At 42.2% G+C, this 72,089-nt stretch overlaps 2 protein-coding genes across 2 annotated transcripts in view; one reads left to right on the top strand and one right to left on the bottom strand.

Annotated features, from left to right (window-relative positions):
- Positions 1–2,898, top strand: part of LOC126284681 (protein adenylyltransferase SelO-like) — a 23,650-nt gene extending 20,752 nt beyond the window's left edge. The window contains exon 7 of the mRNA XM_049983801.1: positions 2,073–2,898. Within this exon, the coding sequence (XP_049839758.1) occupies positions 2,073–2,311 (239 nt within the window). The 3' untranslated portion in view covers positions 2,312–2,898. The remainder of the gene's footprint in view (positions 1–2,072) is intronic.
- Positions 2,899–12,167: 9,269 nt separating this feature from the next.
- On the bottom strand, positions 12,168–67,631 carry LOC126284950 (farnesol dehydrogenase-like). Its single transcript, XM_049984224.1, has 6 exons — positions 67,483–67,631; positions 45,556–45,724; positions 41,623–41,752; positions 31,348–31,480; positions 17,496–17,651; positions 12,168–12,396 (listed from the first exon to the last, which is right to left on the bottom strand). Exons 1-6 carry the CDS (start codon positions 67,612–67,614, stop codon positions 12,352–12,354), a joined length of 765 nt encoding a protein of 254 aa, XP_049840181.1. The 5' UTR covers positions 67,615–67,631; the 3' UTR covers positions 12,168–12,351.
- Between the last annotated feature and the right edge of the window lie 4,458 nt (positions 67,632–72,089).

Genomic DNA, 72,089 nt, shown 5'->3' with positions numbered 1-72,089 from the left:
GCAGACAATAAAATAAATATGGAATAACATAAAAAGAGAGATGGGGGAAATAAGCTGCTGAAGATGGCTCTATTTCTATTAAAAGCAATGGGTCTCCTGTTATAGAACTTTACACTTATTTCTACATAATAATCAGTACCGACACATGAATCAGATAAGTTCTTCATAGGCTAAGGCACTCAACTAATGAGCATGAAATCTGTCACTGTTCAAATCTAAGCTCAAGTGTCATTACATCAGATGCGACCAGTTATCTGACAAGCAAAACACAGTCTTGAGGGTTGCACAGTCCATTGAGATAGGCACACTTATATCACTCTAAGGTGCAAGCATACATAAAATCTGAAGCATCTTATGATATGCTACTGCTGAACTAATATTGGCCCAGGTGGCCACAGATCAAGGACATATTTTATATACTGATGCCCAGTGGAGACACCAAAGAAATATGATAAGACATTTTTCATTTGTGGCAGATTTTTTTAATTCTTACCATTTGAAAAGGAAGTAAGTTTTGGATTTAGTGCTGCATCAAAGGTAAAATCATTGGACAGGTACTATTTAAAAGTAGGTGAAAAACATTATGCAAGTGGTTCAGAAGAGAAGGTAAAACAGTACAGCAGAGAAGCAATACAAAGGAAACTGATTGAAGTTGAAATTTCTTACACATTCCCGTCTGTAATATAAAATTATGAAGCCATTCTAAAGTATAATTTCACATTGGGTTGATGATATTTTAAATTATACACTAAACTCAGTTTTTCACACGAAGGTTAAAAATTGGCATGCCTATTAAAAGGATGGCTCTACAGATATCAGTAACTCGTGGTCAGCCTCTATCCTTAGATAATTTTGAGAATATTTGAGACTGTGCCTGTATGTGACCTGTCTGTGCAATAGTGTGATACTAAGCCAATTACAGTTTGGATTGTAAATGATCACTGAACTGAGACAGTAGTTTATACATTTGCTGAATACAATACAATTTTTAAATAATAGAATATCACCAGTTAGAATCTTTTATGACTTATTAAATTCATCATTTGTTTCAGTGAAAACATTCTGTTAAAGAAATTATATTTTTAGGGAATGCATGGCTCAGCACATACTTGGTTTAGTTTGTTTTTAAGGAAGAAGTTGCAGAAAATTGCAGTTGGCTTTCCAAACAATTCACAGAGAGGTTGACAATTATTATATCCTCTTCATGTGAAAAAATTAGAATGGATTTTTCATAGTGTACTAGTATGAATTACAGTGGGTTTTTCACAGTGTACTATCATGGGCTTCTTGATGTATGTTGTTCAACCATTTCATTTAAATCAGGAATTTCTTATTGAGGTTGATGCATTTTTTATTTTAGGCCAAGTAAAAAATGCACCAGCAAAGAAAATTAAACTAATGATTTTCTTTCATCAAAAGTTGTCACCCTGTATGGCACAAATATGCAAAAGGAAGTAGTCAGAATTAGGTTATGGATTAATTTGCTTAACATTTGTTGGTATCGGTTTAACCTCGAGGAACAGCAGGCTCACAAAATTTGTTAACTGATGAAATTTATTGTCATTTACACCTTTGAATTCAAAAATTCAACAGTAGAAGGAAAACTAATGTACACTTTCCTCTAATGAATCTGTTTTTGGCACAGAACAGAGTATAAGACATAGCTACAAAATTCTCTGATTGCTAATCCATAGAAACAAAATCTCTGACAAATGGGAGAAATGTTTTCAAAGATAGATTTACGTTATTTTTTCTTAATGATACCTGTAATGTTGAGGAACCCCTCAGTAGGAAGAAGTAATCAATTACAGACATGAAAATGACCCACATGTTGCAATGTAAATACATGTTTTAAAGAGTTATATACTACGTATGTTGAGATGGCACACTCCATCTCATTACATATAGGGTGTATATTGAATATGGTGTATGGATTATGTAATGTTCCATTCTCTCTGGTATTCTGCCAGAGAACGAATAATGTATTCTTATTGTCTGACCCAGCAAAATATTTACTGTTCTGCTTTGTTTCCAATAATTGGCCACTGAATACCGTTTATAATTATTCACAGATTTAACTGAGGAAGTACGGAAGGAACGTATACTGAAATTCAATCCACGCTACATTCTTCGTAACTGGATGGCACAGGTTGCTATTGAGCGAGCAGAAGACGATGACTTTACTGAAGTCCAGATGCTGCATGAGATACTGAAAAACCCTTTCACAGTTCAAGAAGAGGCAGAAAAGCGTAAATTTGCAGACCCTCCACCAGAGTGGTCACTGTTCCTCCGAGTTAGCTGTTCCAGCTGAAAGATTCAGTGCAATGTAAAAATATGTTATTTCACCATAATATTGTTTCCATTTAGTGTCTGTCTTACTTTTTTTCTGAATTGTATTGTGTGGTTTTTAATGTTGATTATTAGCCACTTTGAGAGATTCTGGCACTTCTGTTACTATCTGAAATTAAATGGGTTGAAACTAAATTTTGTTTTGACATTAAATATATATCCAAGAATTTAAACAGTTTACACCAATTCCATGATAATGTTTAATATGACTGTTTTTTAAAATGTTTTTTTATTCTATATGCTCTTTGCTTTGGCCTCTTGTAACATTTCTGTTGACATTCAAAATTCTACTCTGAAAAGTGTTGGTCATATTCAGCCATATTAATATATGCTCTTTGAAGAGTAGACGTAACACGACACAACCAACAGCTGTACATTTTGTGTAGATGGTCAGCCACATTGTGATGTCCTATAAGAAGTTATGACCAGCTTTTTTCCCAAATAATTAGATGTTTGTATCTTTATTTATCTTTGTTAAATTCTTGTAAAGCTTAAAACTAGTAAAGGGCTCCATTATGGTGACAATAAATATTATGTGTTGTAAAACTATATACTGCATTTGCCCGAGTATAAGATGACCCCCTTTCTTTTTCAGAGGCTTCTTGAGAAAAGTTTATTTTTAACATGTTCTGACTTATCAAAGTTACAAACTGTTTTATTGACGTAAAATATCTGTCTAAAAAGTTAGCTTTGTACCTATACTAAATTTATGTCATATATTGGTTGTCTACATTTTGATTAAACTTGGAGAAATAAAATAAAAATCATAATCATCATCGTCATCATCATCATCATCCTAACGACACAGCTGTAAAATTTATATCTTCATTGTCACAAATATTTGACTGCTTTTTTCGAATATATTGTGGTTCCTGCAGTTGTGGTTACTGTGGGACCTGATAACACACCCATTTTTAAATGAATACATAGCGGATTGCATTTCTATACTGATGTGATAATATTACAATGTCACCTGCTTCCAAAGTGACTTCCGTTCTTTCATTGGCTGCATAGAACTAGCAGCTGATGATGCACCTTTTGTTTTCATCACATGTCACAATCAGCGAAGCAAGAGTGTGGCAAGAAACGCATAAGTATGCCATTGGCCCCTATCTGGACTTTTACCATATCCTGCAGAAATCAATACTATTGTTGAGTATTTGTGAAATTTTAGTCAGTTCAATTCTGCCTGCAAAAGGATTCAGGCAAACTGCAGTTTGAACATGGCAGATGCTCCTAAAAAGCCAAAGTATGCGGTATACATTCCCATGGTTGGTAAAATGACATAATTTGCTGCCCACACGTTGCTCTCCTCCCCACACTCCTCTAGTTCTCAGTCAAGCAGACATCGCTTTTACCCCTCCAACCCTTCTGTAGTGCTGTTCTTGAGCAACTGTGAAACATGGACTGCTGAAGCAGCAGATAATGTGTAACAACAGCAACCAATACATAAATAAAAAAATACATAAATTTAGATTCTGTCCGATTCTTACACTTTCACTCGTCCTGTGGTCTACTGATATCTGCTGGTACCACCTCCGTGACAGGTCTTGCCACTATGATGTATTCTCAGAACAATTACAGTCAGTTTAATTTGAATGATTTCATTTGTTAAATAGTTCATTCTGGATTAATTTTCCTTCTCATTTCATCTGAATGTCAACATCATGTTCTAAAGCTGATTAAAAGCTGGTAACGTTTTTACTCAATATTCTAATACGTGAAGGGTGGCGAATTTCTCATTTGTAACCCACTTAGTAAATCATTACATTATGTCATAATCAAGTTAAATATTGATCTGAATTCAGAATCAAGTAATGTTTTTGAAGGACAACATTTCCACTTTTGAATTCTACATTTACTTAAAAAGTAGCACTAATGTTTTATATGGTATCCATACATGTATGAGAACTATTATTGCAAACCTCTTCAAATATAACAACAGTTTCTAAGATTATAGAATTTAGTGCTATTTCCTCCTGTGTTTCACAAAACCATCAAACTTTAAACAAAGCAAGATATTGTTGCAGTGGCTAGTTCATAGTTTCTTGAGTATCCTTTGGACTAGTACTATGTGAGTTGAATGTCATGTGATGGTTCGAGTAGTGTCAATACTCAATACTGTTTTGAGCATTTCAGTGTACCGGCAAATCTCAAACCTGTTCAAATGTGAGTATTGTTTGTCCAACTTTGCCCTTATGTATTCTTCAAAATAAATCTGCACATGACCTCAATATCCAAAGCTTCATGTGTAAATGAAAGTCAGTCCTTATATACTTTAATAAACAATATTAAAATGTCAACTTCAACACCAATAGTTAATCTGCAAATATAAGATGACCCTGTATTTTTTGAATGACGAATTTGGGAAAGAACCTCGTTTTATAATCAGCGAAATACACTATTCTATCCACTATCCTTCGAACCCCTTCACAGTGGTATTCCACCACACAATGAACCAGTGCAATATCCATGTCCATTGCTACTCCACCCCTGCTCCCAACCCCTTGCCTTGCTCATATCCCTGTAACAGACCTAGATGCAAAACCAGTCCCATACATCCTACCACCACCACTACCACCACCACCTACTCCAGTCCAGTCACAGGCATCTTGTATCCCATCAGAGACAGGGCTGCCTTTGAAAACAGTCATGTGAGCTACAAATTAAGCAGCAAACATTGTACTGCCTTATACTTGGGCATGACAACTACCAAGCTGTAAGTCCGCATGAATGGCTACCGACAAACTAGGGCCAAGTGATAGCTAGTTCACCCAATTGCTGAACATGCAGCCCAACACAAGTGCTTCACTTCAGTGACTGCTTCACAGCCTGCACCATCTGTATCCTTCCTACCAACACCAGTTTCTCTCAGTTCTGCATTTGGGAACTCTTACTGCAACGTAAGCTATGTCCCCGTAACTCCCCCTCCTCCCTCGCCACTCTGGCCTCAACATTTGCTAGTCCCTGCCCTTCACCTACTTATTCCCTTCCCTACTCCCTCTCCAGCACTAGTCCCCACCATCCCCCTTCCTACTCCCGCCAGCAGCACTATGCCTTCACCCATCCCTACCCTGCTACCCCTACCCCTTTCCACCCCAGCCTCCTCCTTCCCCCACCATGCCAAATTGCATATTCCATCAGGTTTAACTGAAGTCTGCAGTATGACCAGATGCAGTAGTAGTGTGTGCGAGTTGTGCTTGTGTGAAAATATATGTGTATGTTCTACTTCAGAAGAAGGCCTCGTCAGCTGAAACTTTACTTATAACAGTCTTTTTTTTTGTGCGCATCTGTGGCTTTAACATCTCCTCTACATGGTGAGTAACAATATCATTTTCATAATACTGCCATAATTCCATCCAGATCGTTCCATTGTTTGAAGTATGTAAAGATTTAATTCATGATGATGTAAATAAAATAGAAAGAAACTTCCACATGGGAAAAATATATGAAAAACAAAGATTCCAAGACTTACCAAGCGGGAAAGCGCCGGTAAATAGGCACAATGAATAAAACACACACACAGAATTTCGAGCTTTCGCAACCGGCGGCTGCTTCGTCAGGAAAGAGGGAAGGAAAAGGAAAGATGAAAAGATGTAGGTTTTAAGGGAGAGGGTAAGGAGTCATTCCAATCCCGGGAGCGGAAAGACTTACCTTAGGGGGAAAAAAGGATAGGTATATACTCACGCGCGCGCGCACACACACACACACACACACACACACACACACACACATATCCATCCATACATACACAGACACAAGCAGACATATTTAAAGGCAAAGAGTAAGGACAGAGATGTAAGTCGAGGCGGAAGTGTGGAGGTAAAGATGTTGTTGAAAGACAGGTGAGGTATGAGTGGCGGCAACTTGAAATTAGCGGAGATTGAGGCCTGGTGGATAACGAGAAGAGAGGATATATTGAAGGGCAAGTTCCCATCTCCGGAGTTCGGATAGGTTTATTTATGGGTCGCTTAGTAGGAAGTATCCAGATAACTCGGACGGTGTAACACTGTGCCAAGATGTGCTGGCCGTGCACCAAGGCATGTTTAGCCACAGGGTGATCCTCATTACCAACAAACACTGTCTGCCTGTGTCCATTCATGCGAATGGACAGTTTGTTGCTGGTCATTCCCACATAGAAAACGTCACAGTGTAGGCAGGTCAGTTGGTAAATCACGTGGGTGTTTCACACGTGGCTCTGCCTTTGATCGTGTACACCTTCCGGGCTACATTACTGGAGTAGGTGGTGGTGGGAGGGTGCATAGGACAGGTTTTACACCAGGGGCAGTTGCAAGGGTGGGTGCCAGAGGGTAGGGAAGGTGGTTTGGGGATTTCATAGGGATGAACCAAGAGGTTACGAAGGTTAGGTGGACGGCGGAAAGACACTCTTGGTGGAGTGGGGAGGATTTCATGAAGGATGGATCTCATTTCGGGGCAGGATTTTAGGAAGTCATATCCCTGCTGGAGAGCCACATTCAGAGTCTGATCCTGTCCCGGGAAGTATCCTGTCACAAGTGGGGCACTTTTGGGGTTCTTCTGTGAGTGGTTCTGGGTTTGAGGGGATGAGGAAGTGGCTCTGGTTATCTGCTTCTGTACCAGGTCGGGAGGGTAGTTGCGGGATGCGAAAGCTGTTTTCAGGTTGTTGGTATAATGGTCCAGGGATTCAGGACTGGAGCAGATTCGTTTGCCATGAAGGCCTAGGCTGTAGGGAAGGGACCATTTGATATGGAATGGGTGGCAGCTGTCATAATGGAGGTACTGTTGCTTGTTGGTGGGTTTGATGTGGACGGACATGTGAAGCTGGCCATTGGACAGATGGAGGTCAACGTCAAGGAAAGTGGCATGGGATTTGGAGTAGGACCAGGTGAATCTGATGGAACCAAAGGAGTTGAGGTTGGAGAGGAAATTCTGGAGTTGTTCTTCACTGTGGGTCCAGATCATGAAGATGTCATCAATAAATCTGCACCAAACTTTGGGTTGGCAGGCTTGGGTAACCAAGAAGGCTTCCTCTAAGCGACCCATAAATAGGTTGGCATACGAGGGGGCCATCCTGGTACCCATTGCTGTTCCCTTTAATTGTTGGTGTCTGGCCTTCAAAAGTGAAGAAGTTGTGGGTCAGGATGAAGCTGGCTAAGGTGACGAGGAAAGAGGTTTTAGGTAGGGTGGCAGGTGATCGGCGTGAAAGGAAGTGCTCCATTGCAGCGAGGCCCTGGACGTGCGGGATATTTGTGTATAGGGAAGTGGCATCAATGGTTACTAGGATGGTTTCCGGGGGTAACAGACTGGGTACGGATTCCAGGCGTTCGAGAAAGTGGTTGGTGTCTTTGATGAAGGATGGGAGACTGCATGTAATGGGTTGAAGGTGTTGATCTACGTAGGCAGAGATACGTTCTGTGGGGGCTTGGTAACCAGCTACAATGGGGCGGCCAGGATGTTTGGGTTTGTGAATTTTAGGAAGTAGGTAGAAGGTAGGAGTGCGAGGTGTCGGTGGGGTCAGGAGTTTGATGGAGTCAGGTGAAAGGTTTTGTAGGGGGCCTAAGGTTTTGAGGATTCCTTGAAGCTCCGCCTGGACATCAGGAATGGGATTACCTTGGCAAACTTTGTATGTAGAGTCGTCTGAAAGCTGACGCAGTCCCTCAGCCACATACTCCCGACGATCAAGTACCACGGTTGTGGAACCCTTGTCAGCCGGAAGAATGATGATGGATCGGTCAGCTTTCAGATCACGGATAGCCTGGGCTTCAGCTGTGGTGATGTTGGGAGTAGGATTAAGGTTTTTCAAGAAAGATTGAGAGGCAAGGCTGGAAGTGAGAAATTCCTGGAAGGTTTGGAGAGGGTGATTTTGAGGAAGAGGAGGTGGGTCCCTCTGTGATGAGGGACGGAACTGTTCCAGGCAGGGTTTAATTTGGATAGTGTCTTGGGGAGTTGGATCATTAGGAGTGTGATCAGGATTATTTTTCTTCGTGGCAAAGTGATATTTCCAGCAGAGACTACGAGTGTAGGACAGTAAATCTTTGACAAGGGCAGTTTGGTTGAACCTGGGAGTGAGGCTGAAGGTGAGGCCTTTGGATAGGACAGAGGTTTCAGATTGCGAGAGGGGTTTGGAGGAAAGGTTAACTACTGAATTGGGGTGTTGTGGTTCCAGATGGTGTTGACTAGAAGTTTGAGGTGTTTGGGGGGAGTGGAGCTGGTAGTGGGAGATTGAGTAGATGGGAGAGACTGGGTCTGTGTGCAATGAGAGGAGGTTGAGGTTTGTTGGAAAGGTTGTGGAGGGTGAGTGAGTTGCCTTTCAGGAGGTGGGAAACCAGGAGATTGGATAGTTTTTTGAGATGGAGGGTGGCATGCTGTTCTAATTTGCGGTTGGCCTGTAGGAGGATGCTATGTACAGCAAGGGAACAGCCATGGGTACCAGGATGGCCCCCTCGTATGCCAACCTATTTATGGGTCGCTTAGAGGAAGCCTTCTTGGTTACCCAAGCCTGCCAATCCAAAGTTTGGTACAGATTTATTGATGACATCTTCATGATCTGGACCCACAGTGAAGAACAACTCCAGAATTTCCTCTCCAACCTCAACTCCTTTGGTTCCATCAGATTCACCTGGTCCTACTCCAAATCCCATGCCACTTTCCTTGACGTTGACCTCCATCTGTCCAATGGCCAGCTTCACATGTCCGTCCACATCAAACCCACCAACAAGCAACAGTACCTCCATTATGACAGCTGCCACCCATTCCATATCAAATGGTCCCTTCCCTACAGCCTAGGCCTTCGTGGCAAACGAATCTGCTCCAGTCCTGAATCCCTGGACCATTATACCAACAACCTGAAAACAGCTTTCGCATCCCGCAACTACCCTCCCGACCTGGTACAGAAGCAGATAACCAGAGCCACTTCCTCATCCCCTCAAACCCAGAACCACTCACAGAAGAACCCCAAAAGTGCCCCACTTGTGACAGGATACTTCCCGGGACTGGATCAGACTCTGAATGTGGCTCTCCAGCAGGGATATGACTTCCTAAAATCCTGCCCCGAAATGAGATCCGTCCTTCATGAAATCCTCCCCACTCCACCAAGAGTGTCTTTCTGCCGTCCACCTAACCTTCGTAACCTCTTGGTTCATCCCTATGAAATCCCCAAACCACCTTCCCTACCCTCTGGCTCCTACCCTTGCAACCGCTCCCGGTGTAAAACCTGTCCTATGCACCCTCCCACCACCACCTACTCCAGTCCTGTAACCCGGAAGGTGTACACGATCAAAGGCAGAGCCACATGTGAAAGCACCCACGTGATTTACCAACTGACCTGCCTACACTATGATGCTTTCTATGTGGGAATGACCAGCATTAAACTGTCCATTCGCATGAATGGACACAGGCAGACAGTGTTTGTTGGTAATGAGGATCACCCTGTGGCTAAACATGCCTTGGTGCACGGCCAGCACATCTTGGCACAGTGTTACACCGTCCAAGTTATCTGTATACTTCTTACCAACACCAACCTATCCGAACTCCGAAGATGGGAACTTGCTCTTCAATATATCCTCTCTTCTCGTTATCCACCAGGCCTCAATCTCCGCTAATTTCAAGTTGCCGCCACTCATACCTCACCTGTCTTTCAACAACATCTTTGCCTCCACACTTCCGCCTCGACTTACATCTCTGCCCTTACTCTTTGCCTTTAAATATGTCTGCTTGTGTCTGTGTATGTATGGATGGATATGTGTGTGTGTGTGTGTGTGTGTGTGTGTGTGTGTGTGTGTGTGTGCGCGCGAGTATATACCTATCCTTTTTTCCCCCTAAGGTAAGTCTTTCCGCTCCCGGGATTGGAATGACTCCTTACCCTCTCCCTTAAAACCCACATCTTTTCATCTTTCCTTTTCCTTCCCTCTTTCCTGACGAAGCAGCCGCCGGTTGCGAAAGCTCGAAATTCTGTGTGTGTGTTTGTGTGTTTTATTCATTGTGCCTATTTACCGGCGCTTTCCCGCTTGGTAAGTCTTGGAATCTTTGTTTTTAATATAAAGATTTAATTCATTGCACTTCTTTCATTCCAACTCATGAGAACAGGAGTTTACTTGAACTCATAACATTCTAAAACAAACATGTACTGTGCTACTTTCCTGCATAAATGAGGACATCTGAGTGGAGTAATCCAAACATACATTACTTTCTACTGGTGTATAGTTTCCTTGAGGCTCCAGTCACCAGCGCAGAGTGCAGTTTAATCCATGTCTGCTTCTCATCTCAGTCTTAGATACAGGTATCCTAACAGCATTATCTTAATATTCTGTGTTATCCCGAAAATATAAACTGGTATAGCAGGCACATTTTCAAGAAAATTGTAGAATATTCAAAGGAACATGAATGTCTCAGCAGCCGTAATAGCCCAATAAGCTTTCTATAGTGGGGAACAGTACTGAAACTGTATATGCAATGGAATGTATCACCATTTAAAAATTAGCCACAACCACAGAATTTTGGAATGTAACACTTTGTGTCAGTGTAACAAAAGTGATTTTTCACATTGCTTTTTACATAGTTCAAAATACAATGATAGCTTGCAAAACGAATCCATGTCTTAATGTAGTAACTGTGAATAAATAGTTGGCCTAAGAACGAATCAAAAAGATCTATACTCATGCCAGCAGCCACCAAGTAAACAGCCCAAATAAATATCCAGAGAATGTGTCAAAAATCACAGCCAGATATAGAGGAATACAGTGTTTGTGGAAGTTGTAAGCAAAGCACATTCTGAACTGAATGAGCTCCACTGGACAGTGAGCTGTATTATCCATGTAACATCGTCAATTACACCCCTGTGACTGCCTTCCTATGCCATCTCACAATAGTAGGTGCAGCTTGTGGCAGCAGTGATCTCAGGCTATCGATTTCACTGTCCAAAGATGGAGATATAGCAGCATGAATTGAGGAAGTTGAGTGAAATATGGATTACTGAAAATATCACCAAAGGAGACAGTGCAGTGGCAATCCAGAAAGCAAAATGAAACTCCAACAACATAAAGATCGATGTCTCCAGCACATTGCTACCATCTGACTGGTGAAATGCTGCTCCCTCAAACTATGATAGTGATTTCACAAGCGGACCCAACAATACACAGATGTGTGTGTCTTCCAGTCTGTTTGCTATAATTCATTGTAATTCTCACTTTTAACTGCACTTTAAGTCGATGTGGGAAATCTGGTCATTGAGTGTACTGGTAATGCTGGTGCTGGATTTTTCTACCAACTGGCCATTTATGGGTATTACGAACAGTATTAGTACTTATTCAACTTTGTACAATTCTTTTACCTACTGTTACAATAATTACCATATGGTAATCTGTCATTTCCTTCAGTGACTCCTTTCTCTCCATACACCGAGCTTTGTTAAATTAATTTAGTTAAAATACGCCACTGTGACACACTGTGTTTGCCTTATGTGCAGAGTATATGTATGATAACAATAAGTTTTTCTTTTCATTTTTCGAAGCATTGGAAGTTATTTTTCATAGTGCACTTTTTTATTAAATGGAGTTCATCATATTTTATTAACAGAATTTTGTTGTGTTTGGTAATCTACAAATCCAAGTTAAAACATTTTTTCTAGTCATTATTGATGTTTCAGTTACAAGGTTTCAAATCAATCCATGGAACTGAATTGATTGTAATAAATTACTTTCCCCATTTTATTTACTAACGAAGCAACACTATAACAGTGGTTTAATATCCGCTGTGAAATGAGCAGATGAATGTTCTGTTGTCAGTCAAATGTTTTTTACACTTTGTTATTCATTGAAAAAAAATTAATTGCAATAGTATAATTCTGTTTAATAAACTGTTTTATTTCAAGCTAATTATTAGCACACATAACAAGTTACTGGAAAATATTAGTAATTCAACATTACGCAACAGTCATGCGCTACCACTTTATTATTTTCGTGAGGTCTAAGTTTGTAACAAAACCATGGTATTTCATAAATATACTTGTATTCTTAATTTATATCATCAAAAGCCCTCTTCTCCAGCAGGTCTGAGAATGATGTCATGGATCTGAAAAAGCAAGAAGAAAGATAGATATACCAACATTCGTCCAGCTGAAATGAAGCGTATAGTACATAAAAGTTTCAGTCAGCTACAATGCTTATCATATATTTTTCTAAACTGTGTAATAATTATAACATGCAAGCTTTCATGGCCAGCATATTCATTAATTAAAACTTCTGGGCAATTCAGCCTGGAAGTTTAATTAATGTGTAATAATTATTACATCAAAATTGTTATTGATAATAAAGAACAACCTAAATATTAAATGAAATAATATATTGGTATTATATAGTGTTATGATAAGCAACATGATTCCAAAGTGAAAGGTTACTTATTTTTTGCGTGTATGAGTATACTGAAATTCCATTTTTTAACACATAACTTCCTCCTTCCCTCCCAAACTCACTCTCTCTCTCTCTCTCTCTCTCTCTCTCTCTCTCTCTCTCTCTCTCTCTGTGTGTGTGTGTTTGTGTGTGTGTGTGTGTGTGTGTGTGTGTGTGTGTAAATCGAAATCAGTGTTAAGAAAGCAGTTTGAGCGTGGTTTAATAGAAAAACTAAAGGCCTTTTCTAAGGTAGAAACCTTATATTAATTATATATCATTTTCATTTCTAATGTAATAAAGCATAAAGACTATAAATAATTATTCTTGGTTGTTAATGAGGGGCTGTTTTTAGGTAAAAACGGTTATTTTTTTGATGCAGTACCCTTGTAGGTCAGTACACTTAGGCAATCAGTAGATGTTATCCTTGGAAGTACATCTGCATGCAATACAGTATATGCTTATTTTGCTGTTAGTCTCTCTGTTGGTCTCAAAACATTTTCAGCATCATGCAACAAACATGTACAGCGTAAGTACTTTAAAAATAGCTATAAAAATATCCTGCTGATCAAGTTCACTGTGGATTAAATTATTGTCTAACATGTACCAACATAGCAAAAATCAAAATGTCAGGCTATGAAATTTTCATCTTCAGAAGCATCTTTCAGAAGCAGATTCATAATGTCTGCCCACTTCAAATACATTCCACATTCTACTCCTTCATGGTGGGATCTTTTCAACACAACAAGTATCCCAAGCAACCTTTGCCCAGTGTAAGGATGACATTAGTTATTGAATCGGCCCAGTGAAGAAGCAATATGCTACCCACTATAAAGTAATTTGGTAATCGCAAAGTTGTAGCAATGGGCTCTACCCTCAAGGACAGAGGGTTTTCTTCTTTCTCACCTGAAGAAAGAGTTTTTAGTTCATGTTTCAGTTAACTGTAACAGGATTTGCATCTCTTGCAGGTACAGTATGTGAACAAAAGTATCGGACACCCCCAAAAAACTACGATTTTCATATTAGGTGGATTATGCTGCCACCTACTGAGAGGTACTCCATATCAGCAACCTCACTACTCATTAGACACCACGAGAGAGCAGAATTGGGTGCCCTGCGGAACTCATGGGCTTCAAACATGGTCAGGTCCACTGTTTCTGATGTGTTAGTGAAGTGGAAATGTGAAGGGACATGTAGAGCACAGCACAAAAGTGTACAGGCCAACCTCGTCTGTTGACTGGCAGAGACCACCAACAGTTGAAGAGGGTCGTAATGTGTAATAGACAGACATATATCCAGACCATCGCACAGGAATTCCGAACTGCATCAGGATCCACTGCAAGTACTATGACATTTAGGCAGGAGGTGAGAAAACTTGGATTTCATGGCCAAGCAGCTGCTCATAAGCCACATATCATGCCGGTAAATGCCAAATGACACCTCGCTTGTTGTAAGGAGCATAAACATTGGAAAACTGAACAGTGGAAAAATATTGTGTGAAGTGATGAATCATGGTACACAATGTGGTGATCCGATAGTAGGATGTGGTTTGGTGATTGTCCAATGAATGTCATCTGCCAGTGGGTTTAGTGCCAACAGCAAAATTTGAATGTGGTGGTGTTATGGCATGGTTGTGTTTTTCATGATGCTGACACTGATGTACTGATGGGCCTTATCCTTGGCCCGAGGGGGCTGGAGTTCTGCTTGTTACAGCCTTGCCTCCTATTCCTTGTGGGGTGTGTGAAGGTGTTTCCTGTCTTGAAGATCTGTCCTGCCGCGGTTCGTCAATTACTCCTGACACCTGGCATGCGAACATGCTAGCGGTGGACTTTGTTCTTTTGGCTTTTCTTCCCCTCGCATGTGACTTGTTGAATTGCTACCTCGAGCTCTGCTGTCAGCTACCTCTCGCTGTCACGAACCTCTTTGCTCAGCCGTACAACTGCGTCTTCCAGGATGTAATTCCAGTTGCACGGTGTGAAGACGGGGTTCGCCTTGATGACGTCCAGATCCTTTCTCGTGGCGAATTCGAACATTATTGCACGGTGTCCACCACAGATGTCTAGTGGCCTATATGGTAGCAAATGCTTCTGCTTTCCTTCGACCTGGACAAAGAGGTATGGGTTTTTCTGCGCGTTTAAGCACCCATCCCACAGCATGGTGGCGATCTTCTTCAGTGCCACTGGCATGCTGGTCCTGTCGGGGAATGGGATGACATTGGTCCACAGTTTCCCAGCCTCTTCTTCGTGTTTCCCCTGATGTTTTACCTCACCGTCGGGAGTTGGGGAAGGGGAGGATGGTGCCACGTCCATGGACATCTCCCCAGTCTCCTGTATTGCTGCAGGTTCCGGGGCGAGGTCCGTTTGAGTCACCACGAATGTTCGCGGCGGACCATCCATCTGGGTCACCACGTCCATCCCTGCTTGTTGACCCACTGTGGAGGTGGCATTGTGGGTGGGTGTCTTCTTCATCACCAACCTGAGTTCCTCTCGCATCTTTTAAAGCTATCGGTGAACAGCGACGAGCTACTTCTGCGTGGCTGCCCTCTCTGCCGCTGGGCGGGACTCCAGTCTAGCCAACTTCTTGTTGCGGCATTTGTTTTCCCCCTGTAGCGAGGGATTGTGGAGCCACAACCTCTTCCTTATGTGCTGCTTTTCTTGCAGCGGCCTGTGTCTTCTTTAGGTACGTGCTTCTGCGCGAGTTTGTAGCATGCGCGAGTTTGTAGCATGCGCGCCACCGCAGTTCACGCACGTGGACATGACGTGTTAACGGTTTATCGCAGGCATGCATGTCATGCACCTTGGCGCACTTCGGACACGCGATTGTGTCCTTGCACGTCCTAGTAACTTGCCCATCTCCCGCCAGTGTGAGCAGGAGCTTGGCCATGGCAGCCGCCTTTTATCTCTTTCCGTGTCCCAACATGTGTTTAGCTAGTGGCGTTGGCGTGTGCGAGCAACAGTAATGAAGTTAGCCGCAGTGAGTCGAGCAGTGGAGTGTGCATGTGTGGTCGCATATGTGTGTTTTTCATGGAGGGGGCTTTCACCCCTTGTTGTTTTGCAAGGCCCTATCACAGCACAGGCCTACATTGATTTTTTAAGCACCTTCTTGCTTCCCACTGTTGAAGAGCAACTGCATCTTTTAACACGATTTAGCACCTGTTCATAATGTACTGTCTGTGGCAGAGTGGTTGCATGAAAATAACATCCCTGTAATGGACTGGCCTGCACAGAGTCCCGGCCTGAGTCCTATAGAACACCTTTGAGATGTTTTGGAATGCTCACTTCATACCAGGCCTCACCAACCAACATTGATACCTCTCCTCCGTGGAGCACTCCATGAAGAATTGGCTACCATTCCCCAAGAAGATTGAACGTATGTCTGCGAGAGTGGAAGGTGTCATCAAGGCTAAGGGTGGACCAACACCATATCAAGTTCCAGCATTACTGACGGAGGGTGCCACTAACTTGCAAGTCATTTTTCAGGCAGGTGTCTGGATGCTTTTGGTGGCATAGTGTAAGAACTGACCTGCCCATCTTTTCTAATATAATGAAGTTCTGAAGTACAAGCATTACAGAAGTATTTCAATGACATGTAATCTAATGTGGTTTTGTTAAACCAGGGCATCTCTTGTAACATATAATGAAAAGTACCTGGAATGTTACAGACTAAAATTCCTTTCCAGATTCTTTCATTTCAATGGCTATTATTTTTATTGTAATGCTTGAACAATTGCTGAAAATGAAAATCTAGAGTGAACCACATCCATGACGGTGACATACAGAATGTGCCACACAAAGACCATGTACTGTCTCCAAACTAACCCAAGGAGCATCATGACAAAACCTAAGGTTTTTGTTGCAGGAGATTTGCCAAATCACATATCTTAAACATATGAGCATTTGTTCTGAAGATGTTCATTTTAAAGCCCATGTTTACTAAATGTTTTATCTTGTTTTGGTCCATACTACCTCCTCGCAAAATATGGAAAGAAAAGAACTCGTAGTAAAAGAGATGCATTTCACAGTATCAATGAAGAAGAAGAAGAAGAAGTACATATAGCTCTTATTTTCCAAGAGACAGTCAACACTCCAAAATAATTAACTATTTAACTGACTGAAATATGATGACATTGTCTTTCAGCCTTAAAATCACAGCTGCTAGAAATTTATTTGATATGTCTATCGTAGAGCATATATCCACACACAGTTCTTATTAGCATGCTTTACCTGCATCAGAAAACAACTTTGTGACAAATCCAAAAAAGAAATGTTAACCAAACTGTTCTAGATGAAATGTTTCATAGTGGATGAACGAGCCAGAAGGATCATCAACTCTTTAGTACTGTAAAGTTGATCAGTTTCAAGAAAACAAAACCTTACTGGTCTGCAACACAGGAGGCATGAAGAAAACAAAAAAGACAAGATTAAGTTTAATAACAACTTATTTTCAAGCAATAACTGAGTCACATGAATTTAAAACTTTGACCTTCATGATCCACTTCTAACAGTAATGTGTGAAATAAAATTAATGGATTTGTCTGGCAGTGTATGTTGTGTAACAAAATTTAAATAGTTAACGATATTTTTTTACTTTGGTCACCAAAGTGCAATTCAACATGCGTCACACTTAAAATCTTTCTGAAATTTCTTCAGGGATTCAGATCTGATTGTAGCATTGCATTTGAACATATTGTGTGATGAGGCAGAAATTGCATACTGATAATAGGATATACTTGTATTGCACTTCAGCACTTACCAACAAGCTGGTCTGCTCTGTAAAAAGACTCACCTGGACACGTTCTGGGACAGACAGGACATATTCAACAGCATCTGCTATGTCCTCAGGCAGCATGTGTGCATGATTGGCAAACACTGTGTCGCTTGCTGCAGAGTGGAGATTACCCCTGTCTAATATTTCAGTCTTCACGAGCCCTGGGCTAATAGCCTGTGCATAGACACATATAGTGATTAAGAGAAATTTTATTTTAATGTCATCAACAACTAAAAGAATTGAGACTATGACTACTACCACCACCAGCACTGTTGTTGCTGCTACTGGTACTACTACAAGTGTTTAGTTTTCAACAGACAAAGGTGCTCTGAGAAGACACTCCATTTCACATTGTATTCCTGACATGCTGTTTTTACTATAACTCAGTTTGGTACTGTGCTGTCCTACTGTGTAGGAAGTGACAGCTTATACTGTTCATGAAGAAATTGAGAACAATCCACCTTGAACCCCCAACAACTGAAATATTGTTAGCAGTGTTTATACATCAGTAAAATACAATGGACTACATTGCAGCTCCAACAGTCACTTTTAATCATTCCTCTCTCTCTAAACTGTATTCTGGCACAATTTGCAAGTCACCTCATTAGGAAGTAATGTGGGGGATTTCTAATTATGATGTTGCTGAGATGGCATACTTTTCTCTGGCCTGTGGATGATGTTTCAAATATATAACAGCATTGGGTGGATGTTTGATATGTGTGTTTCTGAAATATAGCATTGTCTTTGTACTATGTTGGATCATACTGAATTGAAGGAAGTGGCAGTGTGATAACCACCAACAAAGCTGCTACGTTTGACATCCATGTCTAATTGCCCCTTATGCTTACATTACACAAGACCCTGTAGCAATGTATGAAATAAATCTCAGAATGCTAGTGAACAGAGGGATTCCTTGGAATTGTGAGCCATTAGAGTCCCTCTTCTTGCCTTGCCTCTTTGATTTTCTTATCCTACCAGTTGGTGAAAAAAGAATACTGTGTGAGACACATTCATACCAGCCACCAAATACCGATGTGCACACATTAAAATCCAGGATGCAGTTGAACTCATAAAATATCAAAGACTTGAATTCCCTATAACAAAAATTGGAATCTTATTGTCAGAGCTATTGTTACAGTAGTTGTTCAAACACAATTCTGTCAGATTGATATGTCCTCAATGAGAAGCAAAGTTCTAGAAATAATATTGAAGTCAATAAAAACTAAAGAGAGGAAATGACCTGCAGCAGGAGCAGCCATAGACATGGCCAGGGGCCTTTTAAATATTATCCAGCTACAGGGCCAGATGGTAGGTGTCAGAATTGTGCAACAAGAGAAGCCCTGTGAAATAATTTGAGAGACAATGAAGCAAGGTCCATAGTCAAATATGTTAAGTGACAGAATTTATGAAGCCAGAGCCTTAGATGACAATGAAATAAATATGGGACAGAGTTAACGAAGGTAGTCATTAGATGATATGAAGTAATTAATGTGATAGAGGGAGGGGTCAAAGGTAAAAGGGACAAGAACAGAATGAGAGCTTAAGCTGTGAGGAGAGACAGACAGAAGGCTTATGATGAGGATGATTTTATGCCATGATAGCTGCATACCACATAGGATTAGCTTCCTATCCCCTTCACTAAGTGAAAGATACCTCAAGAATGACACACCAGAGTAGCCAGTAAGGTGATGTGAAGCCTTTTGACACTATAGCCTGTCCTTGGTGAGTTTGAAGGGAAAATCCAATAGAACTCAAGGACCAGGCATCTAGAGGAGGAGACATATAGAGGAATAGGTAGTCAGGCTGTAGGCAGTGTGGATTAGACATGAGAAACTTTCGTGGGCTGAATCAGGCAGGGGAATATGCTGGGGTTGCTGAGAAGGAGTTAATTAGCTGCTGCTGATCTTGAATTTCATGTACGAGGGTTTCTGTAAGCAGACAATAATGTGAGAAACAGTCACTGTCTCTGTGTAAGGACTTGTGGAGGCATCTCAGCTGGGGAAGTCATCCGTATAATTGATATCTGGAAATAAATTTAGAAGTCAATTTCAATTCCAGATAGGACAAACCTCTGTCACTGTCCTTTGCAAAAACCACACTTCGGACACAACAAAATTCAGTTGTCTTTAGATGGCATATGGTGATTATTGAATTTGTTTTTGGCATCATCACAATAATGTCTCACTTCCATTAGTGGTGGTCAGATCCACGCCAACATATTTCTATGAAGCGATTCTTGGCCCCCTGCCTTTCCAACTCATGGAATCTTGGAGTGAGGATGTATGGTTATGACAAGAATAGTAAACTGTTGTCATACATATCCTTCATGACCAGGCTACCAAATGGCATATTCCAGCAGGATAACAAGAGTCACCACAGTGCGAGCCCACACCAGAAATGTTTTGAGCAATGTGTAAAAAGGAAGGAAGACTGGGTTTAATGCCATCTCGACATTGAGGTCATGAGAGATGAATCACAAGATCTGATTCTGTCAAGAATGGGGAAGGAAATTGGCCATGACCTTTCAAAGGCCAGCATGGATGTGTATGATGACATTCTTAGTTTAAGTAGTTCTAAGTTCTAGGGGACTGATGCCCTCAGCTGTTAAGTCCCATAATGCTCAGGGACATTTGAACCATTTTGAACCCTTCCAAAGGAACCATCCCAGCATTTGCTAACCACTGCACCACCTCACTCAGTGAGCAATGTTTTGATCCTTTTGACTGACCTGTTTGGTGATAGAGCATGTCAGGGATGTGATAGAAAGATGCATACTTTCATAACTGCCTACATCAGTAATATTCATGAATTAATACAGCATGTTTCAAACATGGACAGAAATTTCTCAAGATAACATTTGGAGGCTGTTTACTTGCATTGAACAATCAACACAAGAGTGTATTTGTACCTTTTGGGGTCATACCTCTTACTGATAATGAAGGGCATCAGTTCTGAATCAATTAATACCCATCGTGCAGTGTACATTGCTACAAAGTTTGACAAATATCAGGCTAGAGCGTCATGGTGTAATGTTTCCCTTTTCCACCAGTGTTCATTTGCCTAAGGTGAAAGAAGTGACAACTAACAGAGCAAAGAGGGAAAAAAATTGAGACTGAGTGAGTAACGAACCTCTGTGTTTGGATTTGTGATCTGACATTTAGCTGCCAAGTCCCACTGTTCACATTCATGCCCTCAAAAGAAGCTAGTGGGCCACAAAACCTGATATTTATCAGACAGTTCATCTCAAATCGTATGCCCTTTAAGCTCACCATATCTACTAAGACCAAGTACTTTGATAGCCTGGAAGCAGTCATTGGCCGTTGTAATATTGGTGATGTGAGGCTTCTAATTTGAGAGCAGGTGCATTTTTGTATAATCAGCACATGTCTGGAGGCATGTGGAAGCAGTCAGAATTTAGAGGAGTGGAGCTGTGTGAAACAGTAATGAATATGAGATAAATGTAGATGAGGAGTTAAGTAGAGAAAAAGTGACAAAAGAGAGAATATTATTTAGTAATGAGGATGAATACTTTGGGATTAGAAGTTATTAAAAAATATAGTGCTCTGATTTGAAGTAGCACAAAAGATTAAAGTTAGCAATGGGATCTGGCTGATAAGGAATACTAATTGTCATTCATGATGTTTCATCTAATTTATTGTGGTTTTCATGGAGAACAATCCAGAACAACACTTTACATAAGGAAAATGGCTTTGCAACCATAGTGACCTGTGGAAACTGAAGCTGTTAAGATTGAAATACATGTCAAATAAATAGTGATTAAATTTACATAATTTGTTCATTCTGAGTTACTGAATATAAACAGTGTTAATACTATTTTTCTCTTTGAATTGAAATAAATATATACAAGATTTGTTTAATTTGAAGCAGGGAGATGATTTGCCACTAGACACATGCTCAAAGCTCTTAACCTTTCTGCATTTACCCGTATGACAGATTCTGATTGCTTTAGTTAAAGTTGAGACCATTAATATTTAAATTGAAATATAGGTCAGAGCAGGGGTGGAAGCTTACAGCCCTCACTATAAGACATGTGCTGAAGCAAGTCCTTTGTTTTCTACTTCACTCTTAATATCAGGAAGGTGCTCTACGTTCGGTCAGCACAGCTGAATGGTTTTGATTACAAGAGCAATTACTCCCTTATGCCATCTACATCCAATACAGCTGCATGACACCACAATGTTATGCAATCATTTGAAAGTAATATTTTTTATTATAGTTTTATTATCAAAAAGTTGGGATTGGTGCAAAGCAATGCTATCTGGCAAAATTTCAAGAAGGTGAAGTAAATAATTTTTGAGTTATTACATGTGTTTTGTGCCTTACAAGCAGTAGGGAATAAAGACAGAAGGTTCAAATTTACCAGAAACCTGTACTCTGATATAAACAACATTTTAATGTTTAATGAATAATTTCAGTGAAAAGTAAGGTTATGCAAATTCTAGTAGACTTAATGTTGATTAACTACTTCCTGGGTTTGACTAGTGGTCTTAAAATTCTAATATGTTGTAGAGGCCAGAATTTAATCATTTATTGTGGCCTTTCAGCATTGTATGATAAATATTTCATCCACAGTCCATCTTCATAGGATTCTTTCTGAGCACATAGGTGTTCACTTCATGTTTTTTAAAAATTATAATTGTTTTATTTTCCAAGATAGGATGATAAAATTTACCTTGCTTCATTCAGAAGAAGATCCCCTTTCAGCAGAATATGATTAGGTCACTGAAAAATCTCAGATGGGAAGAAAATGATCAGCTTTAATGATCAGAAGGGGTATTGCTGATAGAGAAGCTATTGGCATTAAACTTTCAGAGTGGGGTGCTCCCTATGTCACCCACACTCATGAACTAAATCTGCCCCTATGGACTGCAGGTGAATTACTCCTCAACAAGCTACTTGCACTGGAGGAACAACATGGGTGTGATGACACCATATCTACAGCATGGCCGATAAGAGCTGGAGTGCCACAGGTGTCTACTGGGCCCCTGTTATACTTACTGTACACTGTGAATGTTCTGAAGATGGCAAGAGTTCAACTGACATTATATGTCAATAATACTGAGCTGTTTGCATGAGGCATCACCCACAAATGCAGCAGCACCACTTGTGCCAAGCTAGCCTGTGATGAGCTAGGCACATAGACCACAAAATGGAGGCCTAAAATCAATTTGGGCATAGGCCATGTGGTTGTAATAACATGAGCTATTAAGACCCTAAAAGCAATAAGGCACCTGTGGAAGATCAGAGCCCACATATATGGTGGGGAAACACTGTGGAAAGCAGTATCTAAAGTAATACTGAGCATCTGGCAGGAGGAGAGCATGCCTTTGGAGTGGAAAAAGGCTATAATATGCCTCATACATAAAAAATTAGATAAATTAAACTGTTAGAGCTATCAAGGGATCTCCCTGCTGAATACTATGTATAAAGTGATCTCCAAGATCCTAACTAGGAGAAACTAAAGACAATCAGAGTGGCTTTAGAAGAAATAGGTAGATATTCACATTGCATATTTTAATTGAAAAATGTTATGAATATCAAATAAACACACACCAGCTTTACACTGATCTTAAACAAGCCTATGATAGCATAAGAGTGACATCATGAAATGTAATGGAAGAGGCTGGAATACCTGAGAAGTTCATTAAACTTACTATGGTGACCTCAGTGAAACCAACTGCAAAGTAAAAATACTGGGCGACATTTCCAGAGAAATGGAAGAGAAGAAGGGACTGAGACAGGGTGAGAATATATCCTCACTGCTATTCAACTTTTTCCTAGAAAAAGTTGCAATTCAAATAGAGTGAAATAGAGGAAGAACCATTTTTAATCAATCACTGTAACATGTAGCCTACACAGATGGTTTGGCATTACTCACATGAAGCACTGGTGTGCTGACTAAAGCCAATGAACAACTGGAGAGAGGTACAAGAGAACCTGGTAGTCAATGTTGGAAAGACCAAATATAGGGCAATGACCAAACAATTAAATCAACCAAACCTCAGGATAACCAACAAGGAATTTGAAATGTGAGAGACTTCAGGTATCTTGGATTGACTAGCACAGAGACAAATGACATCGGCAGTGAGGTGAAAGCTAGAACAGCAGGCAACAGATGCTACTTTGCCGCACTACCCATGCTTAGGAGCTCACTTCTGTCATGAAAACCTAAAACCCTCATTTACATAATATTGTAAGACCAGTAGTTATGTATGGTACCAATACATGGACCATGATTGCAAATGAGGAAAAGATTCTTAGCATTTGGGAGAGAAAACTTCTGCGTAACATATATGGCACAATGTATGATCAAGAAGGTTGGTGAATCCATAAGAATACAGAACTAGAAGTATTTTTTGAAGAACCTGACATTGTCACCACCACTGCAGTGGGCAGGACATATGGTCAGAATGGGGGAAGACAGAACATGTTAAAGGATTTTTGATGGCAAGGTTGGAGGCAGAAGACGGAAGGGACATTCCAGAAAGCGCTGGGTGGATGGAATTGAAGAGGACATGAAAAAGTTGGGTGTCAGAGGATGGAGTCAGAAAGCCATGGACCAGGTAAGTTGAAAGATATTGTGATGCATGCCAAGGCCCTACAAGGACTGTAGAACTGAGGAGTAAGTGAATGAGTCTACCACTAGACTGCAAACAATACAGATTATGAGAGGTGCTCCCCTTGGTTGTCACTGGGAAATATCTTGCCCTCTCAGTGTGACATCATGCTGTACCTAGTACCTGTAGTGTCCAGTTTTCCCACAAAAGCATCCTACACACAATAAAGAAAGGAAGTATTAGCACAGTATGAAACTCTCTCACCACTCTTTCACCACACTCTATGAACACTTCCACTCCCTCATGCAGAAGCTTCAGGCAGCTTCAGTGGTCTGCTGTATGGTAGTCAGCCTCTTCAGTGGCAAGGAACAACAACATAAGGTCACCTGTTGGCTGTTGCTGTGATCAGGTCACTTGCCATGGCAATTCGAAACCCTTCATTACACACTGTGCACTATGGAAAAGCCAGATGCCTGTCATATAATGAAAACTGTAGCATGTTAAACAGGCCAATGCTTTGGTTGTTATTAATGAGACTGAATAGTTTTCAGAACAAAAGAAATTTTACTCAAGAAGTGTGTTTGAATTTTTGGCAGACAGAAGTTTTCGTTCTTTGTATGAACTTACATTACAAAGCTCCTGTCATGAAGGTGTTGCAGTTTTCTAGTGAAACTTCTAAAGGAGCAAATTGTACAGTGCACTGTTTTTCCCAGTATTTTTCTGGTGTCATTTCCAGTCATGTGTGTTGCCTCTGTAGAGGTAAGCCAGAGTTGTGTTGAGCTGGAAAATTAGTGAGAGGGCAAAGTAAAGATAGAAAGTGAGCTGCAAATGTCACTAGCTGGAGAATCAGACAAACAATTCTGTCAATGAATTTGCCTTCTAAATAGCCCTGCACATGTTCAATATTTATTGACAAGACTACTGTGTCAAACCTTCAATATAGGGCTACTATACATGATTAAATCATTTTAAGAATTCTAAATTTTCCAAAGTATTACTGTACAAATATGATTGATGTGTGAATAGAACTGTAAATTTACTGAGTTTGCATTGAGACTGCCAGCTGGCATTAGAAGTGTAGTGCCTCAGCAAAATGACACAATGCAAGAAAAGAGTTTTTGGCGTGTTGGAACATACGAGATGTTTATCACTTACAACAGTGCAGTGTTTACTCAGAATGAATTGTGGAGGAGAACAGCCATGTGAACAGAGCACTGTGTGTTGGGGTGTCAACAGTTTAGGGACACTGTGTTGTCTCTGTAAACAGAACAGACCGATAACTTGTACAACAATTACTACTATAAGCTTACAGTGTATGCCTTCAATTTTGTGTTACAATGCAGGAAGCACTTGAGGACAAATATTTTGCCACGAAGCTGATGTTGAGTGGTGAATCAACCTTTCATTTGTCTGGAAAGAATAATTGCCACTATGTGAGCGTATATGGGGCACTGAAAATCTTCTTGAAACTGTGGTGCATGAAGGAGATTCGCAGAAGATTAATGTTTTCTGTGCAGTGTCACAGACGAAGCTCCACGGGCCATTTTTCTTCTGTGAGAAGACTGTATGGGGTACCTCTTAACTTGATATTTTCCAGTTGTGGTTGTCTGGACAACTGACTGCTGATTCCAAGAATTGCACCTTCCAACAAAGCGGGGCACCCCCTCACTGGAGAATCAATGTTAGATACTACCTAAACGATGAATTTCCGCATCGCTGGATTGGGTATTGTGGTGAAGATGATGTTGCTCTGTTCCATTGGCCCTTAGGTCGCCTGACCTGATTCCTTGTGGCTTTTTCCTTTGGGGATAGAGTAAGGATCATGTATACATACCTCAACTGCCAAGAACACTGAAACAGATGAGAAGATGCATCAACACTCCTGTGATGATCAGTGACGGGACGTTGGTGCATAAAGTATTGAATGAACTTGGCAACTGCTTGGAAGGGTGCCGTGCGACCATAGGACATTCACAGAACATCTGTAGTGAGCAAAATGCAAACTTGATGTGTTTAAAGTTCTGTTCAAGTATTAGTCATATTTGTATATGTCATAAACTGAAAAGTATAGAGTTTTGAAAATGAATGATTCATTTATAGTAGTAGGTACTGTATTTTGAAGTGGCTCTAACAGCATAGTTAATTTTGTCAGTATTGTTATACTTCAGTTCGCAACTCATTTTCATAATGTTAAGATGTAAAACATGCAAAAGAAGTATGTGCTGCAATCATAGTAAATATTGCTGTCAAAATAGGAAATAGATCTGAAAACAGCTTCAAAAGGGGCGACTTGTCACATTTCAGTGTACTGACTGCAGTGAGAACCATGAACGCGACAAATTTAATAATTTATATTCAGATGGGTCCTGCATCATATGAGAAATTACTGATGGTGATACGACATACAATAAAAAGGAAAATACTGTAATGAGAAAGGTAAGTTCACTCGACAAGAGATTAGGATTCACTCTGAGATGTCTGGTGGAAGGTGTCTGTCTCAAAGAAGATTTCTTCAATTCGGCCGAAACATAGGTGTATTTTAGTAGTTTGATGTTTTAAGTATCTTATTCAATAAGGCAGCGACACACCCAGAAAGATTTTTATGAAACTGACATTGACCACAAAAGCCTACTTATTTAGAACAATTAATTAAATTGTTATGGAAACCTCTGGAGCAACTATATCTGCCCTGCGAGGATATATTCAGGTAATTAAAGAAAAACAGTTTTTCTTTTTTAGATTTTATTATAATTTGTTGAGGCTGTCTGCATTTCTTCCTCTACAAATAGGTACTGCATGACAAAAAAAGTGAAGCAGCAAGAAGGGGAGGAGAAAACAAAATGAAACTTCATGGGTTGAGAACATAAGTGATGTAATTTCAGGGATTACATGATCTAGCCAAATTTAGAAATAACTTGGCAACATAAGCCCACTTATCAGTATGACATTTCACCCTCCCCCCACCCCCCCTCCAGTCTGGATGCATGCAATGAGTATTAAAAAAGCGATCGGCCCTATATATCCTGAATACTGACACTGGGATGGAGTTTACGTTCAAACTGGTGTTAAACATGTTCTGTCACAGACATGTCAGAGGAACCCACTGGCAACTGGAGTAACTCAGCATCATGCTGACAGTTCATGGAGACATGTGCCATGTATGGTGAGCCATGTCCTATTAAAAAATGGTGTCATTACACCATCACATGAGAGGTAATACCAGCTGTGACCTGAAGCCATAGCTAATGGCTTCCCACAGCACGATGTCAGGAGCAATGATGATGTGCCCCTCAAAAACACTTCAAAAACCCCAAGTCATTGCCATACCTGCAGACGATGGTCACTTTGGATAGTGCACAACCACAATTCATCACTGAACATGGTCATCAGCAGTTCATTCTTCCCAATTATTGCACCACTCCAAATGCAACTGTTTGTATTGTGGTGTTAACATCAAAGTGAACATGGGACATTAATGGTCTATCCCGACTGCCGGAAGTCTCTAGCCAATGGTGTGGTATGCCACAGAATGTTGCTGACTGTCCATTACTTGTTATAGATTGGCAGGTGCAATTGTGAAGGGGTTCCAATATGTCTGGTGCACAACAGGATGATCCTCCCTTATGGTGGTGAGATGTGGTCAACTGGTATCTTGGTGATGAGTATCCCTACCCCTATATTTCTGCGCAGTCCTACATTGCGGTACTGTCACACCTTTATACCCCACAAATCTCAATATTGCGTGATTCAACCAGAGTGCCAAATGAAGACCCACAATGAGACCTCTTTCAATCTCTGTCATGTTGCACTAAACACTGTCTCACAATGGGCAAGTGGCATCTTTGTGTCTTTCACAGTGATCACTCAACATCTAATGCTGTTCACACTCTTTATATACCCTATCAAGCCTGGTAACACCACTAGACACAAACAGCAGTAATGCACTATGGTGACTATTCTACCTGTCGCAGAGAATTGCAATTGTAATAGTTTATATACACAACATTGCAACATTTGTGTACAAAGATAAATTGGTATCCAACCATGTCTTCTGGGTGCTTCACTTTTCTTGTCAGGTAATGTAATGTCCATGAACCATGGACCATGCCATTAGTGTGGAAGCTTGAGTGCCTCAGCGATACAGATAGCTGTACCATAGGTGCAACCACAATGGAGCGGTATCTGTTGAGAGACCAGACAAACATGTGGTTCCTGAAGAAGGGCAGCAGCCTTTTTAGTAGTTGCAGGGGCAACAGTTTGGATGATTGCCAACATTAACCAAAATGGCCTTGCTGCACTGGTACTGCGAACCGCTGAAAGCAAGGGGAATGGAGCTTTACAGTATGGGTAAATGATGATGGCATCCTCTTGGGTAAAATATTCTGGAGGTAAAATAGTCCCCCATTCGGATCTCCGGGTGGGGACTACTCAGGAGGAAATCGTTACCAGGAGAAAGAAAACCATTCTAAAGCTCGGAGCATGGAATGTCAGATCCCTTAATTGGGCAGGTAGGTTAGAAAATTTAAAAAGGGAAATGGTTAGGTTAAAGCTAGATACAATGGGGATTAGAGAAGTTCAGTGGCAGGAGGAACATGACTTCTGGTCAGGTGAATACAAGATTATAAATACAAAATCAAATAGGGGTAATGTGTAGGAGTAAGTTTAATAATGAATAAAAAATAGGGGTAAGCTACTATGAACAGCATAGCAAATGCATTACTTTAGCCAAGACAGACAGGAAGCCCACACCTACCACAGTAGTACAAGTTTATATGCCAAATGGCTCAGCAGATGATGAAGAGATTGAAGAAATGTATGATGTGATTAAAGAAATTATTCAGATGGTTAAGGGAAATGAAAATTTAATAGTCATGAGGGACTGGAATTTGATAGTAGGGAAACGAACGAAGAGAAGGAAAAGTCGTAGGTGAATATGGACTGGGGGTAAGGAATAAAAGAGGAAGTAATCATAGCTAACACTTGGTTTAAGGATCATGAAAGAGGGTTGTTTACATGGAAGAGGCCTGGACACACTGGATGGTTTCAGATGGATTATATAGTGGTAAGACACAGATTTAGGAACCAGGCTTTAAATTGTAAGACATTTCCAGGGACAGATGTGGACTCTGATCACAATTTATTGGTTATGAACTGTAGATTAAAACTGAAGAAACTGCAAAAAGGTAGTAATTTAGAGAGATGGGAAAGACCCAGAGGTTGTAGAGAGCTTCAGAGAGAGCATTAGGGAACAATTGACAAGTACACGGGAAAGAAATACAGTAGCAGAAGAAGGGGTAGCTATGAGAAAGCAGATAGTGAAGGCTGCAGAGGACCAAGTAGGTAGACAGAAGAGGGCTAGTAGAAATCCTTGGGTAACAGAAGATATATGGAATTTAATAGATGAAAGGAGAAAATATAAAAATGCAGTAAATGAAGCAGGCAAAAATATCTTAAAAATGAGATTGACAGGAAGTGCAAAATGGCTAAGCAAGGATGGCTAGAGGGCAAATGTAAGGAGGTACTGGCATATATCACTGAGGGTAAGATAGATACTGCCAACAGGAAAATTAAAGAGACTTTTGGAGAAACGAGAAACACCTGTATGAATATCAAGAGCTCAGATGGAAAATCAGTCCTAGGCCAAGTCGGGAAAGCAGGAAGGTGGAAGGAGTATATAGAGGGTCTATACAAGGGTGATAAACTTGAGGGCAACATTATGGAAACGGAAGAGAACATAGATGACGATGAAATGGGAGATATTATTCTGCATGCAGATTTTGACATAGCACTGGAAGACCTATGTCAAAAATAGGCCCTGGGAATAGACAACATTCCATTAGAGGTATCGATAGCTTTGGGAGAGCCAGCCAAGGCAAATCTCTACTATCTGGTGAGAAAGATGTATGAGATAGGCAAAATACCCTCAAACTTCAAGAAGAATATAGTAATTCCAATCACAAACAAATCAGGTGTTGACAGGTGTGAAAATTACCGAACTATCAATTTAATAAGTCATGGCTGCAAAATACTAACACGAATTCTTTACAGACTAATGGAAAAAATTGGTAGAAGCCGAACTCTGGGAAGATCAGTTTGGATTCCATATAAATATTGCAATACCGGAGGCAATACTGGCCCTATGGATTATCTTAGAAGATAGACTGAGGCAAAGCAAACCTACCATTTTAGCATTTGTAGACTAGGAGAATACTTTTGACAATGTTGAGCAGATGACATTTATAAGAGTGGAGAAGCATGAAAGGGAAGCAGTGGCTCAGATGTGTGTGAGACAGGGTTCTATCCTACCCCGATATTATTCAATCTGTATATTGAATAAGCAGTGAAGGAAATAAAAGAAAAATTTGGAACAGTAATTAAAATCCATGGATAAGAAATAAAAACTTTGAGGTTTAATGATGACATTGTAATTCTGTCAGAGACAGCAAAGGACCTGGAAGAGCAGTTGAACAGAATGGACAGTGTCTTGAAAGGAGTATACAGATGAACATCAACAAAAGCAAAACGAGGATAATGGATTGTAATCCAATGAAGTACGGTGATGCTGAGGGAATTAGATTAGGAAATGAGACACTTAAAGTAGTAGATGAGTTTTGCTATTTGGGGAGCAAAATAGATGAGTAGATCACGTAAGTAATGAGGAGTCAGTGAATAGATTTGGGGAGAAGAGGAAATTGTGGCACAACCTGACTGAAAGAAGGGACCGGTTGGTAGGACACATTCTGAGGCATCAAGGGATCACCAATTTAATATCGGAGGGTATCATGGAAGGTAAAAGTAGTAGAGGTAGACCAAGAGTTGAATACACTAAGCAGATTCAGAAGGATGTACCGAATGAAGTGGTGCAGTGGTTAGCACACTGGACTCTCATTCAGGAGGACGACGGTTCAATCCCGCGTCTGGCCGTCCTGATTTAGGTTTTCCGTGATTTCCCTAAATCGCTCCAAATTCCGGGATTGTTCCTTTGAAAGAGCACGGCAGACTTCCTTCCCCATCCTTTCCTAATCCGCTGAGACCGATGACCTCACTGTTTGGTCTCTTCCCCCCAACAACCCAACCCAGAAGGATGTAGGTTGCAGTAGTTACTCAGAGATCAAGAAGCTTGCACAGGATAGAGGTAGCATGGGGAGCTGCATCAAACCAGTCTCTGGACTGAAGACCACAACAACAACAACAACAACAACAATGTAAATGCACCACCTCTGCAGCTTGACAGCTCCACAGCATCTATTTGTGCAGGTTGTTCCTTGTTGATTCTCTAAGGTGTCTCTTACCGAGACCTTGATGCCAGCCCTGCCAGTCTTCACGAGCTCTCGGCGCAGCCCTTCAGTGAGGGCCGTTACGGCGTGCTTGCTGGCGGCGTAGGCGGCCGCTCCAGGCAGGGACGGAACCCAGTGTCCACCCACGCTGCAACAGACAGGAGCTATTACTGCACCAACTTCACTGTCAACATGACAGAGTAGTTAGATCACTGTGGTGCAACGTAAAACGCGATCTCGCCCTTTGAAAGTCCGGAGTTCACAAGACAACCACCAAGGGTGGCATTACATACAATAATGTCTAAAAGTTAAACATACAATGATGGTAAAGAAAAAAGCCGCGACATCAAGGTGTTGTGTGACATAAAGGAAAGTTGGTAGGCGTTTTTCTACATTTGAAAGATGACGTCTTTTCAAATTTCGCGCCTGTCGCAAAAGAGTGTCGCTAATGGAGCTACCATGAGTATATAAACCAAGTTTGCTTTAAATACACGTTGTAACGGTTGTGAGCGTCAATTATCTTCGTTAGCGGACGTGTTTGTACATCATTCTGGTGATTCGACTTGTTGTGCTGCCGTTCATGAACAGCATTCCAGAGGATGTTTTGGAACAGAATAACGCTGGTCCACATAACGCTGTTGTAACCCAACATGCTCTACGGAGTCTCGACATGTTGCCTTGACCTGCTCGATCACCAGCAAATATGGGCCATTATCGGAGGTCAATTCCACAACGTTTGCATGCTTACATTAAACATTCTGACGGTTACACCGGTTATTAATGTACAGCATTTGAAATTTGTAATGGCTTGTCTCGCACTTACATCAACTTGTCATCTTGCATTGTAATCCCGATATTTCATTATTCTACACTAATTATTTTCTGGTGCTGTCAGTGTATTAAATGTACACGAGAGAGAAAGAGAGAGGAAGAGAGAAAGAGATAGAAAGGGCCAAGATTGCAGAACAGAATAAAGCTTAAAGATGAAACCTTCAAAATATAAGGAAAGTTACAAAACTGAATTGACACAGAAGAGCTACCAAAATTACAAAAAAATGGTTCCGATGGCTCTGAGCACTATGGGACTTAACATCTACGGTCTTCAGTCCCCTATAACTTAGAACTACTCAAACCTAACTAACCTAAGGACATCACACACATCCATGCCCAAGGCAGGATTCGAACCAGCGACCATAGCGGTCGCGCGGTTCCAGACTGAAGCGCCTAGAACCGCTCGGTCACTGCGGCCGGCCCAAAATTACAAAAACCTTTTCCATAACAGTAGGATCGTAAGTATAGCATACGGTTCACGTAGTTGTCATTTATGCTTGGCAGCAGAGAAACAGTGACAAAAAAAGGGTGTTCAAGAACTTTATAAGCGACTGATACTATTACACAAAATCCCTGGTGTACAGAATGTGTGGTAGTTTCAGGTCACATAAATTGGAGGAGGGGAGGGGGAAAGGGGGAGGGACTGTTGATATCAGATGCCCCAGGACTTTTTGCAGCATCAACGGCGTGTGTGCCGAACCAGGATTCGAGCCCAGCAGCTCGTGCTTAGTAGGAAATTGCGTTAACCACTGCACCATCCGGACACAGCGTTTATCACGGTTGCGCAGACTTTCTCAGCACGTCCCTCGGCCCTGTCCACGCCCTCCATGCTCTCTACTCTGAGGCTCCCGAAGGATGTCGGACGTAGTTGTGCATCCACAGTGAATGTGGTGGGTTCATTGCTTATCAAGACGAATCATTTATATGAATGCGTGGTGTCTGTTCTTTTGGTCACATCCGAAAGAACAGGCACTACGCATGTCTGGACAACACAACTGCATAATAAGCAGGAGATCCCAGGTTCGAATCGCGGTCTGGCACACATTTTCGCTTGTCGCCGCCCCACACAGCCCTGATGCAGCTGACATCAATAGTTCCTTCCCTTTCCTTTCCTTTCGCCCTCTCCTCCTTCGGTTTACATAATATGTTTCGTAGCTGTGGATTCCGGGTGGTGTCTGTTTTTTGGGAGATGGCCGAAAGAAAAGACACCACACATTCATATAATGGTTTCAGATTTTTAAGCCATAAGCGAGCAATTAATTTTTTGCTCGCCCTCCCTTGTCTTTGTATTTCTTTATTGATACCGTAAATCTGTTTAGGTACATATTTTGCACAAACGATGTAGGGCAAGTCAGGTTGGTACAGTATATACAACATCATACACATTGTTATTTTGAAATGATAATTAATTAAAATTTATTCAATACATGTTGAATATTGATAACAAACTTAATATAATGAAATAAAATGATACACTTATTAAGAACATTTGAACAGTTTCACTACACTTTTTTGGTACTCTAAAAACTCGGAAACAGATTAGGAGCAGTGGTCAAGCAAGTACTCTTTCAGTTTCACTTCAAACTTTTGTAAATTTTGCATCTGTTTCAAACAGGATGGCATGTGATTGTACAGCATTATGCCAGTGTGATACACTCCTCTCTTGCAAATGTCTGTACGTACTGTATTGACATGCGAGTAATGCTTCTGCCTAGTATCATGAGGGTGGTAATCATAGTTATACTAGAAGATATTTCCATCTTTTAAAATATTTCCTTTTGTGAAATTTAATATTTCATACATATATAAGCAAGGAAGAGGCAGTATATTGAGATTTTTAAATATTGGTCTACAGGAGTCTCTGTACTTAGCATGGTTTATTATTCTAACAATCTTTTTCTGTAGCCTAAATGTTTTGTTTGTACCTACGGAGTTCTTGCCCCTCTAACTCATACTTATCTTTTCTTACAAAATAATTTTTTTTTTACTTGTATCGGAAACACGAAACAAAACAGATATTTAATATAAAAATGTGAAGTATATGTTTACAAAACAATAAAATGACAGTTTATAAACAAATGACTTAAAACAAAAGGACATAAAGTAGGCACTTGCTGAGAAGTAAAGCCTCCGAATTTTTTATGTGAAAACTCTTAAAGCTTTTTAAATAAGTCGAATGTTACTAACATTCTGCGTCTCTATTCTTCATGTCTATACATGCTCGTATTTTTATTTCTCAACAGAGTCGCCTTGGCGATGAACACATTTCTCTCAACGAATAATCAGTTTGTTGATAACATCACTTCGAATTTTTGACTTTGTTGACAGAGTCACAACTTTACATCTGCTTGCACCATTTCATCGCTATCAAAGTGTAGTCCTCGGAGATGTCCTTTAAGTTTTGGAAATCGGATAGAGCCAAGTCGGGACTGTGTGGAGGATGATCGATGACAGTGAACCCAAGGCGTCGGACTGTTGCACATATAGCAGCGTCAGTGTGTGGTCTGGCATTGTCATGCTGAGGGAGAGCATGCTCCATCTATGGACGAACTCTTTGCATTCGAAAATCAATTGCAGCGCGCTGTTTCTCGCGTACCGCTATAGTTACGTTACAAAAAAATGGCTCTGAGCACTATGGGACTTAAATTCTGAGATCATCAGTCGTCTAGAACTTAGAACTACTTAAACATAACTAACCTAAGGACATCACACACACCCATGCCCGAGGCAGGATTCGAACCTGCGACCGTAGCGGTCGCGCGATTCCAGACTGTAGAGCCTATAAACGCTAGGCCACCCCGGCCGGCAGTTACGTTACACACCTCGATGTTACACGCTACAATTCGGAGCCTTCTAGCGGAAAATTGCTCCAAATACGAGGGTTGGAACTTAATAGTGGCAACTATTTATTCACAACCGATACAAAAGAGTTACATGTTTGCGCCTGTTACTATCCTTCAAAGTACTCGCCAGCTTTGTATAGAGCCCGCTGCCAGTGATGTGGAAGGCGTAGTGTACCGTTAACAGAGCCTGTTCTGTTGTTGGTACGAATGGAACAGTCTACTGCCTGTCGAATCTCTGGAACAGTTTTGAAGCGAATGCCACGAAGCCAAAACTGAAACTCGAGTCCAACGAATGGCGCCATTATGGGTCGCCGCGAAAGTGCGTCAGAGCGGCAGTAATGTGAAAGTTATGGTGATTCTCGTGTCGACTGTGATGGTGTTACCCTAACGCATTACGATCCTCCACGGCAGACCGTCAGTGCACAGTATTACTGTTCGTTTTTGGAGCATCACCTACGACCAGCTTTGCGAAAGAAGCGGCAACTCTTTCTGCGCAACTCACCCATCATTTTGCATGACAATGAGCGGGCGCATACAGCGCAAGCTGTGGCTGCTCTGTTCGGTCCTTGTGACTCCTCGGACTTAGGTCCTTGTGACTTCTGGTCAGGTGACTACAGGGTTATAAACACAAAATCAAATAGGGGTAATGCAGGAGTAGGTTTAATAATGAATAGCAAAATAGGAGTGCGGGTAAGCTACTACAAACAGCATAGTGAACGCATTATTGTGGCCAAGATAGATACGAAGCCCACACCTACTACAGTAGTACAAGTTTATATGCCAACTAGCTCTGCAGATGATGAAGAAATTGAAGAAATGTATGATGAAATAAAAGAAATTATTCAGATAGTGAAGGGAAACGAAAATTTAATAGTAATGGGTGACTGGAATTCGAGTGTAGGAAAAGGGAGAGAAGGAAACATAGTAGGTGAATATGGATTGGGGCTAAGAAATGAAAGAGGAAGCTGCCTAGTAGAATTTTGCACAGAGCACAACTTAATCATAGCTAACACTTGGTTTAAGAATCACGAAAGGAGGTTGTATACGTGGAAGAACCCTGGAGATACTAAAAGGTATCAAATAGATTATATAATGGTAAGACAGAGATTTAGGAACCAGGTTTTAAGTTGTAAGACATTTCCAGGGGCAGATGTGGACTCGGACCACAATCTATTGGTTATGACCTGTAGATTAAAACTGAAGAAACTGCATAAATGTGGGAAATTAAGGAGATGGGACCTGGATAAACTGATAGAACCAGAGGTTGTACAGAGTTTCAGGGAGAGCATAAGGGAACAATTGACAGGAATAGGGGAAAGAAATACAGTAGAAGAAGAATGGGTAGCTCTGAGGGATGAAGTAGTGAAGGCAGCAGAGGATAAAGTAGGTAAAAAGATGAGGGCTGCTAGAAATCCTTGGGTAACAGAAGAAATATTGAATTTAATTGATGAAAGGAGAAAATATAAAAATGCAGTAAATGAAGCAGGCAAAAAGGAATACAAACGTCTAAAAAATGAGATCAACAGGAAGTGCAAAATGGCTAAACAGGGATGGCTAGAGGACAAATGTAAGGATGTAGAAGCTTATCTCACTAGGGGTAAGATAGATACTGCCTACAGGAAAATTAAAGAGACCTTTGGAGAGAAGAGAACCATGTGTATGAATATCAAGAGCTCAGATGGCAACCCAGTTCTAAGCAAAGAAGGGAAGGCAGAAAGGTGGAAGGAGTATATAGAAGGTTTATACAGGGGTGATGTACTTGAGGACAATATTATGGAAATGGAAGAGGATGTAGATGAAGACGAAATGGGAGATACGATACTGCATGAAGAGTTTGACAGAGCACTGAAAGACCTGAGTCGAAAGAAGGCCCCCGGAGTAGACAACATTCCATTAGAACTACTAACGGCCTTGGGAGAACCAGTCATGACAAAACTCTACCAGCTGGTGAGCAAGATGTATGAGACAGGTGAAATACCCTCAGACTTCAAGAAGAATATAATAATTCCAATCCCAAAGAAGGCAGGTGCTGACAGATGTGAAAATTACCGAACTATCAGTTTAATAAGTCACAGCTGCAAAATACTAACGCGAATTCTTTACAGACGAATGGAAAAACTGGTAGATGCGGACCTCGGGGAGGATCAGTTTGGATTCCGTCGAAATGTTGGAACACGTGAGGCAATACTGACCTTACGACTTATCTTAGAAGAAAGATTAAGAAAAGGCAAACCTACGTTTCTAGCAATTGTAGACTTAGAGAAAGCTTTTGACAATGTTGACTGGAATACTCTTTTTCAAATTCTAAAGGTGGCAGGGGTAAAATACAGGGAGCGAAAGGCTATTTACAATTTGTACAGAAACCAGATGGCAGTCATAAGAGTCGAGGGGCATGAAAGGGAAGCAGTGGTTGGGAAAGGAGTGAGACAGGGTTGTAGCCTCTCCCCGATGTTATTCAATCTGTATATTGAGCAAGCAGTAAAGGAAACAAAAGAAAAATTTGGAGTAGGTATTAAAATTCATGGAGACGAAGTAAAAACTTTGAGGTTCGCCGATGACATTGTAATTCTGTCAGAGACGGCAAAGGACTTGGAAGGTCAGTTGAATGGAATGGACAGTGTCTTGAAAGGAGGATATAAGATGAACATCAACAAAAGCAAAACGAGGATAATGGAATGTAGTCAAATTAAATCGGGTGACGCTGAGGGAATTAGATTAGGAAATGAGACACTTAAAGTAGTAAAGGAGTTTAGCTATTTGGGTAGCAAAATAACTGATGATGGTCGAAGTAGAGAGGATATAAAATGCAGACTGGCAATGGGAAGGAAAGCGTTTCTGAAGAAGAGAAATTTGTTAACATCGAATATAGATTTAAGTGTCAGGAAGTCATTTCTGAAAGTATTTGTTTGGAGTGTAGCCATGTATGGAAGTGAAACATGGACGATAACTAGTTTGGACAAGAAGAGAATAGAAGCTTTCGAAATGTGGTGCTACAGAAGAATACTGAAGATAAGGTGGATAGATCACGTAACTAATGAGGAGGTATTGAATAGGATTGGGGAGAAGAGAAGTTTGTGGCACAACTTGACTAGAAGAAGGGATCGGTTGGTAGGACATGTTTTAAGGCATCTCAGGACTGAAGACAACAACAACAACAACATATTTCAGAAGGGAAACAGGAAAGATGGCACAGACTATCGTGATATAGGGCTACCACCCATGGCCAGAATCCTGAAAAACTGAATAGAAGAAGTAGTAACTGAATCTGAGGAACAAAATGGATTCAGACCTGGCTGCTCCTATACGGATGAAGTATTTATCCTGAAAAACCTAGTTTAGAAAAGGACAGTAAGGGAGAATACCACCCAATATGTCCTTGTAAACCTCCAAGAAGCTAATGACACAGTTCCACAAAAGAAGTTGTGGACAAACCTGATCGATAAAGGTGTGTTATCAAACTGTCTACAAAGGCTACAAGGCAATCGTAAAATTGAGAAACCAGCTATCTCACGAGTTTGAGATGGCAAAGTGTCTACGCTGGAAATGCACACTCGCTCCTATATTGTTTAAGATATGTTTAGAGGAGGCGGTGAAATTTTGGAAAAGAAAATGCGAAGGAATATGTATCACCATAGGGCGTAGACTATGCAAGCTTGCTCACCTCAGTTTTTGCTGATAGTAACTGCAAGATGAGGAAGATGCTAATTACATGCTTCGCAAATTAAAATAAAAACATGAAAGATGACTTTATATAAACATAGTATCTGAAAATGGGAGAAAATACTAATGACGTACAAGGGAGTGCTGATATTATTAAGGAATGTCGTAATTTTAACACTTTCGAGCGGCGCTATCGTCAAATGGTAGAAGTATGGATGAAATAAACAATGAAACTGGCCAAGGCAAGTGAGTCTTAAAACAATTAAATGGTACCCCCTGGAACCACAACATACTGCATAAAACAAAACAGTCATATGATCTATATTTCATTGTTGGAAATATCACGACGTATCAGAAGGATTGCTTGTTAGCTGTTGAGATGGATTTTTAGATCATATTAGAAACGACAGAGCCAAAGGGATCGTGAACGTCGAAAGCACAATTCTAAACTGCATACAAAGAAAGCGCCTGCCGTCTTGTGGGCAATTACAAGGTATGCCAGTTACAAGGTGGCCAAAACGAATATGGCAATGAGTCAACAAGAAAGAATAGAGAGTGGCAGACCTTCGAGATGCTGGAAAGATGACGTCATAGCATAACTGCGGTGAGAGTCATTAATACAAGAAACTGGAACGACTGCAAACGATGCAAATTGGAATGTGCGAGCCAGTGTTAGCCATAGAAAACGTTTTCCCAGCAACTTCATTCAAGTATGCATCCGACACATGTATTTCACACAAAGCCTCCTGCACCATATTTTTGTCCGTCTCCTCCTACCCCTCTGGCTGTCCGTCTCCTTCATCCCACTCTCAGACCATATCCTTCTCCGCCTCCCTCTCTCCATACCCTCCTTCCATTCTGCTTGTGCGTCCCCTCGTTGCCATTCACTATGTCCATCTCCTCCTCTCCGTCTATCTTATCCTCCCCCTCCCTCTGTTCACCTGTTCCTGCTCCATCTCTCTTTCCATTGCCTCCTGCCCCTTCTCCTCATCCATCTCCTTCTACCACCTTTCCCCTCTCCCTAACCATCTTCTACACCCCATCGCTCCCTATTCATCTCATCAAGCTTTCTTTCCCTACCCATATACTCCCCAAGCCTCTCTCTATCCCTCCCTTCCTTCCTCTCTGCCTATCAACTCCCTTGCCCATCCCCTCTTTCTCTCTCTCTCTGTCCATGCTCTTTTCCCCATCTCTCTTCTCACCTCCTCCTCCTCATATTTTTTCTGCCCATCTCCTCTTCTCCCATCCTCTTTTCAGTTCCTCCTTTCCCATCTACCTCTTTGTCCGTCTCCTCGTCCCCCTCCATCTGTATCCATCTCCTCCTACCTCCCTTTGTCAATCCATCTCCACCTCTGTCCATGTCATTCTTCTGTAACCATGCTCATTCACATGTTTTGCTCCTGCATATCAGGTCGATAAAGCAAACTACTATTACTCCCACAGCAATCTGTCCTGCCGGGCAGTGTTTACAAATCAGGGGCTTGAAAAACCTTGCCTTGATCCTGATGTGTACGCTGCCCTTTAAAGCAAGTTGGTAAGTCAGGTTAACACCATTCCACCACAATATTCCCATCGTGTTGTGCAGCCTACAGATTGGGTGAATATATATTTATAGCGGACCAATAAAAATCACATTTACTCAAATGGAACGGGAAGAAATCTTAATACTCCCCCTGACATTCTCTCCACAGTGGGCTGCAGGGTACATACAGATCGGCTTCTCCACGCAAGGAAGTTACCGCCCGTGGAGATTCATCGACAACTGACTGAGGTTTATGCTGAAGAGTGCATTTCCGTTCAGCACATCCGTAAATGGTGCAGGGCTTTTGCTGATGGTCGCACGGAAGTTCACGATGAAGAACAAAGTGGAAGACCGCCAGTTTCGGATGAGATTGTCCAGAAGATCAACAGTGAGCTGCTCAAAGATCAGAGGATCACTGTTCGTGAACTTGTTGAACGCATTATTGAAGCTTCACACGGCACAATTGAAAGAACTTTTAAAAGAAACGTTGGGTTATCGCAAGGTGTGTGCTCGCTGGATCCCCCGGATATTTCCTCAACCGGCTGGCAGGAGACTTCTTCGACTTAGGAATACAAAAGCTGGAGCATCGTCTTCAAAAGTGTGTCGAAAAAAATGGAAACTATGTTGAAAAATAGACAAAAGTGTAAGCTTTTGAACGATGTATAAATTAATAACAATAAGCAATGTTTTCTATTTGTAAAAAAATTAGGGAACCTTACTTTTGGTGAGAAAATGGACTACCATTCGAAAACGAACTATTATTAGACCCAAGTGTTGTATTATACCAATCATGTAAGATCAAAGATAATAATTCGTAGCAAAATTGTATTTTTTAAATCCTATTATTGTACATAATTACACAGCGAGCAACATTGCGCATTGTTAATCATTGTTGTGATATATACAATATTATCATTCACATACCATGTAAAGTAATGTCTGTATATATTGCCTAGATTCTAAGCACCATGACGTGTCCTGAGTTACAAGCACATGGCTGTATGAAAGGTAATTTAGCGGACCAATAAAAATCACATTTACTCAAATGGAACTGGAAGATATCTTAATTCTCCCCCTGACATGCTCTCAAAAAATGGTTCAAATCGCTCTGAGCACTATGGGACTTAACATCTGTGGTCATCAGTCCCCTAGAACATAGAACTACTTAAACCTAACTAACCTAAGGACATCACACACATCCATGCCCGAGGCAGGATTCGAACCTGCGACCGTAGCGGTCACGCGGATTCAGACTGAAGTGCATAGAACCGCACGGTCACACCGGACGGCGACATGCTCTCCACAGTGGGCTACAGAGTACAGATGTGGGCCTAAATAACAAGGTACAACAATAGTGAACAGTAAAGAAACGACGTAACAATATTAACTGGCCGCCATCAACAATCTAAAAGTATTGCGGCTTAAGGCAGTCACCTGTTGATGTGCACGATGTGTCCCGCCTGGGTGCTGCGCCGTTGCAGTCCGCGTAGGAACTCCCTCGTGCAGATGTTAAGCGCCAGCACATTCACTTCCAGCATCTGGCGCCACTCTTCCGTCGCGCCGTCTGTACAGCAAACAATGACACCACGTTACGACGGAGCAGCCACCGGATATATAGTCCAACAGCAAAATAAAATCCGATTTTTACTGATTTCATTTATCATGTGGCACACAAACGAGAATGGGCCTCTCCGATACGACATATAATCAAATAGGTAGATTTTGCGAAGTATGGCTCTAAAATAAAGGGACTGTCGCTGTAAAACATTTTATTTCAAAAACGTACCAATTTAGTTATCGTCATACTCAATGTACTTCCCTCCTCTACCCCTACAACGCTCCATGCGAATTTTCCGTTGATGGAAATGTTGCTCTGTTAGCTTCTTAATGAAGCGCGTGGCTTTTTCTTTCACTTCTTCGGTGGACTGAGATCTTGTTCCAGACGCTGCGCTTCGCTAGAAACCTCTTTTAACAGACAATGCAGTCTGAGCCGGTGAGTTGTCTTGATGCAAAACCCACGACTCGTTTTTCCACAATTCGGGTCTTTTTTTTATTTTCTCACGAAGTTGAGCAAGAATCTGAAGGTAGTAACGTTGATTAATAGTTTGCCCTTGAGGAACCCAGTGAGGACACACACTACCAAAAAAATAATCATCATAGCTTTGGATCTCGATTTGCTCATTCGAACTCTTTTCGCTCTCGGTGAAGTTGGGTCCATCCAATGCTTGAATTGGCGCTTAGTTCCTGGACCTTACACAACGTTAAAAACCAAAATTCGTCACATGTTATCACCCTTTCCAAGAAATTAGGATAATTTTCAGCCAGCCGGAGTGGCCGTGCGGTTCTAGGCGCTACAGTCTGGAGCCGAGCGACCGCTACGACCGCAGGTTCGAATCCTGCCTCGGGAATGGATGTGTGTGATGTCCTTAGGTTAGTTAGGTTTAATTAGTTCTAAGTTCTGGGCGACTGATGACCTCAGAAGTTAAGTCGCATAGTGCTCAGAGCCATTTGAACCATTTTGATAATTTTCAATGGTGTGCAAAGCGTCAGTGAGAATTTTCGGCACCAGTTTCGCACACACTTTTCGCATCTAAAATTGGTTATGTAAAATTTGCCTTACGCAATCTGTGTCAAATCCTGCAGTTTCAGCAATCGATATAACACTCAACCTTCGGTTAGACGAACCATATTACGTACTTTTTCGATATTTTATCCGTTTTTTCTGTTGAAGGCCCTCCCGGGTGTGAGTCATCTTCAACGTTATTTCGGCCATCTTGGAAACGCTTGAACTACTCAAAAACTCGCGTACATGATTAACAGCCTCCGGCATGCCCTTCTTTTAATAAGAGATAGGTTTCAGTTGCAATTTTTCACGACAATTCGTTGCTGTGTTATTACACTTACCATTTTTTCGGCAAAACGAAGTTACATCTCTTCCACAAACGGAGGACACAGCCACACTGATTTGTCTACAAATACCAGATAACCCCCTTTCGACTAAGAAGGCTTCACGTTTCACAGCTATTGGTCGTTCACATTTGGCGCAAGCGTACTTAGCCTGTGACAGCGCGAGTCCCGTTATTTTATGGCCATACCACGCATTGCAGCCGGTTGTATGGCATCATGGCAGTATTTATGTAGTAATGCTCTTAGGTGATTTTAGATGAAAGGTTTGTATAAAAATACGTTCTCATTTACAAAACATACTCTGTACCCTTGGCTTCATTTTAAGGACTAAAACAACTAATTCACAAAATATTCTCTATTGTAATAAATATTAAGATAATCATTCAATAATTACCATGCAAAAGAACAATAACAATATTCAATTATACTGTACAAGAAAGCGAACCGACCACAACCGTGTATTCTGGTGTTCATGAGCTGCTGCGCACTTGCGCATGGTGAACAGGTTGAACATTCACAAACGTGTACTTCGGGCATACAGCCAGCCGGTGTGGCCGAGCGGTTCTAGGCGCTTCAAGCTGGAACCGCGCGACCGCTACGGTCGCAGGTTCGAATCCTGCCTCGAGCATGGATGTGTGTGATGTTCTTAGGTTAGTTAGGTTTAATTAGTTCTAAGTTCTAGGGGACTGATGACCTCAGAAGTTAAGTGGGCCTGGAAAGAATTGGGTCTCTTGCTAGTCACAAGAGTACCTCAAGATCACGCAGACAGTTCGCAGAGAGACGAACCAAGCGTGGATGACCATTGTCCTGTTGAAAATGGCACCACAATAATGTTGTATGAGAGATAACACATAAGAACACAGGATGTTTGTGATGTACCATTGTACCCTCAGAGTTCCCTCAACCTCAGAGTTCCCTCAACCTCAGAGTTCCCTCAGCCTCTACCAGCCGTGACCTGATGTCATGCCCGAGCTCCTCATGCCATGACACCAGGAATAACGCTGCAGTGCCTCTCCAAAACATTGGAAGAAAGGGACCTCTCCCCAGGTCGCCACCATAACTCCCAATGACGGTCATCCAGAGTAGTGCAAATTGAGATTCATTTCTGAACACAGTGCAACGCCATTTATCAGCAATCCATACTTCCCCGTCACGGCATACTTCCACATGCAGCCAGGCATATTCATCGTCTACCATTGTACTACTGTGGTAGGCATGGGCTTCGTATCTATCTTGGCCACAATAATGCATTCACTATGCTGTTTGTAGTAGCTTATCCGCATTCCTACTTTTTTATTCGTTATTGAACTTACTCTTGCATTACCCCTGTTTGATCTGAGGCAGCCGTTTGTGTTGTGGTGTTAACGACAGCCTACACATGAGGTGGTAATTGCTTAGTCTACCGCTAGTCTCCGACCAATGGTGAGGGACGAGACGGAATGTTGCAGTGAGTTCATTACTTGCTCTTAGATGGCAGTCACAGATGTGGTTATGACGTGCTTTGTGCACAATATGGCGATTCTTCCTTGTGGTCAGACGTGATCAATGGGTACGTTGTTGTCTACCCATCTGCATACACGCATGTGTGTTTCTTCAGCTTTGTCCTGTAGTACACTTGGTGATGTCTCACTGTTTAGAATGTTACTGTCGTCAGTAAACAATACTGTTTCACTGTGTTTGATGCTCTGTGGAAAGTTATTGATAATACCAATATTCTGGGTGAAAAAGGTATTTTATGGTATGACTGGAGTTTGTGAGATCTCTGCCTGGTGCACTCTGATTTTTAGGTATGAACAAAACTGAGCCACAGAAACCAATCCTTATTGGTACTGAATCCCTGTCAGCTATAACTAATTCATGGAATAGGAAAACAAAGAAACTGTGGAGATATGTATTGTCAAAAGCTCCTCTTGTCCAAGAAGAGACTATGTATCTAATTCCAACATCTCAGTGATCTGCATGTATTCCTGCACAAAAATTTTTCGAATAGGATTGCTGACAAAAAGCCATCGCCTTATTTGAAGGGAACTGTGAAACATTGTTTCCAGAAATTCAGTTAATCATTTTTCAAGTTCTCACGAATTTTATTGCTGGTCGGATACTGAAGGACTTGGAAGTTCCTCCTATCATTCTGTTTATTGGGTTTTTCTTATTTCCTTCTTCTCAGACTTGACAATAAAGAAATCTGTCGTCTGTTTTATGGTCTCTTCTTTGAATGTTCACTTATAGAATCCTAATTTGGACTTTTCACTTTTTCTGTTGTACGTAACCACAACGCTAAATACTACTCATCATAGATGAAAGCATAGTCAGTCCCAATAAAAACGTGATCCTGAGGGAGGCTTGGGTAGTTAATAACTGATGAATTCTATTTCTCTCATGAAATTGGTCTAGCACTTTCCTCTGTATACGATGCCAACTAAAAGGTACACATAAACAGTAGATGCGAAACGCCAATACCTGACAGGAGACTCTCGTAGAAGAGGCCAGCATTATTGATGAGCACATCAGTTCCACCAAAGTTGTCGCTGGCCCATTGGAAAGCACGCAGGATGTCTTCTTCCTTCGTGAGATCGCACTCCAAGACGTGAAGTTCACCACCTTGTTCTCGAGCAAGTTTCTCCACTTCCTGGAAAATTGACATTTAAGATAAGATTTACAAAGGAAACTAAATACAATTCCGTGAAGCTGTTGTCAAACGGTTAAAAATTACTTCATATGTCGCTACAAATTGTTTGTTTTTCCGTTCAGTTTTCAGACTTTAGTTCGCCACGAACTCCTCTCCTATGTCAACCTCTTCATCTCGATTACTTATTGGACGTATTCCATCCTCCGTCTTCTCCCACAGTTTTAGTCATCTGTGATCGCTCTAGTGCAAAAAAGTTATTCCCTGATCTCTTAAGATAATGTCTTAATACAGGACCTACATTCGTTTGTTCATTGACACTCACTAGACCATCCTACAAATAGTATGAACCAATAATTCAGTTCCTGATTTCCTACAAACAATTGTATTTCATGAAGTCACCAAAAGCTGCAAATCACATTTGTGCCTCGTGCCGTCTGGTCAAAGTTGCATTACATGTGTACTTTGGGCGGAGTGTCCCGTCATCCTGGTCTTAAATTACAGTTCGCTGGCTTTGAGAGGCTGGTGATCATTATGGGCCAGCTTCCACAATGTGTGACTGACAATATGCCTGGTGCACAGGCACAACAAGTAAAATTGTTTTGCCAGAAACTACTTGTTCTTATGTGGGATGTAATGCCGAGGTGGAACTGAGACACGAGAAAAGAGATTCTTATTACAAGAGGTTTTATAGCTTGTTTCGTAATGTGAGGATTCATGTGGTGTGCCGATACGGCAGGGTTCGGAGATTTCTGAAGTAGTGTTGTTACCATGCTCGCTGCCTCGCCATACTGATGACTGCGGAGCCACCCGCTTATTAGCATACTGCTCCACATTTGGGATGCAATGCAGCAGCGATTCTGCGTGGCATGGACTCGATAAGACCTTGGTAGGTTTCCGGAGGTATCAGATATCTACGCAGATGGCACGCAATTCTCGTAAATTACGAGATGCTGCTTTGTGGACGTTGAGATGGCGCTATCGAATACTATTGTAGGACCTATGGACGCACAGACGAATGTCTCCCATAGCATAATACTGGCCCCAGCAGCCTGCGTCCCTGGCACATTGCATGTTTTGAGCATCCCTTCGCCTGGACGATGGCGTATCTGAATATCGACCTGGTGTAACAAGAAACGTGATTCATCTGATCAGGCGTCACGTTTCTATCATTCCACGGCCCAATATCGACGATCCCGAGCCAACTGCAGTCGTAATTGACAATGTCGTAAGGTGAACATGAGTGTCTGCTGCGGAATCACATGTTCAACAATATGCCCTGAACGGTAAACTGCGAAACACCTGTGACTACACCAGCATCACACTTCGTCGTCAGATCTGCCACATACTTTCGGCTTCCAGTGCGGAGAAGCCCCCGACCTCCACGTTCTGTGATTAGGCGATGAAGTGCAACACCTTGTCACCTACTCGAGGATTCATCGTCCTTTCGCCACTCTCCGCGGACGCCCTCGATAGTAGCACATGAACAGCCGATCAGCTTCGTCGCGTCCCAGATGCTCGTTCCCAGGCGCCGGGTCATATCAATTTGTCCTTTCTCAAAGTCGCTTATGTCAGTGGATTTCCACATTTGCGTTGCTCTACTCCGCTTATACACGAGATGGGATCCAATATTTTCGGGACTGGTGCTCCCATCTGGAAAGTAGGAGTAGTAGATCTTTGCATCGCTAGGTGGCGAGAGCTGCATATCTGATGAGTCAGTGTGCAGAGTGGCAGTCAGCAGGGACGATGTGTTGCGCGTCCACAGTGATTTCCATAATGCTCTGTGTTTGGTGTGTGGCGATTTTACGATGGATCCGCGAACAGAAAAGCGCATGTATATCAAATTCTATGCGAATCTCGGGAAAAGTGCTCCGGAGACACTTGCAATGATTCAACAAGTATTTGGGGGACAGAGCACGTTCCATACGCGTGTTTTTGAGTGGCATGCTCGGTTCAGGGCCGGCAGTACAGACGTCGAGGATGATGCTCACACTGGAAGGCCCGTTAGCTGCACAACGCCAGACATTGTTGGCAAACTTCAACAATTGGTTCGTGCGGATCGACGTCGAACCATTCAAAACTTTGTGGATGAAGTGGGTATTGGTTATGGGAGATGTCAACGATGAATTGGGCATGCATCGTGTCGCAGCAAAATTTGTGCGATCTTGACTGCCAATCAGAAGCCACAGCGTGTTGATGTGTCCACGGACCTTCGTCAGACGGCTTGTCACGAGTTATCACCGGTGATGAGAGGTGATTTACAGTTATGACCCAAAGCCACAACCGTCACAGTGGAAGAGCTTGGGCTCTCCAAGGCCCATAAAAACGAGACAGGTGAAGAGCCAAGTGAGGAACATGATCATCGTTTTCTTTGATACCAAAGGAATTGTGGACAAAGAATTCGTCCCACCCAACCAAACAGTGAATTCCGAGTACTACTGTGATGTTTTGCGGAGGCTCCGCGAAAACGTGCGGTGACGACGGCCCGAACTTTGGCGTCAAGGGAACTGGCTGCTGCATCACGACAACGCGCCCTTTCACATGATCTTGTCCACCAGGAACTTTTTGGCAAAAAACAACATGGTGGTTGTACCCCACCCATCATATCGCCAGATTTATCACGTTGTAACTTTGCGCTATTCCCAAAACTGAAAATCAGGTAGAAAGGCCGTCGGTTCGGCACTCTTTAGAGAATTCAAGAGGAATCGCTGGCGGTGATAAACGCCCTCAAAGAACAGGACTTCCAGAAAACGTTTGACCAGTGCAGAAGCGGTTGGACCGGTGTGTAGGTGCGGATGGGAACTACTTCGAGGGTGATGGTGACCATTAGTCCAAAGGTAAGGTTTTCAACAGATGGCAGCACCAGTCCCGAAAATTTTGGATAGCACCTCGTACACTCATATACAAAAAAGACATAACACCTTAAACAAATGGTTCAAATGACTCTGAGCACTATGTGACTTAACTTCTGAGGTCATCAGTCGCCTAAAACTCAGAACTAATTAAACCTAACTAACCTAAGGACATCACACACATCCATGCCCGAGGCAGGATTCGAACCTGCGACCGTAGTGGTCGCTCGGCTCCAGACTGTAGCGCCTAGAACCGCACGACCACTCTGGCCGGCACACCTTAAACCACTGGAGACAGGATATTCATATTCACAGGACATGTACATTAGTATGTCCTGCAGAAATGATTGGCATTTCAGTCACTTCAATTCAGCATGTGTACTGTTGCCTAGCAGGCGCAGGGTCTGTCGTGGGCCCCAATAACTTGTTTCATGCGTGATGGTATCGACGCGCATAAGGCACGAATGGCATCCTGTGGTATAGTCGCCCATGCTGAATTCACATGATTCCAAAGTTTATCTGTGGCCGTTGCCGCTAAGTCACAGTACTGTTCCCATCATTTCACCGTGTCCCACACACTTTCGATTGGTGACAAGTCTGGTGATCTGGTGGGCCAGAGCAAAAGATTGACATCCTGTGACACCAAGAAGTTTGTGCAGCAACATGGAGTCGTGCACTCTCTTACTGAAAAATGGCGCCTGGGTGTTGTGCAGAAAGGGTATGGCTACGGGTTGCAGTATGTCATTCACGTAGATCACACTGGTCACAGTGCCCTGAACACGCACCAACTGTGATTTATGGTTGTACCCAATAGCACCCCACACCATAAGGCTTTGAGTTGGAGCTGTATGTCTTGTGCGAATAAATCACTGTGATGCCGCTCCCCTTGTCTGCGGCGAATCAAAATGCGGCCATAATTTGCAAACAAACAGAATCTGGATTCGTCCAAAACCACTATCTGATGCCTTTTCTGCCCCCAGTGGAGCCGTTCAACACACCTTTGGCGTCTAGCCTGTTTTGCACATTCGTCAAACATAGGTGGAGAAGTGAACGAAGTGGACGTAACCCATGCCGTAATAAACGGCAAATGACTGTCACCCCTGATAGAGTACGACACTGTTCCATGTTACGCCAGAGCCGAGGAGAGCGCAGATCTGTCCTGCAATGCCATTCGGATGACGTGTCGATCTTCTCGGGGGTTGGTCTGGATGGTGGGACCTGAACCATAGTCGTGTTCTGCAGCCTTCCATGAATTATTCTGCACGCATCCGTTGCACTGCCGAAATCCTTGGTTCCATCTCGGATGGATGCATGACATGCTCCTGTGCGCCCTCTTTCAAATTCACTCATTTGACGGTACGGTTCGCCCATACGTCTGCGAGGCGTACTGTACGTTAGCTCAAGTCACACTGATCCATTGCCTTCACCTTATAGCGACAACGAGAGCCGCAGGCACATTTTGCCGGTAGCTGTTTTTGCGCCGCAATGTCGATGTTGACCTTGAACTCGTGGGCCGATGTGGTTCGCATGCTGATCATTTCTGCAGAACATATTAATGTATGCGCCCAGTGAACATGAACGTCTAATCTCTAGTCGTTCAAGGTCTTCTGTCTTTTTTCTGATTCCTTGGTTTATTGGCGTAGTAAATATATTAATTCTGCTACGGTAACTGTAGAATTGTGTATAAATAATCATGCTTTGTACTGTCTACAACATATTATAAATGCCTGGTATGTATAAAACTGTTTCTGTAAATATGAAAATGTACGAGTGAGCTGGTGTAAGTATTAATGGTCATATTAGTAATTAGTAACTGTGAGACTGTGCTTGCGACAGCAATTTCGAAGCTGACATCGGAGTTATGCAAAACTACTCCAGCAGTGACGAGCAACAGTGATAGGGACGTTGTGTTATGGCTGAGGGAGAGTCCCCAAGCCCAACAAGTCACCGAAAAACTTAATTTTTAGATAACAGAATGGCAAATGCTCCCCAGTCAGTGCGGGAAAGAATAATAGTGGCTGTATGCTCCGTAAAAAAGACATTTTATGTGCTAGACTTTCCAATAACAGTCACTGGGAAGAGGTGTTCAGGTGCTTGAAATCGAACGTCCGGCTCGAGAAGCCTCCAGTTGTTTCTTTCATCACAACGGTCCAGTACCACAATTAAAAGCCTATATTCATAATTTTGCTGCTTTAGGGTTCAAGCTAGTTCAGCATCACCACGAGCTTTGGTATGGTCCAATGTAAATTCGCTTTGAGGCTGATAAAGATAAGGCGATTAACAATCAGGAAATTGTTTTAAAGCAGCACTTGTTGTTCAGCGTTGCTCGGCAACAGTTGCCTAAAATAAAATAAAAAAATAGAATAAGAAACCGTGGTTCGTAATCAGTGAAGGTTGATCTGGACATCACAGAACTCTATTAACCACGGTTTCATCGTATATGACGTGCCCCTGCCTGTCCAAATAAGCAAATTATCACACCCACACGTCTGTCAATGGACCAGCGGATTTATGTGCAAACAAAACCACGGCGCTACTTGATAGTTTTCCCACACAGGCCAAGAACTTCCGTATGGAAAAGTCACGTCTTCGAGACTGCATGAGATGGACCTCAAAATGTCGATGACATCCTAGTCACACACATAACTATCTGAATTTTACAAACCTCAATGTGTGTATCCTAACTGTCTGGGTGCAATGTGATTTATGTGAAAGTGTGCGAAAATTTCTTAAATGTTTGCGAGTCATGCAACTGAGACGGGACAGCCCGGTATTCACCGGGTGGGGTGTGGGGAACCGTCTGAAAACCGCACCCAGGCTGGCCGGCACACCGACCCTCGTCGTTAATCCGACGGGCGGATTCGATTCGGGGTCGGCGCACCTCCCCATCCCAGAAGTGGCACTTTAAGACACACGGCTCATATTTTATGTAAAATATAATTGTAATTCCGTAAGGGCCTGGTGCATTGCACGTTTTTAATAGTGTTTACAGCTTTTCTATGCTGAGGGTGCTTATTTCAATATCTCGCATTTGTGTCTGTGTCTGTGCTTGAGTGAAAGGGGGGGGGGGGGGGTTAAAACATTGGTATGGTACTACCCTCATGCGTGGATTCATTTTTAAGCGTTTCTTGTGGATGCACGAATTACCTAAACTATGGGGAAGCCCCCTGACACATGCCGCCCACATACAGTTTTGCAACGTCCTCATGACTATTTAAGTCGATCGCAAAACCTCTTTGACCATGGGATATCACTGCATATAGTCATCCGAAATGTTAGTGGAATGAGTGGAATAGAACCCGGATCAATGTCGTCGATTTCTCATCACCAATGACTGCAGGATTTACATGATTCCTGATGATCATTGTAGAAGAGGCGGTCAGGCACTAACGCATATGTCATGCTGCAGTCCCGCAGCTCTATCAAGGAGGTCGGTCAGTCTTATTTTGGCCCGTATCATCTACAAATCTCAGACACCTCTCATAGCTGTCTAGGGTAATTTGAGTGCTCTGCAGTATCTGGACAAGGTCCTACATCCTACCGTCCAGACTCAATTTTTTGGCTACGCGTTCGTCTTCCAAGACGATGATTCATGAACACACCTATCCAAGAACATTATACTCAAGGTAAGAATCAACCAACTGGAATAGCCAGTGCTGCCTGCTGACATGAACCAGATTGAGCGTTCTTTGGACCAGTATGCCCCTGAAGAAACCCTCCTCACATACTGGACGAGTTCAGGAGGGCGATGACGAAAAGTGGACAGGTTTGAGCAGCGACGTTTCTACTACCTTGTGCACAGCATGCCAAGAACTCTCCAGGCATGTTTCAGTGTACTAGGTGGAGCAATACCAGCAGCACATTTTCATTTCAGGGATATGCAAAGATATGCACTTTCAGAGAGAATGCCTTTATTATTATTATTATTTTTTTTCATTGAGAGTAAAGTTTTTCCCGCTGGCTTATTGCCTCATTCTCTTGAATCTAAGCTCACCAACGCTCGCAGATATGCAAATGTATAAAACCTTTTTTGAGCAGTTTAGTTGACGAGGTTCGAAAATTAACTGTTACCATTTAATGTCCTGTGCTTGTCAAATCTATGTTGGAATTTAGAGTTCCCTTTACGCTTCCTCTCTAAAATGCCACTGCTGACAGTGTATCTAAGTATATGTATATAACTCCTCTAAATTTTTTAGGGCAATGTCGATATTTAAAAGCTCCTACAACGAGGCCCACTTGTATTCAGTATCCTATCCGTTCCGTCATCCTGGCAGACAAGAAACATTCTATCTCAGAGGTCAAATCGTATGACTACCATGTGGAGCACACTGGTTCATTGTCCAGTTAGGGCAGGGATTTTTTCTTGGTGGAAGGGCTGTAATGGGGTGCCCTCAGCCCCTGGAGCCCAATTGAGGAGCTGATTGAGTGAGAGGTAGCGGCTCCATGCTTTTATAAATTGACAAAAGGCCAGGGAATAGTTGTACTGAACCCCACACCCTACTTACCACATCCAGATGACATCACTCGCAGACGATAAGTTAATAATACTGGTCAGCTCTGACTTGTCTGTCAAGGTCGGACCTCAGAACTAGAATTATACAGTATACAATGGTCTAAACTGCCTGATGGGCACTGTGTTCAGTGGGGAGTCAAGAAACTTTTCGCCATATCCACAAGTGTGATAACATCAAGAAATCTTTACTGTCGGCACACAGTATTATTATATTGGTTGGCAGTATCTCGATTACAAGCATGGAAAACTGAACCTGTGAAGAGGGAATGAAATTTGACTTGCAAGTCAATATATAGGGGAGAAGAGAGTTCGAACGATGCGTAAGGAAGTGTACAGAGCAAACCAAGCATGATTATAATGAATGACAGAATAAACTAAGCACACAGAAAACATAGAATGACGCAAGACAAAGATCAGGTCCGAGGGAGGTGATGTCTGTCTAAGAACTAGCAGACCAGGTCTACTGCTGCCAGCAGGTAAACACTCGAGTCAGTGGCTCTGCCGATGCAAGCTTTACGCACACATTTTGTGACAGAGTTCTGCAATATTCTCCTGGGTTACCCATGCCACGTCATCTGCATCCATCTCGATATCTGCTAACAGGGATACCAAATCCCACTGAGCCGTGCGTGGTTCGTGTTCGTGCCATCTCTTATTTAACACCCTGTTCTTACCGTGCTGCCGCCTCGTTATATTTTCAATTACACGTGTCACTGAGTTGTTGCCTTGCTTGCCCGTGAGCGGCAGAAGCAGCGCTTATCGATATAGGCCCTGCCTATTACCTCTGCTGGACTGCTATTACTTCCTGGTCGTCGTGTGTCGTCCAGCGTGTTGGAACGCGCCAGCAGTGGAGTTTGAAGCTGGCAGTCGGACAGTTGGGACGCGGCAGAAGTTCGGTCGGGTTGGAGCGGCAGTGAGGTTCGGATAGCCATGACTCGCCCGACTCTTGCCGGCACACATGCCTCGAGTGGGGACGGTCTTGGTTGATCCTCGGTTGGTCGTCTTACCGGACGATTTTTATTTGCTCGCCGATCGCTTATGGGTTGGCAGTGTATATCTTAACACGTGGTTCGTCCTTGTGATTACACAGTCACTGCTTTCAGCATTCGCCGCGTTCTTCGTCTGTTTGTGAGATTGTGTGTAGCCTGTGATGTCGACTGCCCACTTATTTCAATGCTGTCTCCGTGCTGAGATACAGCAGTTGATCGGTTGGCGTGGAGCGGCGAAGAATTCTCGGCAGGGCGTAGTTTGGCCGGAGCCCACTAGCGGGTGGCGCTGTTCCCACTGCTACGAGGTCCGTGGCTCACCGACCCTGGACACGAAAGTTGAGTTTTGATTTTACCTACCAGCAAGTCAAGACTGTTCACATTGTGTCGTTTGGAGTTCGCTGTCGGCTGTTGGGATATTCCCGCAAGCAACAACGCGGTTTTCAAGTTGGAAAATTCTAGACACCCTCCGTTGGACTTTTCACTGCATTTGGTTATTTGAAGTGCACCAGCGGTATCTTCTGCCTTGTGGCCATTAACATTCTGGTTACCTGCCCTCGCAATTGACGTAAATTTCAGGCGTGTAGTTTCCTCAACGTGTTGTTACTGTCCAGCACGGTGTGTAGTTTGATAGCTCTATGTATGATTGGTTGTGGGCTCCAGTATCTTCTACGTTGCTCCATTGAACTCCCTGTTGTGCCCCGGTCGGGTGAAGTGGAAGTTAATCTTGTCGGTGGGTCCGCTGCCAGTCGGTCGGTTGGATTGTCGTCGGATCGTTGGCCCGACTGCCTGTCTCCAACATCTGAGCGCCCTCGGGTGCACTGCCCTATTTTTTTTCATTTGTTCTTTTTGTTTGTACTTGTATCGCTGAACCGTGATTTATTTTCAAAGAATATTCCTAAGAATTTATTTTATTTACTAACGATTCATCAAGAACATTAACACATTTAATCACACTATGTAAGCATGGCAGTAGTTGCCAGGGAGTAACTGATGAAATCAAAACCATATTCCTTTTAGCAAATGGGAACTTTGTTCACTTTAATAGTGCCTAAAAGCATTTTTTAAAAGAAACATATTTAGAATTATAATCAGAAAGCACCCTCTAAATATCAAAGTTACAATTTATTCAGAGGCAGAAAGAAACAAGTTTAGACTGTATGAGCTTTCGGGCAGAAAATCTTTTGACATGGCCGTAGTTACGACCGCTCACAACAGCCTCTGAAAGACTCCCCTGGTGCAAATCTGCAACACACCAGATAACTTTAAACTAAGAGTTTTAGCAATTTACACAAGCACACAAACTATGCACCCCCTGTAGGAGGGATGGAAATGGCACAAAACACTAACAATTAAAATATTAACCTTGCCAACGAGGGTGTAACTTGATTTTAACTTCTAAGAAAAGTCTTACAGTGAAAGGGTGGCAACTTTATATACCAAAATGATCATTTAAATAAAAGCCCATGAAATGCAATCTTATATAAAATTCTAAAAGGTTGGCCAAACAATAGTTAAGATGCTCTACAGTACACAGATACCGCATCTCAAGATAATAGGCAATAATATCAAAGTTTCCAAAGATCAAAACATCTTTTAGGTATTAGGCCGTTACACTCCAAGCAATAAATTCGTTAACACCCCAGATCCGACAAACATGACAGAGGCAGCTACTAAACGTACGGTAGATTGATAGGGAGATTACCGAACTACCCTAACCGAAGGATGCTCTAACCCGCCCCTACTCCACAAGGGAAAAACGGACCACCCAATTTATAAACAACCACCTTCCCGCGGGTGGGCGAACGGGGAAGAATGGTGGGACGACTCCAAAGCAAAACGGCTGGTGACCTCACCAAGAAAACAAGTAGAATTTAACAAGAGTAAATCAAACAACATATCACCAATCACCACTTAACTTCTAATAAACTGCAATTTCTCGAGAAGACCTGGCGCAGCACCCCCAAAACGCTCTCCCGAACCGTCCGCTGCCAGCCGCTTCAACGGACGCACGAAGGCGCGCCGATCTCCCGTCTCACGGCGTCGCAGCTCGCTCCGGCCAGACTGATGTCGTGGGTTGACTCCTGTTGCTCTCGTGTCGACCGCGAAGTCACTACCCCTCGCTATATGCCGCGGCCCACTGGACTCACGTGGCGACCTCACATGCGCCGACGCTCAAGACGCACAAGTCATCTTGTGTCTCAGTGCGCGACCGACCGACCGATCGATCCAATCGCCTATGACCATTGGCTGAGCAAACTCGGGCAGACTGGCAGTTTAACGCGCAGACTCAGATGCAGGAACTAAGCCCCGACCGTGCGACCACTCGCTGAGTTCTCTTACTGGCGGATTGGAAAGACTCTCATTTTACCGGCTTTAAAGGTTGATCCGAACGACAGTCATACTATCACTCCGAACGAGTACCTAACAAATGCGGACGAGAGACAGACTAGCAAGGTGGGGACGAGAGACTGACCCAGACTGACCGATTTGCGAGCTCATAGCGCCCCTTAAATGCGCGTGAACAGGCAACCTTCCCCCTTTCCCACCAGAGGGAGACACCAAAGCTGCGACTGCCACAGCGGCGCCACCGCCAGAAACGGAAGGCGACTGCTTCACACTGCGCGCTGCGGCGCGCTCTTCAAAACAGCAATTTTTACTACGGCTCAATGGCTTCCAGCCGATTTTTCTTAAATTGGAGTTGTTTAGCTTTTAAGGCCTTCAGCCTAGTTCAAAGTACTGTTTCACGTAAGCCCCTTGGCATTTTAAAAATTTTAATGTTGTTGAATTTCAAGTCTTCGGCCTTCAGCCGATTTTGAGTTTGTTCTTTTGCTCTTAAGGCCTTCAGCCTAAATTAAAGAACTGTTTCACGTAAGGCCTTTAGTATTAAAAAAACTAATGTTATGGAGTTTTAAGTGTTAGGCCTTCAGCTAATTTGAATTTAACTTGTTTACTTCAGCCTAACTAAAGAACTGTTTTAAGATAAGGTTTCACGTTATTGGCCTTCAGCCGTTTTTAAATTAAAGTGGCTTTCAGCCGGTAATTAAGTCCCAAAGATTAAAGCTGTGTGTTCTTTTTTTTAAAAAAAAGAAAAAAGTTTGGGATCTTGTTATGTTCGATCAAATAATAAAGTTATATGTTCGAGTGTAACTGACAGCCCTTATTTTGGCCCCTTTCCCCGATTTATTCTATCTGTCCTGTCCTGCGGGATTAGCAGGGCGTATTACCCATCCCTGTGAAAAGGTCATGTAGGGCCAAAGATGGTCAGGTGGCATGATCTCTAGCATAAAACAAGAGAGGGTGTAAGATTTCCTAGCAGCAGGAGAGAATGTCCACACAGCTGGCTCCACTGGATGGTCAAAAAATTCTGGAGGCTGGGGAATGGTTGGTCCACTGGAATCAGCAGGGGAGGGGTCTCATCCACTGTCGAATGGAGAATGGAGAACGCTGGTTCAAATTTCACAGGCTCTGCGTTGGAAGTCATGAGAGCTGCTCCCAACAGCTCCCTATTCTGGAGTAAAAGGTAGGAAATCGGAAGGTGTAGTGGAGGTGGCAGTGGGTGATCACACTCACATGATTGGGAGCCTCCGATCAGGACAATGCTGCGACTGGCTAGCTTGGAGACAGTAGTGCAGAGGGTACAACGAGTTGCATATATAACTGATTCAAATTATGTGTCAGCTGCTCCCAACCAATATCTACTACAAATAAATGCCAGCCTTTGTTGCCCACCATGACAACTAGCAGCCACCCCTGCTGCCCTGCTTCTGGCTCGAAGTCCAGGACCAAATGATAGCTCTATGAGAAAAATGGGTGGGCCACAATGGTCCAGGGCATCCATCTCAGGGTGCAACAGATCCAAAAGACCAGACATCTGACGCCTATGTCAACATTCTTCTATATTGGACCCTTTAAAAGGCATCATCCACTATGTGGCAAGAAAGCTAGACAGTGCATTGTCATGGGATGAGACAAACGCAGCTCTTCATTTGGGTTTTGAATGTTTGCCTGATTCACTCCACCTCTGAGTTACAAGCCGGGTGAAATGAGGTGGCCGTCAGGTGCTGGGTACCAACGCGACTGCAAAAATCTGAGAATTCCCGCTACATGTATTGCCCACCATTAACAGAGACGAGGGTCTAAGGAGAGCACTTCTTTCCCATGGGCGCTCTAGAACAGGTCAAGTGGAAAACTGATGTGGCGGCACAGCCTGGTTCTGTGCAGACGGCACAAGCTCACACACAGTGTCGAATCATGATCGATTGCCAACTAATAGACATGACGCCATGCCAAAGCCTGGGAAATACGCCAGAGCGACTCATGCACTATATACAAATCATCCACAATGAAACAGTTCTACTTAATAAAATGGTTCAAATGGTTCTGAGCACTATGGGACTTGACTACTGTGGTCATCAGTCCCCTAGAACTTAGAACTACTTAAACATAAATAACCTAAGGACATCACACAACACCCAGCCATAACGAGGCAGAGAAAATGCCTGACTCCGCCGGGAATCGAACCCGGGAACCCTGGCGTGGGAAGCGAGAACGCTACCGCACGACCACGAGATGCGGGCTATACTTAATCCATACAAGATTTGATTATGTGTTTTGAATGAAAAGCTGGAATATACCAAATGCCAAAGCCTGAAAAATACGCCAGAGTGACACATGCAGTATATACAAGTCATCCACAATGAAACAGTTCTACTTAATCCATACAAGATTTGATTATATGTTTTATATGTTGTTGTTGTTGTTGTTGTTGTGGTCTTCAGTCCTAAGACTGATTTGATGCAGCTCTCCATGCTACTCTATCCTGTGCAAGCTTCTTCATCTCCCCGTACCTACTGCAATTTACATCTTTCTGAATCTACTTAGTGTATTCATCTCTTGGTCTCCCTCTACGATTTTTACCCTCCACGCTGCCCTCCAATACTAAATTGGTGATCCCTAGATGCCTCAGAACAAGTCCTACCAACAGATCCTTTCTTCTAGTCAAGTTGTGCTACAAACATCTCTTTTCCCCAATCCTATTCAATATCTCCTTATTAGTTATGTGATTTACCCATCTAATCTTCAGCATTCTTCTGTAGCACCACATTTCGAAAACTTCTATTCTCTTCTTGTCTAAACTACTTATCGTCCATATTTCACTTCCATACATAGCTACACTCCATAGTTAATAAATTTATCTTCTTCAGAAACGCTTTCCTTGCCATTGCCAGTATGCATTTTATGTCTTTACTTCGACCATCACCAGTTATTTTGCCCCCAAAATAGCAAAACTCTTTTACTACTTGAAGTGTCTCATTTCCTAATCTAATTCCCTCAGCATCACTTGATTTAATTCGACTACATTCCATTATCCTCGTTTTGCTTTTGTTGACGTTCATCTCATATCCTCCTTTCAACACACTATCCATTCCATTCAACTGTTCTTCCAAGTCCTTTGCTGTCTCTAAAAGAATTACAATGTCATCGGCGAACCTCAAAGTTTTTATTTCTTCTCCATGGATTTTAACGCCTACTCTGAATTTTTCTTTTGTTTCCTTTACTGCTTGCTCAATATACAGATGATTGAATAACATCGGGGAGAGGCTACAACCCTGTCTTACTCCTTTTCCAACCACTGTGTCCCTTTCATGTCCCTCGACTCTTATAACTGCCATCTGGTTTCTGTACAAACTGTAAATAGCCTTTCGCTCCCTGCATTTTACCCCTGCCACCTTCAGAATTTGAACAGAGTATTCCACTCAACATTTTCAAAAGCTTTCTCTAAGTCTACAAATGCTAGAAACGTAGGTTTGCCTTTTCTTAATCTCTCTTCTAAGATAAGTCGTAGGGTCAGTATTGCCTCACGTGTCCCAATATTTCTACGGAATCCAAACTGATCTTCCCCGAGGTCGGCTTTTTCCATTCGTCTGTAAAGAATTCGTGTTAGTATTTTGCAGCCTTGGCTTATTAAACTGATAGTTCGGTAATTTTCACATCTGTCAACACCTGCTTTCTTTGGGACTGGAATTATTATATTCTTCTTGAAGTCTGAGGGTATTTCGCCTGTCTCATACATCTTGCTCACCAGATGGAAGAGTTTTGTCAGGACTGGCTCTCCCAAGGCTGTCAGTAGTTCTAATGGAATGTTGTCTACTCCGGGGGCCTTGTTTCGACTCAAGTCTTTCAGTGCTCTGTCATACTCTTCACGCAGTATCGTATCTCCCATTTCATCTTCACCTACATCCTCTTCTATTTCCATAATATTGTCCTCAAGTACACCGCCCGTGTATAGCCCTCTATATACTCCTTCCACCTTTCTGCTTTCCCTTCTTTGCTTAGAACTGGGTTTCCATCTGAGCTCTTGATATTCATACAAGTGGTTCTCTTTTCTCCAAAGGTCTCTTTAATTTTCCTGTAGGCAGTATCTATCTTACCCCTAGTGAGATAAGCCTCTACATCCGTACATTTGTCCTCTAGCCATCCCTGCTTAGTCATTTTGCACTTGCTGTCGATCTCATTTTTGAGACGTTTGTATTCCTTTTTGCCTGCTTCGTTTATTGCATTTTTATATTTTCTCCTTTCATCAACTAAATTCAATATTTCTTCTGTTGCCCAAGGATTTTTACTAGCCCTCGACTTTTTACCTACTTGATCCTCTGCTGCCTTCACTGCTTCATCTCTCAAAGCTACCCATTATTCTTCTACTGTATTTCTTTCCCCCATTCCTGTCTATTGTTCCCTTATGTTCTCATTGAAACTCTGTGCAACCTCTAATTTTGTCAGTTTATCTAGGTCCCTCCTCCTTAAGTTCCCACCTTTTTGCAGTTTCTTCAGTTTTAATCTACACTTCATAACCAATAGATTGTGGTCAGAGTCCACATCTGCCACTGGAAATGTCTTACAATTTAAAACCTGTTGCGTGCATTTAGCGCCAGAGGGATAAGCACTCGGCAGCTTTGCTTCTCTGTGGCCAGCATTAGGACTCTCTAGACAACGCCGAGCGTATGCTGCAACTGAAGAAATGTTCTCCACACCAAATCTACTCCTGAAGGAGTGCATTATGCGCATCCCATTTCGACAACTGAAACTATTTTCTAGGAAAATGAGATGGTAGCCATGGTAACTATGAACGACCATGCCGTAAAAGGAAGATCCAGCAGTATCTGCTGCAGGTTACTCTCCAGTGTGAAAAATAGAGCCTTCTGTCAATCTAACTTTGGATCGGGCCTGGTCAGTGAGCACGACAGCACTTCTGCACTAGCTTGCTGAGCAGCAGACCAGTAATGAACGTCATAGCAATAAGTACTGAGAAAGAGGGCCCACTTCTGCAACTGATGGGCATTCCGAAACGAGGGGTTTATGGTCAGCAATGAGTAGAAAATTGTTTCATTTTTAAAAAAATGAAATTTTTTAACGCCGAAAAAGATGACCAGCCCCTCCTTTTCCACCTGCGAGTAATTAACGCTGCGCCTCTGATATCGTCTTCAGTGCATAAGCGATGGTTTGCTCGGCGTCATCTAGATTCTGATATGACAAAACCACATCAATGCGATACTCGGACCCATCAGTGGCCAGCGCTAGCGGTTACCTGGCGAAAGGAATCCAACAGGCAACAAAAACACCGCCTGAGATAACGAAAATCTCATTAACAGTCGGCGAACCAGACGAATTTGTTGCCATTTTGGCGAAGCGGATTAAGAGGATGGCAGTTGTGGGAACGAACTTCACATGCCAAGAAATCTTTCCCAAAAAGCTTTCTGCGATCTGACGTGCTAGTCCGTAGGGGAAACCACCTGCAGATTTCGTAAATGTGTGTGAGACGCTAACCTAGACGTCATCGAAGTAGTTTACGTAGCAAGAAATGTTCTGATTAAACTGCTCCAGATAGCACTGATAAATTCTTGGCACAGACGAAATTCCAAAGGGCAAGCGAATAAACTGGTAAAGTCAAAAAATCCAAAGGGGGTCGTGAGTACTAATTAATGCCAAGAAGCTGCGTCCAACGGCAACTGTAGGCATTCGCCACGCAAGTTGATGCGCAAGAAGTAAAGCCCACCTGGCAACTTCGCCAACTCCTCCTTCCTCAGAATTGGATACGAGTCCTACACTGCTCGTAGATAGTATGTTTAAAATCGCCGCAAAGGCTGTCATCTGGATCACCACCAAAGGCATGGCCCACTAGCTCAGCAGAGTAGGAGAAATGACGCCGTGGTCCTGCCAATGCTGCAGCTCGACATTGACCTTGCCACGCATGGCGAAGCATCTGCATCGATCTCGATATCTTCTGGCGGTTATACGAAACAATGTATCAGAAACAATATTCAAGTAGGTAACATATTACTACTTAAGAACTGAAAATACGTTCTTGCATTAATTGCAGTACCTGGAGGGAGGTTTAGGCAATGATTTTCATCACACATTATCAGGTCCTGCGTTGCCAGAAGTTATAAGGTATTCTTAGGTTTCGGCTGGTGCCATATTTACACTTACAGAAACCTGTGGCAAATACGATTGTCTCACGAATATGCCGACAAACGACCTAAAGAACCATGAAGGTGGATCTCTTCTTTCGAAACTGAATACGTTGTAATAAACTAAATTTAGAATCAGTTGTCAGATTTACTTAACAATGCAAGAATAAAAGTTACACCCTCATAAACTGTCATGCACCTATAAACGCAGACAAGAAAAGAAATCTGGAGAAAGTAAATCAATTCTTCGATCTTTTAGAATCTGAAATTTCTATCACACCTAAAAAAATTACGTTAAAATACTTCTTGGTGATTTCAATGAGCAAATTGGGAGAGAAAAGAAATTTAGGACTATTGTAGGTGAATACCAACACACTCAACAACAAACGGAAATGATGAAAGATTGATCAATATGTGTAAAATGTTCCAGTTAAAACTCATGTCCACACATTTCCGCAAACTACCAAGAAATGCCAAAAGTTGGAGACATCCAAATCCAAACCTAGAAGAATTTCAGCTATATCTAAAAGGTATATCACGGAAATTATGAATGTTAAAACAGTCAGAAATGAGGAATTCATTATCTCTCTAAGAGTAAAATAAAATTTCTCCCATCTAAAACAAAAAAAAGTGACCATGAAAATGATCAGATACAACACCATACAGTAATATTACAAAAGAAAATATAGACAAATTTAGAAAAAAAATTGAGACAAGTAAAGAAGGAGATTGGCGTGAACTCCAGATGCAAATAAATCAAGCAGCAGAGAAAACTTTAGGATTGGCCAAGAATAAAAAGAAGACATGGTGGAATGAGGAGTGTGAAGAAACACTCATACAAATAGCTGAAAAATGGAGAAAATGGAGATGTTCTAAAAATGAGGAAGATCTTGAACAATTCAGAGAACAAACAAAAGAAACAACAAAAATGATCCAGAAATCAAAAGAAACTTTCAAAATCCTCAGCTTATTGAAACAGAAGAAAATTTCACCAAAAATAATACTGGAAATTTTTACCAAACTTTTAAACGCGTACTTAAATGATATCAGACACCAGGTATTTGTTTCAAAGGTGAAAATGGCAAAATTGGATTAAATAACAAAGAAAATTGTGAAATTTTAGCAAATATTTTTGAAAAGCTGTTAAAGTGTCAAGTTCCAACAGATAAATTAGAATTTCCAGTGACAAGTAAAAATCTAGAGGAAGATTTCCCACCAACAGAGTTATAAATTCATGAAGCCACCAAAACACTCAAAAAGAATAAAGCAAGTGGTGAAGACTCCATTACAGCGGAATTATTGAAGTGATCAGAACCAAAGTTCATAAAGGACCTACAATCGCTTCTTAACAACATTTGTAAAACAGAAAAGATTCCAGTTGAATGGAAAACAGCATCATTCCACCCGCTACATAAAAAGGGAGACAAACAAAATGTTTGTAATATAGAGGAGTGTCACTTCATCTAGTTGCATACAAAATATTATCAAAAATTCTCCTGAATAGAGTGGTTGATACTTTAGACAAAAAACTGGGAGAATATCAGGGTGGTTTTCGAAAGGGAAGATCCTGTGAAGAACTAATTTTCAACATAAGGTCAATAATTCGCCATAGAATGTTAACCAGCAAACTAATAACAGTGTTCAAAAAAATGGTTCAAATGGCTCTGAGCACTATGGTACATAACATCTGAGGTCATCAGTCCCCTAGAACTTAGAACTACTTAAACCTAACTAACCTAAGGACATCACACACATCCATGCCCGAGGCAGCATTCGAACCTACGACCGTAGCGGTCGCGCGGTTCTAGACTGACGCGCCTACAACCGCACGGACACACCGACCGGCAATAATAATGTCAATTATTGATTTCAAGAAAACATTTGATTGTATAGGCAGAGAAACAAGAGATAAGGTCATTAGAGAATTTGGTGTTAAATCAAAATCAACAAATATAATTCGTGAACTGACCCTATGACTTATCTTAGCAAATAGAATTTTATGGGAAGGGGTTACTTAGGAGGGATACCTAACATCCAGTTAACTTTGTAATAAAAACTCAACAAATAAGACCGCTACGGTTTATCCACAGAAAGAAAAGAAGTAAATGTCCTGTAAATGTGAAACTAACATAAACTCTGATCTTGAAAGTTGGCGTAACACCTAGATACTTCGTTTCAGCGAAGTCATCAGTGATGTTATCACAATCATGTTTACAATTTACACTTAAATTTACGATACAGACAGTGCGATAAGTCTAATTTATAAAACGGTTGGCGCGAGATGATTTCTAATACTTTTAAAACATATATCGACCTTTTTCTTTCGGGAAGAACGTTAAGTTTCAATGGTAAGTAGACGCAGCAATGAGCATTGTCAGCTAAAGCAATTCCAACTTTTACGCGAATCGATGCGAAACACAACTATATATCAGTTTCGGTAAGCGGCATTATGAATCGCCCTCTAACTGAACTCAACAATGAACAAAATCCTACGATAGCGACGCTACTTGCCGTCCGTATAAATCGAATTACATGCAGTTGTGTTTGTGTGTGTGTGTGTGTGTGTGTGTGTGTGTGTGTGTGTGCGTGTGTGTGTGTGTGTGTGTGTGTGAGAGAGAGAGAGAGAGAGAGAGAGAGAGAGAGAGAGAGAGAGAGACAGAGAGAGAGAGACCGGGGGAGGGGAGACGGAGAGACCAAGTCTACTGAAAATACAATCCCCGACTGAAATTTAGATTTCCCGTCTCCTTCCGGCGTCTTTTTCCGGGTCTAGGTGGCCACCGCTTAAATCCGGCCTTGATTGAAAACGCTGTTTAACTGCCTTTGCACGAAGTGCTAGCGAAATGCCATCAGTGCCGTATTACAGTCGTTGTTTAGATCCGGCGATAAGGCGTTAGTTTGGCACTGTTCGTACAAGAAATAAACCGAACGGTTTCTGGCTCTCTTCTACACTCTTCAGTACCCGCTTAAAATCTTGGAGTTCTTTTGCGAAAAGCAACGACTTGCAGAGATGTAAACAAAAATGAAATCCGGAAAAATCTGTGTTATCAGCTACCGACGCGCGGGACACAGAACATAGCATGGACCCGAGTGGAACGGCAACTGCTGGAAAGGCGGCAGCACCGTTAACTGCCCAGCAGTGCTGGATCACCGACTCACCGACTTGGGCCGCCTCCTCTCTCTCTCTCTCTCTCGCCCCGGCGGATGCTGTCCGTGTCCCGTTCGCTGCTGCCTTGCTTGCCTGGGTCAGAGACCGCTTCACCACTTCCTTCAGAAACATCATTTCAACAGCTCGTGTCGTGACCACTCTGATTGGCTGACGTTGGCGGCACGAAATTTCACCTCTTTTTTCTCCTGGACAACTACGCCACTTCCTCACTGTCAGTATAGTTTTGCCATTCTCATTCCTGGGAATGAAATATGAATATAGGCAGTCAAATGAGCTATATTGAATATGGCCTACTAAAAGAAAATACTAACGAAGCATAGTGAATAGATTATACACTGCGAAAACGAAATATAGAGATCAAATAATCAAATGGTTCTGAGCACTATTCGACTTAACTTCTGAGGTCATCAGTCGCCTAGAACTTAGAACTAATGAAACCTAACTAACCTAAGGACATCACACACATCCATGTCCGAGGCAGGATTCGAACCTGCGACTTAGCGGTCGCTCGGCTCCAGACTGTAGCGCCTAGAACCGCACGGCCACTCCGGCCGGCGATCAAATCATCTTAGTATGGAGTAATCCAGCAGAAATTTACCCATAACATTCATGTTAATTGGTAATTTAGTCATTTTACGCCTTAAAAAAACTGGTGCGATTCGTTACAGTACATATAGAGTACAAAGAGCAATTTTAATCATACAGAGGCATGTACATAGGCGGCCGCAGATTTATCAAAGGGGGGCGAGATTTTATAATTGACATTTTTGAGGAAACTTGTTCAGTGAGTTTGGGCTATAAATTTGACAGGAAGGGCAAAAACACTTTTGGACCTAAAACCAGTGACAGGTATCCACGCAATGCTCTTAAGGTAGATTAGTTTGATACCGAAACAGTAAGCATATTTCACTAGTATATGCAAAGTACAGATTTTTATATTATTAATAACAATATAAATGCTACCTTTCTGATTCTTCGATGTGAAACTGCATCTTCTTTACAACTAAATGCAGGTAGTCCAAAAGAGTTACCCATAAAAATATTTGTATAATAAGAATGTTTGATGACATGGAAAATTGAAAATTTTGAATTAGGAAAAAGTGAAAATGAATGAAGAAATCCTGTTAAATCACAATAACAAAAAACAGCAAAAAATGCCACATTAATACTCTTAAAAGTGAAGGACACTTAGACTCTTAACGGAGTTTCACATCGTACCATGTTAATAGATTTATTGTATTATTTGCATGGCTTTTATTTCTTAATTTCGCCTGGCGTAATTAAAGCTGAGCAGAATTTGTGCAGAAAGCTACATTTTTTTTGGACTGTTTGAGTACAGTGTAGCCTAGGACCAGGAGTCGACTAGACAGCACTCGGAAAACTTCTCGAAACCATCCTCAAATAGACCGGTAGAGACGACTTTCAACAGCATAGGACTGAAGTAGGCGGTCCTCGTACCCCAGTCTGACACGTTACTTATGCAGCTATGTCAACTAGTATTGTCTGCTGCCCTCCCCAAATTTCAAATTCATGGTTTAGTAGAATCACAGAGATGATAATTTCAAATCCGGTCTACACTTTTTCGAGCTTACATGCACCACTTGAAACATTGAACTCATTAACCCATTTGTAAAGTAATCAAACGTTTGAAGCTGTTTTATACGTGGAAGCTCGATTCTTTGAAGAAACAGGGACAGGGGATGGAGTAGGGTATTCTTCAGAAGCATCGACTTCTATCAGTATAAAAGTGTTTAGCATGAAAGAAGGAATGACCTGCAGCTTGTGGAGGCGACGACCGAGCCCCAAGACGCGCAACCCACGAGCTGCGAGCCGCGTCGCGACGGCGGCACCGATGCCCGTGCTGGCGCCAGTGACCAATGCAGCCTTCCCTCGCCAGCGCTCCATGCCACGGTCTTCCGCCAACTGCGCCTCTTGTCTCAGCACCGCTGAGGACGCCCGGCAGCGGCTGTGCGCGAGGTGGGAGAAGCAGAATGAAACGGGTTACCCACTCCCGGCAGCTGCAATGCCTTCAGGTCAATCCAGGTTACGCTATCATCCAGGTTACGCTGTCATCGATGTTGAATATGACATTGTTCAGAAACCTCTGTGTGGTCTAGCAGGTGGTATCGCTGGTTGCATAACTGGAGTTTCTAGTCTGGCCCGATATATGCATAGGCCAGGTAATAAGGCCTGTCAGACTAGCCGAATGTATTCGGTGCCGTTGCGCTACAGGTGTTGGACAGAAATATCTAAACACAGCGAGAACTGCCTGCTTGAGTATAAATGTAGATGCTAGTTGTATCTGACCACAAACGGCACTTATGCAATGTCCTCAACATATTGCAAGGATCTATAGTGGTCAGAACACCATTCTGCTTAGTTGAGAGTGAATTATGTCGAACCTAAGTGAATTCGAACGTGGGCAGACTGTTAGAGGTCGTATGGTGGATGCTTCCGTAACCAAGATAGCGGAAAGTTTCACTCTTCAAGAGACATTATATATCGAAGATTTTTGGGAGGCCACGACGTTTGAACGAGGATTTGCAGCAAACTTCGTACACTCGTAGTACTCCATCCATTAGGACAACAAAATGTGTAAGCAGTAGCGCGTGCTTCTCGAGAGTTATTGAGAAAATCGCAAGGTAATTTCGGTCGTCAAATATATACTTGTGCGTGACCATTTTTACCATGAAGCGCAAGCAGCCGAGTGTTGCCGGCACGGTAGCTCAGCGTGTTCGGTCAGAGGGTTATACTGCCCTCTGTAATAAAAAAAAAAAAAATAAAAAAACTGAGTTAATGTATCAACGATGAACTTCAACACAATACAACTATCAATATCGAACAAAATGAGATTTAAAAAAAAAAAAAGGTGGTTAGCGTTCAAGCCCCGTTATCGCTGGGTTGCTGTATCGAGCCCCGCTCATCAGTTTTTTTAATTATTTCTAACACAGTCATTTTCTTTACTATTTATATTACAGTTGATGTAATGGGAAAAATACGTGTAATCGGATATACTTTTATTAAATTTACAATGTTATTTGGCGGTCCACAAATTTTTATTATCACAAATAATATAATATTCATAACTACCGACTATTAAACGGCCAAAGGCATAAAGAGATACTGAAAATGTATCCTTGTCCGTGATTTGAGAAATCCCTTATACCTGGAAGGAGCCCGAAACGACTTGTTGCGTCCAAGTTTTGACTAGCACAGACGGCTTTCGAAAGATACAATTAATCGTCGCTTTCGACATTACGAGTACAAGTTGCGGGATGGTATTTTTCGTAAAAACATGAAAAACAAATTTAAACGGCACCAGCTGCACTGAATCAATGGTATGTTTCCGCACACACAAGGTCTTTCGAGGTTTTCCGTGGAAAAACAAACCTCGTTAACATTTTCAAAAACCTCTCTTTCAGCCGAAAATTTGGAAGCAAACCATGCATAACGCAGTATTTCCTTTAATATCGGCGCTGATCATTGTTCATGTAGTATCGAGTGTATTTTAATAGCGTCTTCACGAGAAGCAATTTCTCGTTCACTTTCGATTAAATACGAACAATTTTGAAGACACGAACAGGCATACATTTTCAGTATCACTTTATGCGTTTGGTCCTTTACTAGTCGGTAGATATGAATATTATTGTGTGATAATAAAAATTTGTAGACTGCTGAATAAAACTGTAAATTTAATAAAAGTTCATCCGATTACACGTATTTTTCCCAATACATCAACTGTAATATAAATAGTAAAGAAAATGACTGTGTTAGAAATAAAAAAATAACTGACGAGCGGGACTCGATCCAGCAACCCAGCGAATACGGTGCTTGAACGCTAACCACACTTTTTTCCGTTGCTGATCGTTGTGTTTGGTCGTTGCGGACGTCGCATGACATCCGTTCAAGTTCGTTGTTGATCCTTTCACTCAGTTTTTTTATTACAGAGGCCAACCAGCTCTCTTCGCTTGTGTTCATTGCATCTGCTCGGGGCGGACGTCGTAAAACATCCGTTTAAGTTCGCTGATGATCGATTAACTCAGTTTTTTTTTATTACAGTGGGCAGTATAACCCTCTGACCGAACACACTGAGCTACCGTGCCGGCACCACTCGGCTGCCGGCGCTTCATGGTAAAAATGGCCACGCACTGGTATATATTTGACGACCGAAATTATCTTGCGATTTTCTCAATAACTCTCGAGAAGCACGCGCTACTGCTTACACATTTTGTTGTCCTAATGGATGGAGTACTACGAGTGTACGAAGTTTGCAGTAAATTCGCCTTCCAAGCGCTTTGGTCTCCCCTTGTAAGTCACAAAGCGGATGGAAGTGTGTGATAGTGACATACGGTCAATAAAGAGGATTATAATGGAAGATAACAGGACCACAGCTGCAAAAAACACCGCAGAACTGAGTGTCACACTCGCGAACCCTGTCAGCAGCAGAAGCAGGCAACTGCAGGGCGTGGTGGAATTCCAGAACCACTCGTCAGTGACGCAAATGCCCCAAAAAGGAAAACGTTGTGCTAAAGCCGCAAAAAACTGGACTCTGGAGCACTGTAAGGATGTTGTTTCGTCGTACGAATCTTGTTTCACACCATTTCCAACTTCTAGCCGACTTTACGTCCCAAGAGAGAAACATGATGGATTCGGTGACGATTTTGACAGCCATATTGTGGTATTCTATGGGCCCCATGGTTACTCTCCATGGTCGCTTTACTCCCCTGCATTATGTAACCTTACTGGCTGATCAGATACATCCCAAGGTGCAATGTTTCCCCCCAATGGTGATGCCGTGTTCCAAAGGCGACACGACCTCTGTTCACACAGCTCGTATCGTCCAGCATTGGTTGTGTGAGCACTACAATGAATTGTCGCATGTTTCTTGAACACCACAGTCGTCAGACCTTTATTATTGGGACTTTGTGGTCTACTTAGGAGAGAAGGGTGTATCATTGCTATCCATCATCGTTTCCTGAACGTGTCACTATTCTCCAGATTTCATGGTATAAGATTCCTTCGAAAACCTTGCAGGACCTATATTTATCCATTCGGAGGCGACTGGAGGCCGTTACGAAAGCTAACGGTTTTTCTACACCGTAATAGTCACGGTGACGTCTTTTTGACGTTTCCAAATTTTTGTCCACCCCTATACCCTCCCCTGCACAAAATATTCGTTAATTGTTACTTTCGTTATTAATCATGTCTGTCCATAAACACGCTATTACTTTCCTGCTGTGTCATGGGCTGACTGAGAAGATATCAAAACACGCCATGTTTGATTTCAATAAGAACACGCCATATGTGATTTCACAGTTCTTACTGGAACGTGCCGTATTTGCTGGCTTAGTAAGTGGTGTCCCATAATGATCTGTCCTTTCTATTCTAGTAAATGGGTAGCGCTGAACGTTGCACGATTTTCATCTGTTTTCCCTGTGGTTAGAAATGGAGCGTTTCACGACGGAACAGCGCGTTGTCACAGTGAAAACTTATTTACAAATGTGGTGAATGTTGTGCAAAGACTGTTCACAAACTCTGTGGGATGTTTGGCCAACGTAATGCACTGAATGAGGCGACTGTGATGAGTCTGACTGCTGAATTTGAGAAAACCAATTCGGTTCTAGACATTAAATCCTCAGGACGTCCTAGTATTAGTCGCTCTGCGTAAAACAAAGCTATCGTCAGCGATAATATTCATGTAAGCAGGGTAGACTCCATTCGCTGACGTTCAAAAAAACTGGACATTCCCAGAACCAACACGCAATGAATTCTGAAAGATCTGCACCTTTGCACCTATAAAATCCAACAGACGCAAGGAACGAAAACAAATTATCACTAAAAACCCCGAACATTTGCCCACTAGGTACTTGCAAAACGAGGAGTGGACAACAATTTCTTTAAGAAAACAATATCCACTAATGAGGCACACGTCCTGTTGAATGGCTTCAGGAACGAGCAGACCTGTAGAATTTGGATCTAGAAAATCCTCGAGTTACAGCCACAGCGACCGACTATGGGTGTGGTATTTGGGCGTAAGTGAGCTGTACTTCTTCGAAGATGGCGCCAGAAACGCATTAACAGCTGACGGCGAACGTTACCTCATTATGTTAGAAGAGCTCTTGTGGTCTGAACTGCGTCCTTTAAATTTTGAAAAGGTTTCGTTTCGATAGGATGGTGCAACCCGTAGCACATCGATTGCAATAATGGTTTTGTTATGAGAGAAATTCGCTGGCTGGGTTATTTCTCGCAACGGTGACGTGAATTAGCCACGAAGATTTTCATGATTTGACACCATGTAATTTTTGTCTGAGGGGAAGGTGTATTTTTGAAATCTAGTGTGCACGCTAATAAACCACAATTACTCCTAGAGCACAAGGCCG

The sequence above is a fragment of the Schistocerca gregaria genome, chromosome 8, assembly GCF_023897955.1.
Source record: "Schistocerca gregaria isolate iqSchGreg1 chromosome 8, iqSchGreg1.2, whole genome shotgun sequence".
NCBI lineage: Eukaryota > Metazoa > Arthropoda > Insecta > Orthoptera > Acrididae > Schistocerca > Schistocerca gregaria.
This window is presented reverse-complemented; position numbering and strand designations above follow the sequence as displayed.

Bases quoted from the DNA above. Each gene is read 5' to 3' on its own strand.
- LOC126284950 (XM_049984224.1), bottom strand. From the start codon at position 67,614: ATGGAGCGCTGGCGAGGGAAGGCTGCATTGGTCACTGGCGCCAGCACG. The intron at 41,753-45,555 runs GTATTGGCGTTT...TTTGCTGTACAG, and splicing joins CTACGAGAGTCTCCTGTCAG to ACGGCGCGACGGAAGAGTGG. The intron at 31,481-41,622 runs GTGACTGCCTTA...TGTCTGTTGCAG, and splicing joins CACATCGTGCACATCAACAG to CGTGGGTGGACACTGGGTTC.